This window comes from Lactuca virosa, chromosome 7 (genome assembly GCF_052849685.1).
Source record: "Lactuca virosa cultivar CGN04683 chromosome 7, Lactuca_virosa_CGN04683_v6, whole genome shotgun sequence".
Taxonomy (NCBI): Eukaryota; Viridiplantae; Streptophyta; class Magnoliopsida; order Asterales; family Asteraceae; genus Lactuca; species Lactuca virosa.
Window position 1 is genome coordinate 5,595,688 of NC_136432.1, and position 72,089 is coordinate 5,667,776.

General features: G+C 38.2%; 2 protein-coding genes across 3 annotated transcripts; both read left to right on the forward strand.

Moving 5' to 3' along the window:
- Positions 1-21,116: 21,116 nt before the first annotated feature.
- Positions 21,117-24,196, forward strand: LOC145124248 (putative polygalacturonase). Its single transcript, XM_079059516.1, has 6 exons — positions 21,117-21,261; positions 21,600-21,938; positions 22,606-22,726; positions 22,814-22,988; positions 23,199-23,269; positions 23,347-24,196. Exons 1-6 carry the CDS (start codon positions 21,163-21,165, stop codon positions 24,054-24,056), a joined length of 1,515 nt encoding a protein of 504 aa, XP_078915642.1. The 5' UTR covers positions 21,117-21,162; the 3' UTR covers positions 24,057-24,196.
- A 1,479-nt stretch (positions 24,197-25,675) lies between these two features.
- LOC145125243 (uncharacterized) lies at positions 25,676-28,855 on the forward strand. Of its 2 annotated transcripts, XM_079060734.1 has the most exons (5): positions 25,676-27,037; positions 27,215-27,394; positions 27,475-27,584; positions 27,661-27,729; positions 28,533-28,855. In XM_079060734.1, the coding sequence occupies exon 1, from the start codon at positions 25,722-25,724 to the stop codon at positions 26,874-26,876; it is 1,155 nt and encodes a 384-aa protein (XP_078916860.1). In that variant the 5' UTR covers positions 25,676-25,721; the 3' UTR covers positions 26,877-27,037; positions 27,215-27,394; positions 27,475-27,584; positions 27,661-27,729; positions 28,533-28,855. The 2 variants fall into 2 exon arrangements, with proteins under 2 accessions (XP_078916860.1, XP_078916859.1); XM_079060733.1 differs by having other exon boundaries at positions 27,475-27,729.
- Positions 28,856-72,089: the final 43,234 nt, after the last annotated feature.

Genomic DNA, 72,089 nt, shown 5'->3' on the forward strand with positions numbered 1-72,089 from the left:
GGAGTTAATGCATGTTGTCCGCGTTCAAGAAAGGATGAGTGTCTTCACGGCAGGTGGCCGTTGGTCAGAGGCCTTGTGGCAGATAAGAATTTTTCGAGGTGGTTGGTTCATAGGGATACTTCGGTAGTTGGGAGATTTTGGTTCGATGAATGGACTATTCTATGCTCTTTGGAAAGGGTAAGAGATGATCAGGCAGCCAATTTCCGGGACGGCATGCGTAATCTCGCTTGGTTTTGAGCGATAGAGGAAAGAGTTTCGGAGGGTCATTTTCGTGTTCGGAGCCGTTGGCGATTTCTCCGTGTTTCAGTTTGGGAGATGGAGTATTCCGAGGTATCCGAGTTTAATGTTATAAGTTTCGGATTATTTCGAGACTTGAGTTATGAGATGTCGAGTGGTGTATAAGTGTCTATGGTTCCGGTGGGGGGCCCTTCAGCTAATTGACACCAAACGGGATTATCTGAGAATGTGAATAGCAGCGAGAAAAAGAAGTTTTGTCACGGCGGTGGTCGTCCGAGGTAGTGATGTATAGCCGGGATGGGTGTGTGTACCTATCTACGCTCGGCCACGGAGCATGAGTGAGTGAACGCAGGATGGCGTCGACTTGAGGATGAGATCGTGGAGTGGTAAGAGAAAGCACGGTAAGACTACAGAGAGCTGTAGCATCCATGAGTTAGTGCGAGAGAGTGCGGTGATACTGCGGGAAGCCGCAATAATTGCCAGTCAGCGAGAGGGTGTTGTGATACTGCGGGGAGCCGTAGTACTCACTATTCAGTGAGAGGTTGCGGTGATGCTACGGGGAGCCGTAGTACTCACTATTCAGTGAAGGGTTGTGGTGATGCTGCGGGGAGCCGTAGTACTCACTGTTCAGTGAGAGGTCGTTGTGATACTGCGGGGAGCCGTGGTACCCGCTAGTCAGCAAGAGAATGTTGTGACGAAGTGCTCTCTGATCAGAGCGTGGCGCAGAAGAGTTTTGGGCTTGGGTAGCCCTAATATTTGATTTTGTGGGAGCCTGGTGGTCGAACCAGGGGCGAGACTGGGGTCTCCATATTTGTCGGGAGTCGTTATATTCTGAAATTGAGTAATGGTTGTCGCAACCAAAGGGAAGTGGATAAGTGAGGAACGCATGAGTTGCGGGTCATGAGTCATGAGTTGAGTGGTTCGTTGGGACGAGTGGTTCCAATTCTGTGCCGGATCAGACTCTTGAGTTGAGTTCGATTCTAGTGGTGTATTGAGTAGACGGAATGAGATTCCAGATTCAGAGATGCACTTCATTTGGAAGGGGATATTGTTCCATCTGGTGTCTTAGACCGGAGTGGGTCAATTCGTTGGTATGAGAAAACCGCAAAACACATGGAACTAACGAGTAGTAGACGGCAGAGGTCGAGAGCGAGTTGAATTCCGTACTCGCTTGAGGTGAAGCGAACTTCGTGACTCGTGTGTCACACAGAGCTGAGATAGTTGCATTGATAAGGAAGTTAGTGAGGTGTGTTGGTACACGCAATGGGTAACCTTTGGAGATTCAATTGTTGGGTCGGGAGATGACCTGGCGCTTAGTCTTGAAAGGGATATTGAGAAGGGAGCTGAGGTTTATGTTGGATTAGATGTCTAAGCCCATAACTATTATTGGTATGTACTTGACCCGAGAGTAGCATGGTCCATTTGGGTTGCATATCATCAGGACAATTTGTTAGGATGGACTTTTGAGAGAAGGTTATTTATGGTTTATTAATATATTATTATAATATATTAATATGAAATCATATGTTTTAATTAGTATCGATCAAGAATTAATTTGGAATTAATTTAGTGATCAAAAGAGACTAATTAAATCTATGGGGACTAATTATGATAATTAGTTATATTTATATGTGTTGGGCTTATGATCCATGTTGGACCAAGTTTATGTATGGATACATAAAGAGTTGGGCTACATGAACCATGGATCATAAAACCCATGGGTATGGATTATGGGTTATACCCATGACCCTTGGAATCCTTCATATAAATAGGTTACTCCATAGCCAAAATCACCACTTCTTTTCTTAGAGAAATATGGAGGTGTTTTGGTGTATGGAATTCTCTCTCAAGAGCCACCTTTGTCCTAGGTGTGTTGTGATTCCATTTGAGGCATTTCATACTATTGGTGCTAAGGTCTTAAGGCCAAATACATCAAGACTTCAAGCCACATAAAAGGTATGTTTCCCTAACTAGTATATTATATGGTTTATGTCAAATGCATTCTAGTTATAGGTTTAATGCCTTGGAAACCATTTGCATGTATAATAGAGAAATCATAGATCCAAGGTATTTAGGGTTGTATGTGCACCATAGGATGTTGTAGTATACTAAAACCCAACAGTGGTATCAGAGCCATGGGTTGTTTTCTATTATATTTGATGCAAATGTATTTTTTTTTAAGTTGAAGGAAAAAAAAAGAAAAAAAAACATGAAGTTTGTCAAATTTTATGATAATTACTTGATTTTATGAAAAACTAATTATTTATAAAATTTGAGTCACTTTACTACAAGAGTTGAATTAGGTCAATTTATTAAAAGATAGAATGATATGATTATTTTATTTGTTTTAAAAGTTTGATCTAAATAGTTTTAAGGAGTTACAAATTTTGTCATAAAATTTTGGAACTCAAAAGTTTTTTTTAAAGTTATGATCTTAAGAGTTTTGAAACTTCCATAAGTTATGGATGTGAAATGTCTCATTTATTAACTCTTTAGGTTATGAATTCCAAGAGTCTTCAAAGGATAATTGTCAAAGTTTCAAGATTTGTATTAGTTTATATGATTATCTAATTTCTTGAAAATTGTTGATGTGAATTATCTTTACTTATGAGTTTAATCTAGATCATAGAAAAATTATTTGATTATTGTGTTAATTGGAATATTTGATCTTAATGGTTTTATGAACTCCATAACTTGTCCTCAAGTTATGGAAAGTGAAGAGTTTTTCTTTTTAAAGTGTCATTAAGTCTCATAGGTTATGAAAATAGAAGAGTCACTATTTTTAATGTCATCATTAAATGATTTAATGTCTTCCATAACTTGTCCTCAAGTTATGGAACTTGAATTTTTTTTTCATTAAACCTTAATTAAACTCATAAGTTATGAAAAATCCAAGAGTTTTGAAAGGTTTCAATAATTGTCCTCAAGTTTTGGAATTTGTAAAGTTACCCCCCATGTATACTTTAATTCCAAACTAGACCTTAGAATTTTAAAAGTTTAAAATTCAACCCTTATACTATTATTATAATTTTAATTATATAGATATGTATAAGATAAAGTCGTCTTACCATTAGTAGGCCTCATTCACGAAGCCGGTCTATAAGGGGGGGTATAAGGTTACTGCCTATAAAATGGCAGTTTAATGGGTGTCCACTCTCACTCACCGCTTCCTTGACCGGTGGAGGGTCGTTAGCCGAACAGGTAGGACAAGGACTATAATTCTCCCTTCATTATAAGTATAATGATAAATACTAAGTAACTAAACACTTATAAATTCCCAATCTTAGTTACTTAGTAAAATGTGAATAAGGTGCTAATCCATGAAATTACACTTTGCACTTTGTTTAAGTTGTTAGTGGAGCGTGTGTGGTTAACCGGCACACTAACCTGGACTTAACAAGGTAGGCAAAGGGTAACTTAATGTTTATCATAGTATCGTTGGAGCGTGTGTGGTTAACCGGCACATCGATTGAGGGGTAAATATTAAGGGTACCAAGTATATTTGCATGGTTACTTCACACCTTGTTTTGTGATCCTCGGCATCCCAGTCACAAAACCTGAAGGGCACACTCGAGATTGAAACATGCCATTGAAAAGTTCAATGAATCTCAAAAGAATCTAGGAGTTTCAAAACCAATTAAAACCTAATAATACATTTCGTTTATCTTGGTGGAAATTGGTGAATCGTCATTCACCTACCTTCAAATATTTTATAGCTTGGATTACGGCATCCCTCTTCCAAGTTATAAAATAGTTTGTTGGGTCCTAGCCTTAATATATCATATTGGGTGTTATATTAAGGACTTAAATCAACTTTACGTGAATTTCTCCCATTGTTGATGTCTGGTTTAGACAACAATGATCTTCCCAAACCAAGCTTTCCTAATGAATATGACTTCCCGAGTTTGGCTCATGGAAGTCATACTTCTCTTCCTCCACCTCCTCCAATTATTATCCCTAACCCACAAGTTCAAGGTCACTCAAGCCCTAATGGCAAGCAAGGTCTATGTGTGATCACATCTTAGAGATGAAGTCACATATTGGCAAGCCGGGAGAGTTGGGTGTCAAAGTCTTGAGAAAGTTGGATGTTCAATCACTTTCTAAGTCACATAGTGAGTTCCTTTGGGACTACTATGAAACAGACTATGACATGAACCTTAATGATCATATCTATTTGCTTGGTGCTGCTGAATCAGCAATGATTTGGAACGATAGTAAAGCAAATTTGATTAGAAGATCAACTTCCAAAAAAATTTATGGACAGTGACAATGGTGACACTGGAAATCCAGAAAAAGCATTCTCTTCCCAATGGAAAGGGATTGGCCATAGTCAACCCGGTTGACCAAATGGTAAAGAGAAAGGATAAGTCTGAGATAGTCCCATTACCAAAGGGTCCATATGTGTTGATTGCAAAGCTGCCAAATTTACCTAAGGATGTTAAAGTCAATAAGTTTGACTCTACATCAGGTAGAGTTCATTATCTAACTCTGTTAAGTTCTATTCTGAGATCCTTATTACATGATGTGACTGGGTCACATGTTGATGTTTTAAGAATCAAAGAATAGAGAGAAATCTTAAAGGAAGTATATGATGATTCTGATCGCGAAGGTGGATTTCGATCGCATCAGAATTTTGAGCAGTTGCTTAAGAAGTTATGATATATTGCTAAGGAATAGATAACAACAATTTTCCATGTGGATTGTAAGGATAAGTTTTTCCGCAAAGTTTTAAAATAAAAGAAAATTGTTTAATTTTATTTATTTAAAGTATCCTTACAATGGCATTTGTGGAAAATTGTTGCTTATATGATTCCACTGACATCAATATTGGAAAATGGATTTGATTCTTTCATTTGTGGTAGTGTCTAAATTTACCAAATCAGGAAAGTTCCTTATCACCCAAGTTTCAATTGGACCGAAACTTGGAATCATGCAAGTTGAATAGTATGATGAATGAGAACTTTCAAGCATTGGAAAATCAAGACTAATTACTTGTTCACATGGATGTGTGAGTCAAGTGAAGGACTAAAGGGATCGAGTACACATTCTTGTGCACTGGTCATGTCCACCACAAAGCTCGTTAAGACTATTTTATTTACTAAAGTTTAGTAAATATGGTTATACTTACAAGTTTAAGTATAATTCTGAAACATTGGAAAAGTCTCAATGTATGGCAGAACGAATGGGAAGAATCAAATTAGGCAGAAAGATAAAAGTTTCTCAAATCTGAAAAGATGGGAGAGTACTTTAGTATCATGTTTGTGATCATCTTAATGATTTAGAAATCATATCACAATTAGTCCTCTAAAGGTCATCTTAGTGCATTCTTATGACTAATAAGAGGAGTCATGAATTGTTGAAATGGTTAGATCAGGAAGATGAGTCATACTTCGTTCCAAAACAATTCTTAGAGTCATACTCCAAGATTGTAACTTGAGTGACATATCTTAAAGAAAGGTTTAAAACACTTGTCAAATGTAAGAGTAAAAGTGTTCTACTCTTGTACATTTGAAATTGGTAAGTTGTGATGTTTTGGATAAAACAAAGACCAACTAAGGCCAATTGTGTGAAGTGTTTGTCTTGATAAAGAATCCGCACTATCTCTTGAATATTTGGCAAGATAGTCTTATATGCCAGGAGCATAGTGGGAGTCTTAAAGATCCTAAAAAGAATTTCAAGAACTAATCACGAATAAAACCTGAGGTTCTTCACTAGCACACGACTTGAGGTTTATAACCTATCGTGTTGACATATTCTGTGCCCATTCCAGTTAAAGTTGGATTTGCATAGGAGTTCTGAAAGTTCTCAATTGGTTGCATAACAACTTGGAAGCAATGGCAGACCCTGTACTGCCAGGTGACAAGAAGTTAAGATTGCATAAGTTCAGTCCATATGAGTTTGGATTTGTCATTAACCTAGTCTTGTGATTATGGTTTTGACAGATTCACATGGATAAGAACACATACACCATAAAATCTAAGGGTCATAAGGTTTCTCTCCGATTCATGAAAATGATGGTGAGGAAACACTTCCACCAAGTAGATTTGAAGCAGATGGCAAAAGGTCTAAACAATTGAGACTATGATTACGGCATCCCTTTTCATAGTTCTGAAATTGTTTAGACACACATGCATGCTATCTAAGGAAAGGTGTATGATTTTGATAAAGTTTTATCAAAGCATCTCGTATCAGAAATCTGAACTTTGGTAAGAAAGTCAATAAAGTATTGATTTCTAGAAGTCCAGCTGATTTCTGAGTACATGTCAAAGCTAGTGGGAGCATAAGTGTTATGATAATAATCATCATGTTAGTGGGAGCATGATAATTATTGTTAGTGTTGCAAGTTAGCAATGTTAATTATAGAAAACAAAAGTTTCAATTCGTGAGGCTGCAGGGATTGAAAAAGTTGTTTTGCTATAATTAAGGGAGAGGATATACTTCATTTCAGTTCTAAAGGCTTAGATTGAGACCTTAATCATCTTTAGTCAAGAATATATATATGAATTTCATGTTGGATTGGTTCAACTTAAGGAAATTCTATATATTGCGTTCTCAAAATTCAATTATGATTACGGCATCCCTCTTCATAGTCAAAATTTGAAAACATGGCAAATAAAAATATTGTAGCAAAAGATTGGTCTAGAATCATGTCTTTATGTGAGATATCATGAATCGTGTACCATTTGCTTTGGGTACAGGATCGATTGCATGTGCTATAATATTTGTCATTTCTAAATTTTTCCAAATGCCCAGAGGCATTAAGAAGGGAAAAGGTCTAGAATTGGATATGACTAAAATGATTAAGCAATTGTCGAGGACAATCTGAGGTTTACCAAAGATTGGTTGCTCAGGGACAGTTGGAAGTATAGTGCTAATTTTGGAAGGACCATATTGACATATTCTGAAAAGAGGCATCTCTTATTCAGAAGTGATAGTCAAAATGAGAATATGGAGTTGTCTCCATAGGTGGAAGTTATCTGTGTAAGATTAGAAAACTTAATGCAAGAAGCATGTCCAAAGCAATGTACTTTGAATATGAGACTTAGTTTCCATGGAGTTGATCTCCATTGGAATACCTTATAATGATTATTGACAAGTCTTTGTGACTTTGTACATATTCATTACAGGAGGGTCAGTGCATATAAGTTTAAAATCTAAACAGATTTCGATAAATGATAGGAATTTGAAATTCTCACATTTTTCGATAAGGATTTGGGAGTGTGAAATTAGAATCATTGAAATTATGTTCAATTGGTTTATTTCACAAAGTAAGGATCATAGACAAACATAGAGTGCATACTTGGTGTATGGCAAAGCTATTGTTTAAGAAAAACATAGTGTACATGCTTGGAGCATGGGACAACTAGTGTTTTTAATTCAAGTATAATGTTGATAAAACCGAACCAATGAATAATGAGTAATCAGTATGGTGATAAATAAAAGTATTTATTTATATTCATAGGGTTTGATACCATATTTGATTCATTTATTCTTGTGTTTCACTTTGCATGTTTTGACTTCCAGAATAACTAAGTCGCTCTTCCTGAATGATTAAGTTATTCAAACCATCCACAGTCGGTCATATGTTGGAAGTAGATATGAATCAAGACTGTCATGGGTTGGCTTGTAGAGGTCTAAGATGTTGGACAAAGTGGTGCTACAACACTCATGAGTGCTCATAAGTTCTGAGTATTGGATTCAACCCACGCTCATTTGAATCACTTCATGGATTTTATCACGAGTGATCATGAGACGATAATATCTTATATTCTTCAAACCTAGAGATATGAGTTGTTACTATGAGTTGGTTATACATTGATTGCTTGAAAACACATTGGTAACTCGATGTTATAAAGTGTGCCTTTGTGTATGATTCAACAAGTAGTAGAACAAGCCATATGAGTCGAAGTTTATCCATTCCTTTTACCTTCGGGATAAAAGCGACATCTGTGGGCCCCTCGATGATTTAGCGATGACACATGTGAGTGCTTGGCCAAGCCAGGACTGATTTGATTTGTTCAATCAGTCAGTCATCATAAATCGAAAATCGAAAAACAACAAATGGACAGAGTGAATGATTATAATCCATGTCTCAGTCCATATGATATTTAGAATGGAGGAATATATGATCCCTTATCTAATGGACAAGTCATTGACGAGGTCAGAGTTCGACAGCGGCTTTAAGAGCTACGATTGCCAGTTAGGTTTTGAAGTCATACTCAATAATAGTTTTAGACTTATCCAAGTGGGAGACTGTTGGATTAATGTCTAAGTCCATAACTATATTTGGTATGTACTTGACCCGACCCGACATGGTCCATTTGGGTTGCACTTCACCGACACAATTTATATGGATAGTCTTTTGAGAATAGTATATTTATGATTTATATTAATATATTATAAGTTCTAATATATTAATATGGAATCATATTATTTAACTAGTATTGATCAAGAATTAATTTAGAATTAATTAAGTGATCAAAAAGAACTAATTAAATATGGACTCTTATATATATGGAATGGGCCAAGTTCATTTAGGTTGGGCTAAGCTTTCATGGATGGTCCATGGAGCTTTTAACCCATGGATCCTATGTAAATGAAAGGTCATGGGTATTAGGGTTTACATGGATGTAACCCTAATCCTCCATAATATATAAAGGGGTCCTTGGCTCACAAAATTGGCACAAGTGTGTGAAAATAAGAGTGGGCCGATTTTAGTGTGCATACATATTCTCTCAAGTTCTTCCAAGGTGTTTTGGTGATTTGTGATTCCATTTGAGGCTTCCACACTATTGGGGCTAAGCTCTTAAATCTTGAAGACATCAAGCTACATCAAAAGGTATGTCATCTAACTAGAACTTTGTAGTATAGGTGCTTCATAATATGCTAGTTAGGATGAAACCTTGGAATAGTTAATATTTGCATGTATAATAGAGAAAACATAGATCCAAGGTATATTTGCAGTTCCGGACTTCGGTCTGATGCAGTGGGCAAGGCCCTAGTCAGTTCCAGACTTCGGTCCGATGCAGTGGACAAGGCCCTAGTCAGTTCCGGACTTCGGTCCGATGTAGTGGGCAAGGCCCTAGTCAGTTCCGGACTTTGGTCCGATGCAGTGGGCGAGGCCCAGTATGTGCTTTATATGTTATTGTATGGTATGTGGTAGTTTGGGGGAAACTCACTAAGCTTCGTGCTTACAAATTCAGTTTTGGTTTCAGGTACTTCAACTAGCAAAGGGAAGGGCTCGGGATGATGGCATGACACAGACCATAGTTTTAGCCTGGGAGTTTGACTCTGATATTTTGATATGATCTTGACACTAGTTTTGATTTGATAAATTTATTATGACATTTTGAGATACATGATTCATGGTTTTATCTTTTAATATTGATATTATGGTTTAGTAAAGTTTTCAAACAAAATTTTTTTTGGGTTGTATTTTTGGGATGTTACAAGTTGGTATCAGAGCCTTGGTTTGAGAGATTCGGGCACACTTTCGGGTGTGTCTGAACTCAAACTAAGGAAATGGTATAAAGTTTTCAAAATAAAAGAGTTTTAGAAAAGCAAAAAGAATTTTTAGAAAGAAAAGAACTTCGAAAAGGAAAAGGGTGTGGTGCATGCAATCAGCCGAGCTCAAGTAAGTACTCCCAAATTATCCATACGAGTTTATGCTATGTCATGATTATCAGCTTTATTAGAACAACATGCTAGATTAGGACTAAGGATCTAGGAAGGATGCCTTATGTGCATGTTATATGTGTTTCAGCTCTATGAAAACTGCATGCTAGTACAGAATTGTCAGTATGATAGCCAGAGTAGTATATGCTTGATTATGTGTACTCGATGCTCGAATGCTGCTTGCTTTGTGCTTTTAGGAGTCTTAGTTATCTTTCACTAATTAGTAAATGAATATTTTACGTTTCATATTGTGAGGATTAAATAATTTCAGAAGGTTAGGTCTAGCTCTATGGCGCAGATCTTGTCTGAGTCCAACCGTTGTAGGGTAGGATCTCTCATTCGAAGAACTATCTAGTCTGAGTAATATGTAACAGTATTCACGAGCTAGTTAGGGGAAGAAAGCAGGGACTTCTTATACAGCTGATGGCGGAGAGTGGATTGGTGACTACCCTAGGACAAGCCTAGGATGAGATTAACAAGAGATCAGCAGTAGTAGTAGAAGGGACTTGGTGGAGTCGAGGCAGTACTTGAGAAAAGTACGGATAGATGTGGAAGGTAGTATGGGCCCGTACTATTGAAAGCAGAGGATCCGTACTCGAATCAAGGAAGGCTGAGATGAACCCAGGGAACTTGTAGTAGTAGCGATCCCTCGAGATATATATATGTATTCCTGACATTGTCATTATGTGTTTTCAGAATGGTGGTTTTACGCCCTAGACCAGCAGTCGGCAGTTCAGGTGCCGGTGAGGGATCGGGATCAGGCTCGGGGGCCGAGCATGTGGATGAGCAGACTAGGGAGTTTCTCTCCTCAGAGGTTACTCGCATCATACTCGAGCAAACTCCTGTGATCTTCAGTTCGATCAAGGAGGGTATATTGGAGCTGATGGACGAGAAGTTGAGAATATTCCGTGCTGAGGTGGCGGCCATGATGGGGTCGCGCACCCTCACTTTCAGGGAGTTCAGAGCATGTAGAGCTCCTGACTACCATGGGGCGCGGGATCCCGTTGCGAGTACCAGGTGGTTGGCGGACGTCGCCAATGCATTCTGCACCAGCAGATGTCCCAAGGGGGACAAGGTCAGACTAGCATCCTGTCTCCTGAAGGACAGGGCACAAGATTGGTGGGAGGAGATCGGACATGTCATGGGAGATGACGCAGCTCTCGATGCGATGACCTGGACCGATTTCACTACCATGTTCAGAGCCAAGTTTGCACCGGTTATCGAGGTGCAACCATTAGGGAGCGAGTTTCAGGATCTTACTCAGACTACTAAGACTGTGGCGGAGATTACCGCCAAGTTCAGGGAGAGGGCTCTTCTCGTTCCTCAGTATGCGGCTGATGAGGAGATGAAGAAGGCTCGTTATCATGAGATGTTGAGGAGTGATATCAGACAGTTTGTGAGCCGGTCCAGCTGTAAAACGCTGGATGACATGATTATGAGGGCTCGTGAGAGAGAGATAGATTTGGAGATGGAGAAGAAGAGGAAGCCAAAGGCGGCATCTGGAACAGGGAGTTCGAGCAAAAAGCCCAAGGTATCGGATCACAGATCCAGAGGACAGCAGAGCCACATTAGGTGTGGAAAGTGTGGGAGATTGCAAGATGGGGCGTGCAAGGCAGAGATCTCCGGCTGCTACAAGTGCGTTCGGACCGGACATATGAGTAGAGATTGTACACCCACCACCACAGCAGCTGATCTGATTTGCTTCCATTGCAATCAGAGGGGACATAAAAAGTCCGAGTGCCCGAGTTTAGCAGCAGCAGGGAAGGTGGCACCACCTGCCCCTGCTACTTTCAGGATTACAGACGGCCGTCAGGGTCGGACTGAGGCGCCAGTGGCGAAGAGTAGAGCTTTCCAGATGACAGCAGAGGAGGCGCGGGCGACTCCTAATGTGGTGACGGGTATGTATTTTCCCCTTATCTCTGTATTTAATATTGATTATTTCTCATGATTATGTGTTTGTATTCATGGTCGTTCTTAGTGAACGACATTTCAGCTACAATATTGTTTGATTCGGGGGCCACCCGATCGTTTGTCTCGCTCGCGCTTAGCAAGCGGTTTAGCAGAGCTCCGGGGGAGCTGGACCATCCACTTGAGGTTGAGATAGTTGATGACAGGACCGTCAGGGTCGCGAGGGTACATAGGGGGTGTTCGCTGCGGTTATTTGATGAGCAGTTTTCAGTAGATCTGGTTCATATTCCCCTGCGAGGGAATAAGGTCATAGTGGGTATGGATTGGTTGAGCCACAATGGGGCAGTGATTGATTGTGAACTGCAGTTAGTGAGGGTCCGCACTCCTAGTGGGAGAGAGTTAGTGATTCAGGGTGAGAGGCCACAACGCGAACCGATTCTGTGTTCAGCAGCGAGAGCGAGGCGCTACTTTCAACAGGGTTGCACAGGGTACGTTGCCTATGTTTTAGATGCCCGGGAGAAGGGCAAGGAGACAGTTGACGCTGTACAAGTACTACGCGAGTACCCAGATGTATTCCCAGAGGATTTGCCTGGGATACCTCCTGAGAGACAGGTTGCGTTCAAGATTGACCTGGTTCCTGGTGCGGCTCCAATAGCCAAGGCACCATACCGATTGGCTCCTCCCGAGATGCAGGAGTTGTCTACGCAGCTGCAGGAGCTACTAGACAAGGGTTTTATCAGACCAAGCAGTTCGCCATGGGGAGCCCCGATCCTGTTTGTGAAGAAGAAAGACGGGTCGCACCGTATGTGTATTGATTACCGAGAGCTGAATAAGGTAACGGTGAAGAACCGTTACCCACTCCCGAGGATAAATGACTTGTTTGATCAGCTGCAGGGGGCATCTTGGTTTTCCAAGATTGATCTACGGTCCGGATATCACCAGATGCGGGTCAGAGATGATGATGTGCAGAAGACTGCTTTTAGGAACCGCTATGGGCATTATGAGTTTGTGGTGATGCCATTTGGGCTCACCAACGCACCAGCCGCGTTCATGGATCTCATGAACCGCGTATGCAGACCGATGTTAGATCGATTTGTGATAGTATTCATCGACGACATCTTGGTTTACTCCAAGAATCAGGAGCAGCACGAGGAGCACCTGAGGGAGGTGCTGGAGACACTGAGGAGGGAGAGACTTTTCGCAAAGTTCTCCCAGTGTGAGTTCTGGTTGCGCGAGGTGCAGTTCTTTGGACACCTCGTCAACCAGAAGGGTATACTAGTAGATCCGGCCAAGATAGAGGCCGTGATGCAGTGGGAGATCCCGAGGTCTCCATCTGAGATTCGGAGCTTCCAAGGTTTGGCAGGGTACTACAAGAGATTCATCCAGGATTTCTCCAAGATAGCAGTTCCGCTCACTCGACTGACCAGGAAGTCGGTGGCATTTCGCTGGGGGCCTGAGCAGCAGGCAGCATTTGAGACCCTCAGGCAGAGATTGTGCGAGGCACCGATTCTTACCCTGCCAGAGGGAGTGGATGACTTCGTAGTCTACTGTGACGCTTCGATCACAGGTATGGGAGCAGTGTTGATGCAGCGAGGGCTTGTGATAGCATATGCCTCTAGACAGTTGAAGCCTCACGAGGCTAACTATCCGACGCACGATTTAGAGCTGGGGGCAGTGGTGTTCGCCCTCAAGATTTGGAGACATTACCTCTATGGGGTCCGTTGTACCATTTACACGGATCACAAGAGTCTGAGGTACCTTATGGATCAGCCGAATCTAAACATGAGGCAGCGTTGGTGGTTAGATGTGGTTAAGGACTATGATTGTGAGATCCTTTATCATCCGGGCAAGGCCAACGTAGTGGCCGACGCCCTGAGCCGCAAGGCGATGACGGCCCCGATCAGAGATATATGTCTGAGGATGACAGTGATTACTCCATTACTGGAGCAGATTAAAGAGGCACATGTTGAGGGCCTAAAAAAGGAAAGACAGAAGTGCGAGTGGATCGTGGGCCGATTAGCTTCTTTTGATTATGACAGTCGAGGATTGCTGACCCTTCATGGGAGAGTTTGGGTGCCGTACTGGGGAGGAGTACGGCAGGTGTTGATGGATGAGGCCCACAAGTCTCGGTTCTCCATCCACCCAGGGGCAACAAAGATGTACAGAGATCTTCGACCCGATTATTGGTGGCCCTGCATGAAGCGGGACATATCTTGGTACGTAGAGAGATGCCTGACCTGTAGGAAGGTCAAGGCAGAGCACTAGAGACCCCACGGCAAGATGCAGCCATTAGACATTCCCGTGTGGAAATGGGAGGATATCACTATGGATTTTGTTACTAAGCTTCCCAGGACTGCACATGGAGTTGATTCGATTTGGGTCATAGTAGATCAGTTGACCAAGAGTGCGCATTTCGTATCGATCCAGGATAGCATATCGGTCGAGAAGTTACCCGATATTTACGTACAAGAGGTTGTGGCACGTTATGGAGTGCCTGTTTCAGTAGTATCAGATCGAGACGTCCGGTTTACTTCCAGGTTTGGAAGCGGTTCCATGACGAGATGGGGACTCGTCTCCTTTTCAGCACCGCTTTCCACCCTCATACGGACGGGCAGAGCGAAAGGACGATTCAGACTCTCGAGGACATGCTTCGGGCATGTGTCCTAGATTTTGGTGGCAGTTGGGATACGTACCTTCCATTAGCGGAATTTTCGTATAACAACAGTTACCACTCCAGTATAGACCGGCCTCCCTTTGAGATGCTCTACGGGAGGAAGTGTAGGACCCCAATCTGTTAGGGCGAGGTCGGTCAGAGAGTCATGGGGAGCACTGGGGTGGTGCTTAAGACCATAGAGTTGATACAGCAGGTCCGTAGCCGGCTCCAGACTGCTCAGAGTCGACAGAAGAGTTACGCCGATAAGAGGCATTTTGATTTGGAGTTCCAGGTAGGCGATATGGTCCTCCTGAAAGTGTCACCCTGGAAGGGTGTCATCAGGTTCCGGAAAAGGGGCAAGCTGGGCCCCAGATTCATTGGTCCCTTTAGGGTTTTGGCCCGGGTGGGTCGGGTTGCTTATCGGTTAGATCTTCCAGCAGAGCTTAGCCAGATCCACAACACTTTCCATGTGTCTCAGTTACGGAAGTGTTTGGTGGATGAGTCGGCAGTTGTACCGTTGGAGGATATTCAGGTTGACAGCAGCCTGAATTACATCGAGAGACCAGTTGCGATCTTGGATCGGAAGATGTAGACCTTGAGGAACAAGGTGGTTCAGCTAGTGAAGGTGCAGTGGCAGCACCGGAAGGGTTCAGAATGGACATGGGAGACCGAGGAGGAGATGAGGGAGCATTATCCGGAGTTATTTTCAGATTCAGTAGCAGCAGACTTCGAGGACGAAGTCTAAGATAAGTGGGGGAGAGTTGTAACGCCCCGTTCCTGGTATGCATTTAAAACATTATTTTCTTTTATTTTAGAAGCTACTCGACGAGTCAGTGGCCCTAACTCGTCGATTAGCAGCGAGTTAGCACGTGGAGTAGGCGTGGCGACTCGACGAGTCCATATTCCCGGACTCGGCGAGTCCGCCGGTCTGGATGAAGCGCTAATTTTAGGGAGTGTACCCTATTTAAACACCATTATAGCCCCAAACCAGCCTCCTTCACCTCTCAGAGACTTATTCCCGAAACCCTAGCCTCCTTAAAGTGTGTGTGAGTGATTTTTGCCCTTGTGAAGGAATCTTGGTGTATTGTTGAGCAAGAAGAAGAAGGAGAAGGTAGAAGAACTCAAGGAAGAAGAAGTAGATCTAGATTATACTCCTCTTTGGCCATCCTTTCTGGTATTAAAGCTTTCATCTTGGTTATTGTATTTCTAGATCTAGTTTGTTCCCAAATTGATGGTTTTGAGCTCAAAAACCCCAAATCCCTAGTGATGAAGCCTTGTAATCAAGCCATATCTCGGATCTAGCCTCTCTTGAGTTCCAGGAGCTCAAGAAGGCCACCTTTTGGCAGCCATGGCCTTGTTCTAGACAAGTAAACCCCATTATAGCCAAGTTTGAGTGTTATTGCTTCATTGCATCATAGATACACGTAAAGTTAGCAACTTTACGTGTTCAGATTGTCCCAGAAGCCCAGATCTATGAATTGGATGCACTGAAACTGATTAGAATCGACTGAATAGAAACTGCATGCAAAGGACTCAACGAGTCATTCTTCGGACTCGGCGAGTCCGGTCGCGAGTCTTAGATTCCCTGTTCAGTTGTAGCGAGTCCGTTAGTGAGTGGAGTAAAGACTCAGTGAGTTAAGACATGGATCTGAGTGTAGAGGGACTCGGCGAGTCTACGCCCTGACTCGGCGAGTCCAAGGCAATCTCCTTACCTATAAGAACAGACTCGACGAGTTGTTCATACAACTCGGCGAGTCACAGACTGGAAGTGTTCATATGATGAAGGAGGACTCGACGAGTTGTTCATACAACTCGGCGAGTCAGATAAAGGTTGACTTGATGTTATTATAGAATGAGAACTCGTCGAGTCTTCGCTAAACTCGACGAGTAGAGTCGGGAAGGGGAGTAGAAGGAAAGATAGGTACTCGACAAGTTGGCGGCTCAACTCGGCGAGTCAGGTCAACGGATTGTTGACTTTGACCGGGGGGTAAAATAGTCATTTTACCCTAAGATTAGTTATCATTGTCTGATTAAGTGTCTTTTGGGAATTGTAGCCGGGGAGTTACCGGAGCAGCAGTCAGACAGTTCCCGAGCAGCATTTCAGCAGCCAGCCTTAGGAGGTGAGTTTCCTTCCAGTAGGAACGGGTCTACGGCCACAATGCCGGCCCGTTTAGTTAGCAGTAGTTCCGGACTACAGTCCGATGCAGTAGTTCAGTATGCTTGGTGTCTTTGTGATACATGCATGGTATGTGTTATGTGTTCCGGACTATGGTCCGATGCAGTATGTAGTATATGTGTTCATATTATATGTTACGATTATGTTATGATATGTTCAGTCAGTTCCGGACTTTGGTCCGATGCAGTTCCAGACTTCGGTCCGATGCAGTGGGCAAGGCCCTAGTCAGTTCCGGACTTCGGTCCGATGTAGTGGGCAAGGCCCTAGTCAGTTCCAGACTTCGGTCCGATGCAGTGGGCGAGGCCCAGTATGTGCTTTATATGTTATTGTATGGTATGTGGTAGTTTGGGGGAAACTCACTAAGCTTCGTGCTTACAAATTCAGTTTTGGTTTCAGGTACTTCAACTAGCAAAGGGAAGGGCTTGGGATGATGGCATGACACAAACCATAGTTTTAGCCTGGGAGTTTGAATCTGATATTTTGATATGATCTTGACACTAGTTTTGATTTGATAAATTTATTATGACATTTTGAGATACATGATTCATGGTTTTATCTTTTAATATTGGTATTATGGTTTAGTAAAGTTTTCAAACAAAAAATTTTTTGGGTTGTATTTTTGGGATGTTACAAGAGACAAAGTATAGAAGAGACATAGTAAAAAAGAGATAGCGTAGAGTAAAGATAGAGTAGAGAAGAGGTAGAGGTAGAGACAGAGACAAAGTATGTGCAGAGAATGAGAAGAGACTAAGATGGAGTAAGAGATGAAATGATGAGGTTAGATGAGAAGAGATATATAAGATGGGAAAGAATAGCAGTGTATGCTATGAAAGAAAGAGTTAGATGATACAGTATGAGAAAGAGAAGGAAAAGAAAGATAAGAAAAGTAGAAAGAATAACTCACAAGACATGTTTGTCTCATATAATAGATATTTTATGTTTTATAGGTTCAGGTAGCAGCAACCGTGGTACCAGAAGAGAAGACAGGAGCACAAGGACAAAACTTAGATAGTAGGTCGCTATTTGTTGTATTTCCTTGTTGTTCGTTTAGATGGATAGATTTTTATTGTAAACTCGTGATTTGTCCTGAGATGTAAAGGTTTTGATTTGCATAGAATTCTGTATTTGTTAGATAAAACTCTGATATGTCCCTTAGAAATTATGTATAGAAAATCCGGGTCGTTATAATATTATAAAAAGAAGAAAACAATATCAACGATTCAAAGTTTATATATTAGGTTTAAGATTATCATTATGTTCCAAATTTTATATAATTGCAAAGAGGTAGATATAGATACACTTTTTAGTCTTAAACTTACAATTATTTCAATTAGGTGTCATTTTCGATCTCGACCCGATCTTATGATCACGATTTTACAAAATAGAAATCGATCCTAGGTAAAATCATGATCTTTACAACCTTGATGCTTACCAAACCTTACTTGATTGAGCTAACATGAGATGCCTAAAATATTTCACTTACGATAATATAAATTGTTACTATTTTTGGTCATAACTTCAAATTTGACAAAAAAATAAAATAAAAATTGTTCGTATGAATATTATAATTCTAACAAGGAGCTTGAAAAGTGAACACTACAAATTAAGTGCTAGAGGATTTCACATCCATAAAAATTCTTTCGTAATTTTGGTATTTATTTGAGATTTTTATAACATTTTTATGGTCTTTGTTCACAATAAAATATCTATTTTAGGTTTATGAGTATAATTGTTTACAACTTTGTATTTTTTTTTGTCATCTTTTACTTAAAATATGGACAAACAACGTTACAAAAACCTTAAATAAAAACAATAGGCGTAAAAATAAAATAAAAATTCAAGACTAAAACTTTATAAATCAAGAGTATACTTAAAGACTAATTATGTAATCGACAACAACAATCATTTTACACCCTTGCTTTAAGCTCCTTAGAAACAATCATGTGAAAATAATTTGAACTTTTATACAAGTTAAAAAACTATGTTTGTTTTAAAGTTTAGAAAACAAGAATGCAAAATAAAAATAACCAAAATTCACTCTTTGATTAATTGGAAAATCACTCAAAACCAATGTTTTACAATCTGTTCTCATAATCATAAACTCGATTATAGACATGTATATATAGCCTAACATACCAACTTGTATTAGACTAGGAAACTTATGACCAACTTGTCATAAACTAGACTTGCCATAAACTAGACTTGCCATAAACTAGATTGCTTGGTGTCCAAGTCCTCATCGACTTAGGATTCCAACAATCACCGCCGTATCTCTAAGTCCTTCTAGAGATTTCTTCAACCCGATCCGTATTTAAAATACGGGCTCATCGTTGTCGTCACATTCTGAAAAATCACATTCTTTTCGAACCATCTCAATTCTCGACTTTTCCGGACACCCAACCTCCACCTCGGTTACGTCTAAAGTCATCCGTACCATTTTGATTGTTCACAACACATGTAACATGTAACATGACATCCCGTTGGATGCGTTCATTACCATCTAGACTTTTCCCGAATTCACAACCTCTCTTCGGCCAGATCCAAAGCCATCCGATTTGAACTTCCACCGCCATAATGTTCACACCGTGTTGTTTGTCCAATCTCTTCCTTTGTTCCGATTACCTTTGCTCAAAGAGGCATCTCCATCGACCAAGAAAACAAAGCCACCTGCTTCACCGTTTTCTTTCAATCATGCCAAACGAACTGAATCCAAAGCCACCTGCTTTGACGGATCCTTCCTGCCCGCTTTTCACGCACCTACACCGGTATCCCCTTATCACGAACAATTCGAACTTTCTACCTCGCTAGTCATTGTTGTCCAATTAATGTAAACACAACCCTTTGATTTTTCTACTATTTGATTTCAACCGATCAACGTCTTATTCTCTCTTTTGACAACCTCGACCTGTTTAATCAAACTTGTTTTGAGAGCACTCTTCCACCGAACAACAAGACAAGGTCACGACCACCTTTACCGTCTTTCGTCACCCACAAACCAAACCAAATAAAAGCTACCCGCTTTACGTCTTTCCGTTCGTCTATTCCGCGCCTCCGGTTAGTCTCTCTCTACCATAGAACAAGCCCGATCAAGAGAAATCGTGGCTGCTATTGAGATGCTTCAACTCGCGCTCAAAAACAATCCACACCCCCTTAAACCGAACCCGGTTCCCGTTGCGTCTGCCCCGCAACGAAAGGCTACAGTTTTCTTGAAACCGACTCTCAAACCAGCCACCCTACGTCCTCACGAACCCTATGCTCTGATACCAATTAAAGTTTAAAAAACAAGAATGCAAAATAAAAATAACCAAAATTCACTCTTTGATTAATTGAAAAATCACTCAAAACCAATGTTTTACAATCTGTTCTCATAATTATAAACTCGATTATAGATAAGTATATATAACCTAACATACCAACTTGTATTAGACTAGGAAACTTATGACCAACTTGTCATAATCTAGACTTGCCATAAACTAGATTGCTTGTTCTCCAAGTCCTCATCGACTTAGTATTCCTAACATGTTTTTTCTTCTTCTTTTCGAAACACAAGAAAGCAGTTATCATTGCTCAATTTTTCATCATCAAACACTTCAAATACATGCTATTTTATTAATATAGTATAACCTCTCTTATATAAAATCCATATAACTGCATATGAACATACTTTATGATAATAAACAATAGCCTAAGTTTTCTTGTGCCACAAAGTTCCAAATGGTAATCATGAATCACATCACTAGAGAGTCACAAGAGAAAAAAGAGAATCTAAATAAAATAGCATTAAAACCAAATGGAACAAGAATGTGGGGTGCATAAAATATATAACCCGGAACTTGTACCTAAAATAAGTGGTGGATTAATAATGGTTTAAATTATCGACATAATAACGTATTTGTTTTTATATAGATAACGTATTTAATCATTATTTATAATAGCAATATGTATTTTATTATAAATTTATAATAATATACATCTTTTTCCATTACTAATAATATATAATCCGAAATTGTAAAACTTATGTTTCATATTACATATTGTTATTAGATATCTTGGATATGCACTATTTTGTAACAGATACATTTCATATTGAATAATTATTTAGGCTAAGCGTAAGAAATATCAAAGTATTTTAAGTTATTTAGTATTATAACATCATATTATTATTTAATTTTTATTATAATATTGTATTTGTAGTTTTTTTTTTTCTTGATAAGACACTGTATTTTGGTAAATCTATTAAATTATAAAATTGCAATTTCAGTATGTTCTCGTAAAGATGATTAAATTGCCTTGTATCCAAATGATATTGTAATAATTAAACACATTTTTCAAAATACAATGTTATAACAAGAAAAAAAAAACAAAAATAAAATATAATACCAAATCAATAAAAATATATTGTTGTTTTTTATATTTAACACTAATTCCATTTTAGCATAAATGAAGATACATGTGAGTATGCCCATGCCAATAATATTGGGTTTTTGTCCTATAAATACTCACAAAAGACTTCATGCTTTTCCAACACCCCACCAAACACATCTCACATTACATTCTTCAAAAGCTAACTATGGAGTGTTGCCACAAAACAAGGAGCCATCTACATCTTCAAGTAAGTGCACTTCTGCCTCAACTATTTCGATTAATTCTGCACATGAAACCATAAACTGGTTTTTGATAGAAGGTGAAATTTCATTGCAAATATACAACTATAGATGCATAATTCATTCTCACTATTGTAGCAACAAAAGTAAAAGATTTTCAACATATAATGTGTTTAAGCTCGTTGATGTACGTGTTATTATAACATTATTGTTTTAAAATAATCATAATTACGTTTCTTTGCTATATGAATGTGAAATACCATTCTTGCCCATAATAAGTAAGGTAATTAATAACCTTTTTATTTGAGCTACTACACTATTTAATCACATCTCTTTTCTTTTACAGATGAGAGAGATAATATTGTTATTTGTGGTGGTGATAGTGGTGGCAAGTATGGGAGTAGTTGAGGGAAGAAAAGTAAGAAAACTAGAAGGGTCATTAGAGTACACGGCGATAAGCTGCAGAGGGCACAGTGCATCAATTGTAGAATTTGGAGGGGTTGGAGATGGAAAAACGCTAAATACAAGGGCCTTTCAGGAAGCAGTGAATTCATTGAGCCAATACGGCTCAGACGGTGGGGCTCAGCTCTATGTCCCAGCTGGTCAATGGTTGACCGGCAGCTTCAATCTCACAAGCCATTTTACTCTCTTTCTTCACAAGGATGCCACCCTTCTTGCTTCACAGGTATTTCACCTTTTTAATGTCAAACATAAAATTTTCAGTTTTACATATGAGAGTTTATTTATTTATTTTTTTCGTAAAATTTGAATTAAAAATATGCTTGTTTGACATTTACAGCCAAAGTAAGAATACAAAATATGTATTGGTAGAAATTGTAAATATAGTCAGGATAATTAATAGAATAAAGAGCAGTAAAAATATTACACATATAACATGTATTTTGCAAATTAAATGGTGATCAACTTATGAATATACAAGTACATATTAAAGTAACCTTAATTTTCAGATGCACAAATTTAATACAGTTATACAGTTTTTATCAATACAGATAACTTTTGTCCAATCTAGTCACGTGAGAATTTATCCCCCGGAATTACAAACTCCAATAAAATACTTTTGGCTTGTTTTGATCATGTGATATATATTTGGCCTTATTTGAAGTATATAATTGAAGTTTAAAGTTGTGAATCTGTGATGATAGTGAGTTTTCTACTTATTAGGAGGGTATTTTAGGCATTTTATCTTATAAAGTTTCCTATTTTTCTTACTTTTGCAAGAAGAATGGTCGGTTTGAAACGAAAATGTAACTGGTAACTACTAACTACTAAGTAAGTGATTTGTATCCAACTTGTACTCTTGGCTTAGTTACTTGTACATTATGTATAAACAGGATATAAATGGATGGCCAGTGATTGATCCTCTGCCATCCTACGGCCATGGAAGAGATGCAGCCGGGGGAAGGTACATTAGCCTCATATTTGGGACAAATCTCACTGATGTCGTTATCACAGGTAGCTAAAATGACCAAATTAGACATCAAGCTTACTTTTATAAGTTATTATAAAATGCCTTGAGATTTAATCATGAACGTTGGATAGGTGATAATGGCACGATCGACGGCCAAGGTTTACTTTGGTGGCAAAAATTCCATGGGAAAAAATTGAAATACACTCGGCCCTATCTACTTGAGATCATGTATTCAGATACCATTCAGATTTCCAATCTTACGTTTTTAAATTCTCCATCATGGAATGTCCATCCCGTTTATAGCAGGTAATCATTATTTTATAGTGGGATTTCCTAAAATGCCCTTTCTTTTACTTTAGCAAGTCTTCTTGTACATTAAAGTGAGTTGTGTGACAGTTAACAATAGTATTGGGCTAAATATGAAATATTATAATTGTCATGTATATTTTTGACCCCTACATTGCAAAATCATTGGCATATTAGTCCATTCTTAAGCTTATATATGTTGTATTGCAGCAACATTCTTATACAAGGGATTACAATTTTGGCTCCAGTTCAGTCTCCCAACACCGATGGAATTAACCCGGGTTAGTCTTAATTACCTCTATTAATTTCGTCGGTTGATCGAATTTTCAGTAATTATAATGAATTAAATGTGTATTAGATTCTTGCTCAAACACGAGAATAGAAGACACATATATTGTCTCCGGAGACGATTGTGTGGCGGTTAAGAGTGGTTGGGATGAGTACGGGATATCATTTGCCATGCCGACAGATCACTTGATCATCAGACGGCTCACGTGTATATCGCCTTACAGTGCCGCCATTGCATTGGGAAGTGAAATGTCAGGTGGGATTCAGGATGTGAGGGCGGAGGACATCGTCGCCATCAACACCGAATCAGCAGTCCGAATCAAGACTGGGGTCGGGCGTGGTGGATTCGTAAAGGACATTTATGTAAAAGGTATGACCCTGCATACCATGAAATGGGTGTTCTGGATCACCGGAAACTATGGGTCTCATGCTGATGATCACTGGGACCCAAATGCTATTCCAATCATCCAGAACATAAATTACATGGACGTGGTCGCGGAAAACGTGACAATGGCGGCTCGATTGGAGGGGATCTCGGGGGATAGTTTTAAGGGGATTTGTATATCGAATGCGACTATTGGTATGCGTGTGAAGGCCAAAAAAGTGCCATGGACATGTAGTGATATTCAAGGGGTGACTAGTGGTGTAGTTCCTAAGCCTTGTGACTTGTTGCCTGACCAAGGGGCAGACAAGATTGGAATGTGCAATTTTCCACAAGAGAAACTAGATATAGACAATATTGAAATCAAGAAGTGTTCTTATCTAATGAGCTCATTGTGAGGGGTTGCTTTTATCTATCTCTTGTAGTCTGTTTATTTTCGGACGCTACTCATATTTTATGCATTAAAAATTGTACATCATGTTTGAATTGTTGCATCTATATTCATATGGAGTTAATGGAAGGACCTTTTGATGAATAACTTTATTTAATGCAATTTACATAAAAAGTTAAAAAACTATCACGTTATCAACCTTTTATCTAGAAAAGCCATTAAATAAATAAATAATTAATTAATTATTATTATTATTATTTTGCATAAAAGCCATTATGGACCTAAAGGCTTAGATGAACAATTTTTAATTAGATGAAATCTGACGTGGCATGAAAGTGTCCATACAAACATGCTTTATACTAAGACCATTACTTCTTTGGTAACGACGTGGTTTAGATAAACCATTTCTTCTTCTATCCTAATCACACCTCTAAGATAACAACAATGTCCTTTTTTCTTCTACCAATCAAAAGTGTTAAACACACCATAATTCCCTGTTGAAACTGCTTCAATTATTGGCACCATCCTTGAATCGTTATCCATCGATCTATTGATGCTCTTGCCGCTCGTCACTTTTCTCTCAAATTAAGTTGTTTGATGTGTGTAGTCGTAGATTTAGTTACTCATTATATATGCATTACTTTGCAAATAAGTAACTCAATTTTGACTCCTTTCTAATTGAAATCTGCCATTATATATATGCTTGCATAGGGTATCACTTAGTAACGGAAACAAGTTTGAATTAATTGAAATTAACCATTATATAATTACAATCAGCAGCTCTTTGAATTAATTTCCTTAATAATCAATATGATGTGAAAGAGAAACAATAAGATAAATGAAGTTGACAATTTATAAAGTTCCTGGGTGCAGGGGATGTCCATGATCCACAACCGATAAATCGGACAACTGGGAACAACATTCATTTTGAGGCATATGTACCCGAAGTTGATTCTATTATCATTCACAATCTCCTCTACGTAGAGGTTTTTAAAATTTGACTATATTGATAATAACTACATTCACTTATGTAAAACAATGTAACTACTCAAATTGTATGAAAAAGGAAATATTTTTTATAGAACTAAACTTTTAACCGGTTACGTTTTTTTTCCATCCATTTTAGCTAGAACCATATGTAATTATTTACCTATAAGAGTTACATATAAAATAAAGATACCCCATTGATAATTATTGGAAAAATAAACATGTTTTTTTTTTCTAAATTCATCTTAGAAAGATGGGTAAATGAGTAAATGTGTATCTTTTTTTTATTACTATTACTCACATATTGTCCTGTTACATTAATTAAACATATAAAGATCTGCAGTGTTAAGCATTCCTTTAAAAAGAATATTAGTAAAAACGAAACTAAACAATGATAAAAAAAAAACATTAAATTTGAGACATTAAAAGGCTTGATGAAAGTCGAGACGATTCATTAAACCAAATAAATAAGAAAAGGAATGTTTTTGAAAATTAAAATTCAATCCAAGCTTAACTGTAGGGTTTTTGAAAGTTTGCCGGTTCAATATCATGTGGCTGTTCATTGCCACACCCAACTACTAGTAATAAATTTATGACCGTTTCATATAGTTGAATGTTTATTAAAGGGCAAACCCAAAGTTAATTAAAACTCTCTTCCTCTCTCTCTCAACTCCGTGTAATAGCAATGGACACGTTCGTGAAGAAGTTATTCAAAAATTTCCATGCTCCTGGCCTCCCGTTCGTCCAGCTTGAGCCTGGAATGATCAACCACACTTACATGGAAGGCCTCTTCGGGACCAAGGCCCCTCATCTGTCTCAACACAAGGCATTCTTCTCAGTCCAGCCGATGACCATGCTTGGTCGTACTACAGCTGACATCAACTCCAACGCATCAAGTTATGATGGTATCGGTGATCGTTACATCACAACTCAAGGCATCCTCGATGTCAAAAGCATCTGTAAAACAGTCTTGACGATGGGTTACATGCAAACTGGTCAGCTGATGATGTGTTCACGGTCTTGGAGTGACAACCATACTACATTGCTTGTCAACGCCCTGAGGTATGCACTCATCACCAAAACTATCGAGACGTCCGGTGACATTGACAACAAGCTACCGGAGTTTACTGATGGTAAGATTCGTATCGACCCTAACTATGGCATGCGCACGACAACCGATTCGAAATGGGCAAAAAACATCTGGCCTGCGGGTTCTGACGTCGCTAATTACCCAGAAATGACTAGAATAGTTGACTTTGTCCCAGATCAGCCCTATCCCGCGCTAGATCTCAGAGGCATGAAAGGCGTCGAGGCTAGGTTTATTGCTCTCATGGTCGGAGCGTGGAAGTCACGTTCCAACCTCAGGCTTGATTTCGAACTACCCAAGTTAGCTGATAACATCTGTTATCGTGCCAACCCTGACTTGCCTGGTCTGGATGGATGGTTGTTTCCGGCGACTGAGAAAGCAGCTGACATCCCAACGCCTCCTACCTCAGCTGTTGCTTGGTCAGCCATCATCAGCTACGTCAACAATAACAGGCTGTACGACCAATTCTCGGTGGCACTGCATATTGTGACGTCGCTGATGTATCAAATGGTTCCACAAACCGCAGATGGTCAAATCTGGTTGAGTTACGACTGGCGGGTGTCACTCCCTGCTTTCGCTTCAATCCGTGGGAGGTACACCTTCCTAAATGAAGGAGTTGCCGGATATGGTAACCAACGGGCGCTCAACGAATGGTCGTATATCAGCAACAAACTGGAGACGATACACCTCACGGCGATGGTCTTTGTACAAGCCATACAAACTGGACTCGCTGTTACACTACAAGAATACTAAGCTATGCCGACGACAAGAGTCGTCGCTACAGGTCACCCTATCCCGACGACATGTCGTCGCCATATCTTTTGGAACCGTTGACCAATTTCCTTTGACCGCGATATCTGTGCCGACGACAAGTCGTTGCCACAAGTCTGGCGGGAACGACGAAAATGTTCGCGGTAATCTGAAAATCTATACCGACGACATGTCGTCGGTATAGGTATCAAAAAATCTATTTTCCATTTATTTTTATTCCATGTGCCAGAAAAACAGAACGACGTAGTTTTGGGGAAGGCTATCACGACGACCAGTCGTCGGCACAGGTTTTTTAATTTATATATATATTTTTATTTCAGCAAAAAACGCAACGTCGTCGTTTATGTGGACCCTATACCGACGACATGTCGTCGGCATAGGGGTTTACCCTAACAAAGATACGCAGGCGTCCTTCATTTGCACACAGCGACTGTTCTTTCTTCCTCCTGTGACGAAAATTGCATCCCAACTCAAATCACCGGCGATTAACCCTATCCAAGGTTGTTTCTACACCTATTTTGTTTTTTATTGTTGTTTGGTAATGATTTTTACCACAAATTTGGGGTTTTTTGGTGTGTAGGGTAGTTAACCGGTGGTGAAGCACCACCGCCCGTTTTCCTGCCTCAACCTTCCCACCGGCGAGTTGTTCGCCGACGACCTCGTTCCAGCCACCAAGGGAGTTGTTCACTGGTCCGTTTTCTACCCCTATTTCGTTCATATTGTTTTTTTTTTCTGATTTTATATTGCCGCCTGTGGCCACCACCAGCCACCACCGGAGGATTACCAACTTCTTTGACTAGCCAGAATTCGTTCATCATACAAGAACAAAACACAGGTTAGTTTTTTTTTTCTAATTTTTATTGAAATTGAAATTATATGTACATATAGAATTGTGTTGAAATTGAAATTGATCCTCTTTTGATTATATAATTGTGTTGTTTGTTTGGTATATATATGTGATTGTGTTGTTTGTCTAGGTTTATATTTTAAACAAACTAATAAAAGTACATTGCTATAGAATTGTTTTGCTTGGTTGGTATATGTGTGATTGTGTTGTTTGTTTGTTATATGTGTGATTGTTGTTTTTTGTTTGGAATATGTATATTGTTTGTTTAGGTTGGTATGAAATTTTGTATGATTGTTTAGGTTGGTATGAAATTGATGTTGTTTAGGTTGGTATATGAAATTGAAATTGTTTAGGTTGGTATGAAATTTTATGTGATCTTTGTTTAGGTTGGTATGAAATTTTGTATGATTGTGATCTTTGTTTAGGTTGGTATGAAATTTTATGTATAAAATGTAAAATATGTATGGTTGTGTTTAATTTGTTTAGTTATTAATAGCAACATACTTTTTTTTATCTTGATAATTGAGTTTTTTGGAATATGTTTATTGAGATTAAAGTTTATCAAGTCAAAAATATTTAAACTATAAAAGTTATTAATAGCAACATACTTTTTTTTATCTTGTTAATTAAAGTATTTTATTTTCATTTCTATTTGAAAGTTATAACATAAAACAAAATAATAAAATTACGTTGTTATTAAAAGTAATATTAAAAGTATTTTTTATCTTGTTTATGGTGCTATAAAAAAAACAAAAAAAAAACAAAATAATATTAAAAGTACAATGCTGTAGGAGACCAAACGCCAACTTCGGTTTAATTCCAAATGAACGACCTTCCACTTCAAAATCGTCCCAATCTCAATCCCAATTTGATGCACAACAAATGCAAGAATACTTGCAACAATATAATGCATCATTGGCGGCATGTATTCCGGGCTTCCAACCACCACCATTTCCTAACTTTCTATTCAACTCTAACACACAAGCAACTACCTCTCAACAAGTTGCCGAAAGGATGGAAGAAGAAGGAGAAGAAGAAGGAGAAGGAGAAGAAGGAGAAGGAGAAGGAGAAGAAGGAGAAGAATATGATTATGATAATGATGTTTGATGTTTTTTTAGTGTTTTGAACAATGTTAGTTAACTATTTGAATTTGATGTTTTGAATTTGAACAATAGTACTTGGTTAATGTATTCAAATGATATATGTTGGAATGTGTTTTGGATTTGTTAAAAATGCAGGAATGGCAATGTACTAAATCTGTAAAATTGAAAAAAAAACAAACAGTGTCTATCCCGACGACAAGTCGTTGCTATAGGTATGTCATTGGCTAATGTTAAAACCCTATAGCGACGACTTGTCATCGTAATAGACATATCCTGTGGCGACCACATGTCGTCGCTATAGGTAATTAATAAAACTTTATCTTTTATCCCTGAAAATATGATTGACAAGAACCTATCCCGACGCCTTGTTGTCGCGATAGGTGAAGCTATCGCGACGACATCTATACCGACGACACTATTGACCTATGCCGACACGCCTATGCCGACGACTCTATCCCGACGACATGTCGTTGGCATACCCTATGCCGACGACATGTCGTCGGGATAGAGTCCGAATTCGTCGTCGCCATATGGTGTTAATGTTGTAGTGTTAGGTCTGTCCGCATGGCAACTGAAGATGACCCTAAAGACCTCTTCTCTTCATATCTAAATTTCTATACCAGATTCAACATGATCTCGGCTGCAGCAGCTGAAGCCATCCGCCGTCCTGTGCCACTTCCAGGTATGAGTGGCGTGTTCGTAGAAATTCAACATGATTTCGACGGCTACAATACCGACCGAAGAATCCCGACGCTCAATGACAAAGATGATGATATAGAGACATTTGAGACAAACGTCGAAAATGACACCCTTTATATCTCTGCACCCTGGACTACCTTTGCAGGGGTCCCGACACTACTCTTGCCACTTAACCCTTTCCCATATAACTCCCCCTTTACTCTTAAAGGAAAGTTGGAGAAAGAAATGGGTCGACATGTAGTCAGAGGAGGCTTCCGAGTAGGAGCCCCTAATGCTTGGCTGTTGACATCCATTGTCAGCCTGTCAGGTTATCATATCAAAGCCAGGCAATGCTCTAAACCCTGCCAGGCTAATGAATATCACTACATCGATATGGCCAAGATGACGTGGCCAGTCCTTTATGGCCCTAGCGACGTTGGTGGCGAAGTCGTCCTCTCTGAACAGGAAGAAGTACCAGCATACAAGTGTAAGATCAAGTTGCCTCAAATAGACAACAAGTTCTTCGATAAACAAGTGCCTTACGAGACTTCTATATGGGGGCGCGGTATATCTTTGTCAGCCAATAGTGGTCGTAAAGTAGAAGTGAAAGAATTTCATGGGGCGGCGGCTTTATTTAGAGGAATAAAACTACATTACAACGTCAATGAAGAGGTAAGGGAGTTTAGAGCGTTTATAACTAGAGATGAACTTGATTTTCGTCATGTAAGGAATGCTCTGTCCCTGTTAGAAGCAGTTTGATAAATGATAGAAGACAAATCCGAACAAAAATGACCCAACAAAAATATTAAGTATTAACTCTATGATCTGTCAAAAAGTTGGAGTTTGACTTTTGTTTTATATCGTCGTAAGCTATTCTCAGAAAAAACTTCTAAAGGGTTTTAACTTTTATTTTCCAACAATTTCAGATCATTCTGTTATCTTGCTAAATTATATTTTTAATGGAATATGTGATTTCCTTGTCATATGTTTTATGTTTAACTGATGCATAGAAACTGGGCGTCATGAGTTTCGAAAAGTTCTCGCGAGGCATCATTATTCCAACATTCCAACATTCCAACATTCCAGGTCTAGTATGCTATGATGTTTGTAACGCCACATGGTTTTTTTGTAGCCATAATTTAAAGAAACAAAAAAAAAGAATAAGAGCCACATGGTTTTTTTTGTATAGCCATAATTTAAAGAAAAAGAAAGAATAAAAGTATAGTTTGGGCAATTATTCATAACATCAAATTGGTGCGACCTCATTTGCCACATTAGCAATGATGTTATAACACCAAGTGGAGAAATGTTTACCATGTTAAGAGCATCTTATAACACCAACTTTTTTCAATTTCATAATTTTTTTTTTAGTTTCTTTTTTTGTAGTTAAAACAAATATATTTTAAATAAAACATAATCTATAAATAAAACATAATGTTTAAAAAAATAACATAGCATTTAAATTACACATAACAACCAGATTGAAAAAAAAACATTACAATAAAAAAATATTTTATTTTTCCTAAACAACGCTATTCGTTTTCGTTATCGTGGAATATAATCCGCTAAGTCCTCTTGAAGTTGTATGTGTTTATTTGCTTCCTGAATGTCAACGACTCTATGCAAATACTCTGCTGTTTCTAGTTGAAATTGAACGTGTCTGGGTTCTGTTGGGATATAGTGTGCAATATTTCGTCATTTATCTTCTACTACCATGTTATGCATTATGATACATGCATACATGATATATCATAGAGTTTCTAAGTCCAATGGTCGTGCCGCATGTTCAACTATGTGCCACTTTGCCTTTAGCACTTTAAAAACACGTTTCACATCCTTACGTGCTTCTTCTTGTCTTCTCTTGAAAAAAGTTGTCTCTTTCTTCAACCGGATGTCGGAATGCCTTCACGAATGTTGAATACTGATGATATATTCCATCTGTAAGGTAATACCCATATTTGTATTCGTTTCCATTCACTATGAAAGGAGCATACAGGCCTTTCCATTCAAAAGATTGTCGAATATTGACAACTGATCAAGAACGTTGATGTCATTGTTGGAACCCGCAACCCCAAAAAATGCATGCCAAATCCATAAATCTTGAGAAACGACCTCTAAAACCAACGAAGGTGATCCGTGATGACCACTTATTGCCCTTTTCATGCTACTGGACAATTTTTCTATTTCCAGTGTGTGCAATCAATGCTTTCAATCATTCTAGGAAACCCATGGCGTTCTTCATGCGCCACATACAATTCTTGCAAATCATGCAATGAAGGTTTCCGCAAATATACGTCTCTAAATGTTTCAACAACACCTCTTGACAATGTATACAAACTCTCAATTGCGGTTCTTTCGGACATTCTCATATAGTCGTCCATGGTGTCGGGTGACTCCCCCATAGCCATCAAACGAATGGCCGCAACACATTTCTGCAACGCCGTAAACCATAGTCTACCTCTAGCATTATATCTCTATTGAAAAAAATCATACCTAAAACATAAATTAACTACAGTTTAAAAATATAGTACATTTGTTTTAAAATTAAAGAAACATGTAGTACATTTGTATTTATTTTGTATAAAAGTATAGTAAATATGTATTTAGACTAAAGAAATGATACCGACTTTCCAAGGCGTTGGCGATCCGTAGGAACACATTCCTACTTAAACAAAATCTTCTTTTGAAGTCCTTCGACCCGTATACACAATTATCCGCAAAGTAATCGCGATATAGATGTTCGTGTCCTTCCTCACGATTTTTGTTTAACATCGCACATCTTGTTAGTAGCGGAACTGGGACTGGGTCTGGTTGTTGCAGCTCGTTAGTGTAATAATGATACATCATCCTGAAGAATATATCGTCATCGAAATCATTAGACGAGTCGAAAGGATCCATAATTTTTTTGAAGATAATTGAAATTATATAGAGAGAAAGAGAGAAATTGTGTGAAAATATTTATAAAATGGTAGGTATTTATAGGATAACTTGTAACACCCAAAAATTTCAAACCAATTTAAACTTTCAAAAACAACCCAAGTTCCATTAGTTATTACAAAAAGGTTTCCAAATAGTTTATTATCAGAGTATCCCAGAAACAACATCATAAAAATGAGGAGCGGTACGATCACGTCTTTGCCTTGCCACGATCTCCTGATGTACCTGAAACAATAAACTGAAACTGTAAGCCCGAAAGCTTAGTGAGTTACCCCCAAAATACCCATACACATACAACCATACACATACAGAAATGAACATCATACTATGGGTCCAGTCAACCATCGGGTTGGAATACCCCTGGCCCTCAACCATCGGGTTGGAATGCCAACATACTACGAGTCCAATCATCCTCGGGATGGAATACTCCCGGCCCACAACTATCGGGTTGGAATGCCCACACTCCTACACATACAATAACTACTTGATGGGTTTTGAGCAATACAGCAATCCTATGGTGTACATGCAAACCCTAATAGCTTTGGATCTAGTTTGTCTAATGAACATGCAATTGATAATCCAAAGCCATAAACCCTAGATCTAATAAACTATAACTGAAATTAGGGTTTAGATCTTACCTTTGATTGTTATATAGCAATAACAATCAATCCTTGGCTTCAGAAAGCTTAGTGCCTCAAGTGTTGCACCTCTAATGGAGTCACAAACACCACTAAGCAATTGGATGAAGGAGAGAAGAGAGAGGAGGCACCAAAAACGGCTGGAAACCCTAACCCAAGTGTTAGCCACGTTTTTGGTGCCCAAGGGTTCCTTATATACTTAGGCTATTAGGGTTATCCAACAAGGAAACCCTAATTTGACTGCTTAAGCCCTAAGCAGCCCATGGACCTCTTCTAGAACATGCCTTGGACGATTTATAATGGGCTTCCCCATAGAATTCGCCCAACCTATTATTCCAAGGTGATCCATAGCCCAATTGCAATTATCCTATAATTACAATTCCAGTCCCCTAAGTTTAATTAATCTCTTTTAGCCACATAATTAATTCTTTATTAATTCTTGACTAATATTAATTAAACAATATGATTTCTCCTTTAATATATTATTCTCATGATATATTAATAAATCATAATTAAACCTTTCTCTCCTTAATTCATCCTACATATTGCTATGGTGAAGGCAACCCAAAAGGACCATGCTCATAATCGGGTCAAGTACATACCAAAATAGTTATGGACTTAGACACTAATCCAACAGTCTCCCACTTGGATAAGTCTAATAACTATTTTGTATAACTTCAGAACCTGATCAACAATCGTAGCTTTCAAAAGCCGCTGTCAACTCTGATCTTATCAGATACGCGTGTCCTTTAGATAAGGGATTATATATTCCTCCATTCTACAAGATATCGTATAGACACAAGACATGGATTTAAATCATTCTCTCTGTCTATGTATTGTTTCCCGACTTCCGATTCATGACGACTGACAACAGACTACAATTGAACACATCAACTTAGTCCCGGCTTGGCCAAGCGCTTAGGGTGTCATCACTAAATCATCGAGAGGCCCACATATATCGCTTTTATCCCACTTTAGGTAAAAGGAATGGATAAACTCCGACTCAAATGCTTGCTTGCACCTACTAATAGAATCATACACAACAATAAGTTTTATAACACCAAGTTACTGGTGCGTTTACTTATTATCAATGTGCAACCGACCAGCAAATAACAACTCACACGTCTCAGTTTCAAGAATATACAATGTTATCGCCTCACTAATCACCCGTGATAAATCCATGAAGTGATTCAAGTGAGCGTGGGTTTAATCCAATACTTTAATCTTATCAAAGTACTCATGAACTCTGCAGCAAACTTGTGCTATGTCTAAACACTTTAGACAATCTACAGACAAATTCATGACAATCTTCCTTCATACCTACTTCCAACGTATGACCGACTGTGGAGGTTCGAATAACCTAGTTATTCTGGAAGTCAAAACATGCAAAGTGAAACGCAATAATAATATTAATCCTATATGGTCCCAAAACTTTTGAGCGTAAATAAAAACACTTTTATTTAAACACCATATTGATTACTCATTATTCATTGCTTACTGTTTCAGAAAATCAACTTATTACTCGAATTATAACCACAATTGTCCCATGCTCCAAGCATGCACACTTTGGTTTCCTATGGTCCATACTTTGTGAAATAGATCAATTAAAAAACTTTTCCAATGAAACTCATTTCACAATCCCCAATTCTTATTATTAGTATAAGAATACCAAATTCTTGCCACTTTTAGAATATGTCAGATTCTAACATTTTATGCAATGATTCTTTCGTAAAGTCATAGCACAAAAGTCATCATGACTTGGTCAATGAAATCACAAAGTACTCTATCAGAAATTGTTACAAAACAATTATATAGATGTGATTTCTCTCACTCAAAGTACATTCCTTTGAACATTCTTTTTGCATAAAATTTTCTAATCTAGACATAAATTCTTAATTTCCAACTCCCAATTATGGAAACATTTCCATGTTTGCCATATGACAACTCATTCTTAATAGAATCTTATCTATTCATAATAATGTCAATATAGTCCATCCAGTACTATACTTCCAACTACTCACAAGCGACAAATCCTCAGTGAACCTCAGATCGTCCTTTGATAGTTGTTTAATTATTTTAGTCAAAACCGATTCTAGTCCTTTTTCCCTCTTAGTGCCCTAGGCATTTGGAAAATTTTAGAATGGTCAAATATTATAGCATATGCAATCGATCCTATACCCGAAGCGTATTGGACACGATGCATAATGTCTCACATAAAGACGTGATACTTTATCAGCCTTCTGCCATAATATTTTATGTGCTCTGTTCCCACAATTCGAACTATGAAGAGGAATGTCGTAATCATAATTGAATTTTGAGAATGCACTATGTATCCTTGACTAAATTTATTAACGTTTCTCGATCTAAGCTTTAGAATTTTGAAACGAAGTATAATATTCTCTCCCTTAATTATAGCAAAACAACTTTTCAACCTTTGCAACTTTGCAAAGTGAATCTTTGTTTTCTATAATTAATATTGCTAACTTGCAATACTTACCATAATAATCATGCTCCCACTAACATAATGATTATTTCCTTATCAGCATAACACTTATGCTCCCACTAGCTTTGACATGTATTGAGAAAACAATTGAACTTCTAGAAAACAATGCTTATTGAATTTCTCAAGTTCATATTTCTAATACCTAATGCTTTGATAAGCTTTTATCTAAGTTTTTTAAGCTCATACACATTTGCCTTAGATAGCTCACATGTGTGTCTAAATAATTCAGAATTTATGTTACTAAGTCCCAGATGTTCAGACTAATTGTCAAATATCACAATTCGAACTATGAAGAGGGATGCCGTAATCATAATCGAATTTGAGAATACAATTTTCACAACTGCTGTCTTCTTAAAATCTCTCTTAGTGAAAGCATTTCCTCACAATCATTTTCATGAAGGAGGAAAACCTTATGTCACTTAGACTTTATGGTGTATGTGTTCTTATCCATGTGAATTCGTCAAAACGAAAGTTTGCGACAAATCCAAAACTATATGGACTGAACTTGTTCAATCTTGATTTCTTGCCTCATGGTAACACGAGTGCCCACCATGTCTTCTAAGTGGTTCACCCCTACATATCAATGTACTTTCCATTGATCAAGGTGCTTTGTCTTTATGCATTCAAATGAGAACTCATAGAACTCACATGCACAATTAACTCAACTGGAATGGCACAGAAACAAGATAATGTCAACACGATAGGCTTTAAACCTCAAGTCGTGTGCTAGTGATGATCAACTAGGTTTAACTCTTGATTTGTTCTTGAATCCTTTCAAGACCATTAAGACTCCCACTGACTCCTTGACATATAAGATTCTCTTGTCAAGAAACATTCCTTGACAAAACAAATATTCAAGAGTTAGTGTAGTTTTTATCAAGACTATCACTTCACATAATTGGTTCTAGTTGCTCTTTGTCTTATCCGAGACATCACAACTTACCAATATCAAATGTGCAAGAATAAGAAAACTTTTCCAAATTCCACATTTGACGAGTGTTATAAACCTACTTAAGACTTGTCACTCATGTCAGAATCTTGACTTTAAGACTTGATATTGGAACGAAGTATGATTGACTTCTTGATTTAACCATTTCTACAATTCTCGATTCCTCTTCTTAGACATGCAATTGCACTAAGACTCACTTAGAGGATCAATTGAGAAATAGTTCTTAATCATTAAGACTTATCATAAAACACAATAAAAGGTACTCTCCCTTCTTCTTAGGATAGAGAAACCTTTATCTTTCTGCCTACTTGATTCTTCTTATTCGTTCTGCTATTGATTGAAACTCTTTCGATCAACTCAGAATTATACTTAATCTTATAAGTATGACCATATTTACTAAACTTTAGTAAATCATGACGAATATCTTTATTACTCTTGTGGTGGATTTGATCAACGCACAACCTAGTGTACTCGATCTCCTAGTCCTTCTCTTGACACTTTGCCAAAGAATTAGTCTAATTTCCAAATATGAAGTTTCTCATTCATCACGCAACCAAGTTGTATGATTCCAAGTTTCTGTCCAATTGAAACTTGGGCGATGAGAATTTTCCCTTATTTGGCAAATTCTCGACATTTCCACAAATAACATAATTAATAATCAAATCCATTATTGCCAATAATAGAAACAATTAAACATCAATTTTTCATACTCACCATTGCAAGGATAAATAAATAAGACAAAATCAAAATTTATTTTATTGCGGAAAATTTTGTCCTTACAATGCAATTCAACTGAAAAACTATGCTATTTCATATTTCTTATCATTCTATCCTAACTCTAGAGTAGCAGCTCAAAAATCTGATCTTCGAATCCATGCGATCGAAATCCATTTCTTCATGATCAGATTCAGCACGCTTCTTCCTTAAGCTTCTTCTCTTTTCATCGATTCTACAAAACATCAAAATGTAATCTTATCACATCATGTATCAAGAACCAAAAATAGGAACTTACAGAGTTAGTTAGTGGATTTTACCTGAAGTAGAGCCATACGTCTTGACTCTCCCATCTCTTAGATCTCTCAGGTAAACAGGGCAGCTTCGTCTCCAATGCCCCTTCTCTTGGCAGTAGAAGCAAATGGACTCTTTTGGAATGGCACAAGGAACTATCTCAGAATTTACCTTTTCTGGATTTCCAATGTCACCATTTTCAATGTCCATTGAAGTTTGGGAGTTTGATTCACCAGACAAATTTGCTTGACCAGCACGCCAAATCATTGCTGATTCAGCAGCTATAAGCAAATAGGTGAGATCAATGAGGGTCACGTCGTGTTCCATCATATAGTACTCTCTTACGAACTCACTATATGATTCAGGAAGCGACTGAAGAACCCAGTCAACAGCCAACTCACCTGAAATCTCAACACCCAACATCCTTAACCTATCAATGTGTGACTTCATCTCTAAGACGTGTGCACACACAGGTTTCCCATCTTCGTGTTTACTTGCCAAAAGGGCTTGAGTGAGCTTGAACTTTTCAAGCCTTTAAACTTGTGGGTTAGGGAGAATAATTGGAGGAGGTGGAGGAAGTGAAGCATGACTCTCATTTCCTTGATCGTATCGTGGAATGTCATCTTCATTTGGAAAGCTTGTTCCAAGGGACTTGGGAAGACCATTGTAAGATTTAGACATCTACAAAACGGGAGAAAAATTCAAGTTAGATGATAAGAATCGATGTAACACCCAAATGAAACATCAAGGCTAGGATCCAACACAATACTCTACAACCTAGAAGAGGGATGCCGTAATCTAGTTGCAGAATATTTGAAGGTAGGTAAATGACGATTTACCAATTCCCACCATGAAAAACAAAAATGAAGTTTAAGTTTTAAATGAATTGAAACTCCTAGATCTTTTGAGATTCATTGAACTTTTCAATGGCATGTTTAATCTCGATTATGCCCTTCTATTTGTGACTGGGATGCCGAGGATCACAAATAAGGTGTGAATAACCATGCGAATCTACGTGATGCACTCAACGATACTATCACCTAATCAATGTGCCGGTTAACCACACACGCTCCATTGATCTATGATAAACATCGAGCCACCCTTCGCCACCAATGTCAATCCCAAATTTGTGTGTCGGTTAACCACACACGCTCCACTAACGTTTGACAAGGGTACGAAGTGTAATTCCATGGATTAGCATACAATTTCACATTTTGCCTAAAGTAACTAGAATTTAGGAATTTGTAAAAGCATTTAGTTACTTTGTACTTCATTATACTTATAATGGAAGGTTTCGTCCTATCCTACCCGTTCGGCTAACGACCCTCCACTAGTCAAGAGTGCGGTGGGTAAGAGTGGATACCCATTCAATCGCCATTTTATAGGCAATTTCCTTAAACACCCCTTATAGACCAGCTTCGTGAATGAGGCCTACTAACGGTAAGACTGACTGTTTACTCATACATATATATAATACTAGACTTTTAATGTTATATATAGTATATGGTGTATTTTACACTTTTAAAATACTAGGTGGTCTAATTTATTAAATTATACTTTTAATTTAATTAAATGTAAACCAAAACTTTATGGGTTCATTAAATCTCTTTTAATTATACACCTTAATTAATTACCATATATACATAAAATTCGGATTTTATTGATAAAAACTGTTTTGGTAATTATCCCACAGCAAAATAGGCAAGAAAATCGCAAAAACAGGCTGCCAGATCCATGGACTCGCCGAGTCAGGGACTGGACTCGCCGAGTCGGCCTGACTCGCCGAGTTCATCCACTGACTCGCCGAGTCAGTAAGGCAGGGTGCAAAAAACTTCGTTTTTCATGCAAAAATCGATCAATCAAGCATCAAATTCACTAACAAACAGCCCTAGGCTCTGATACCACTGATGGGTTTTGAGCAATACATCAATCCTATGGTGTACATGCAAACCCTAATAGCTTTGGATCTAGTTTGTCTAATGAACATGCAATTGATAATCCAAAGCCATAAACCCTAAATATAATAAACTATAACTAAAATTAGGGTTTAGATCTTACCTTTGATTGTTATATAGCAATAACAATCAATCCTTGGCTTCAGAAAGCTTAGTGCCTCAAGTGTTGCACCTCTAATGGAGTCACAAACACCACTAAGCAATTGGATGAAGGAGAGAAGAGAGAGGAGGCACCAAAAACGGCTGGAAACCCTAATCCAAGTGTTAGCCACGTTTTTGGTGCCCAAGGGTTCCTTATATACTTAGGCTATTAGGGTTATCCAACAAGGAAACCCTAATTTGACTGCTTAAGCCCTAAGCAGCCCATGGACCCCTTCTGGAACATGCCTTGGACGATTTCTAATGGGCTTCCCCATAGAATTCGTCCAACCTATTATTCCAAGGTGATCCATAGCCCAATTGCAATTATCCTATAATTAAAATTCCAGTCCCCTAAGTTTAATTAATCTCTTTTAGCCACATAATTAATTCTTTATTAATTCTTGACTAATATTAATTAAACAATATGATTTCTCCTTTAATATATTATTCTCATAATATATTAATAAATCATAATTAAACCTTTCTCTCCTTAATTCATCCTACATATTGCTATGGTGAAGGCAACCCAAAAGGACCATGCTCATAATCGGGTCAAGTACATACCAAAATAGTTATGGACTTAGACACTAATCCAACACTACTATGGGTCCAATCATCCATCAGGATGGAATACTCCAGGCCCTCAACCATCGGGTTGGAATGCCATCATAATACGAGTATAATCATCATCGGGATGGAATACTCCCGGCCCACAACCATCGGGTTGGAATGCCCACATAATACGAGTCCAATCATCCTCGGGATGGAATACTCTCGGCCCACAACCATCGGATTGGATTGCCCTCATAACCAATCAAACATGTGCACCTATATCAGATAATCATATAATAGTCTACTAGACAACATACTAGGGCCCTATCATCCTCAGGATGGAATACCCTCAACTACCATAACAAGCATGTGCACATATAACAGGTAAGCTCCTACCAGCATACAGACAGCCATACCTAACTGTAGGTCACTAAACATAACCACATCTGATCTACCAGGATACCAATCCAACCGATCGCACTAGCATGCAACCATCCTATCTACCAGGATACCAAGCTATCATATCACAATAGTAACTATCCCAAATAACAAATCAAAGGGCCGGCCTTGGTGCCTTAGACCCTTGAGTATAGTGAAGATAACTCACCTCGCAAGTAGCTCGGAAGGTAGTGTCAAGCTCCTCCAAATGTAGCTCCAACTCCGACACCTATATTCACCAATGTCCATTGCTATAAATATCCAATTTATCAAAATACCCTCAGAAGTCAACTGATCAACCCTTGGTCAAATCCAAAGTCAACTGTCAAGGTCAACAGTCCATGTTGACCTTAACTCGTCGAGTTCCTTGCATTACTTGCCAACCCGTCGAGTCACTCGTGTGACTCGTCGAGTTCCTAGGGTCAGTGGCCGAAACTCCTTGGCCAACTCGCCGAGTTTTCCCTTTATAACTCGCCGCGTCTAAACGTGTCCAAAGTTTGGGAAAACCCTCGCTGACTGGCCGAGTCACTCGACTGACTCGCCGAGCCCACAACAACCTTCATCAGACTCACCGAGTCGTTCATACAACTCGCCGAGTCTACAACAATCTTCATTGGACTCGCCGAGTCGTTCATACAACTCGTCGAGTCTCTTCAGTCATTTCTTCATACATATGATTTTAATCCATGCTAAGGCTCCAAATTGTAGATCCAGCTTCCCAATGCACGTTTATCACGTAAAGTTGCAAACTTTACGTGCATGCAAGGCTTTAATGACTCATAATGCCAAAACTAAACTTGAAATGGAGTTTAACTCAAAGGAAGGGTTCATGCTTGTCAAAGCTGGAGACTTTATGGCTCTAGAGTCCAAGATGAGATCAGATCTGAAGCTGCAACTTCAGATCTTAGCCCATACCCGAAAATCAATATCACTCATGCTATAAAAGCCCTAATCTTGAACATGAAGAGATCTAGAAAGAACAAGGTCAAGGTAACAACTTGTTACCTTCAGACTGATGCCACTGAGCAGAGATATCGAATCCACCAGCTCCTCTATGAACAAATCTTCTTAAACTCCAAGCCTTCTTCTTGCAATTGCTTCAAAACACACTTTCCTTCCTTCACACACTCAAAATGGGGGTTTGGATCGATTAGGGCTGCCTCTGGACGTCAAGGTGATAAGGGGGCTGAGGTGAGGAATTAAGGTCCTTTAAATAGGGTGCAAACCCTAAAATTAGGGTTTTCTCTTCCCAGCACCAACTCGTCGAGTCCAGCCGCCGACTCGGCGAGTTGGTCACTTAACACGTGACCAAAACCCGCTCCGACTCGACGAGTTAAGACACCTACTCGTCGATTCTACTCCTTTATTTACACATAGCACCCCGAACTTATATCCCTGAACTTGGGATGTTACATGACTGATTTATTTTTAATAGTTAATTTTTTTTTAAATACCTGTTGGCAACGGTCGGTCAACCATTATTAATTAAAATTCGACTCGTTTCTTCTGGTTGTGATGCCAACGAGATACGCTCTTAACGAGCTATAACGAGAAGGGGGCGGTGTTCCCCGTTACAATGTCGTTGTGGCTTTGCCGCGTCGGCCATAACGAGCAACTTTTTGCCCATACCGTGTCGTCTAAGGACGGCCAACTAGAAAAGAGGTGCCGGCGGCTAGGGTGAAGCAGTGAGGCACAGGGAAGAATGAAAGCACTACAAGAAAGGTGGGCATTAGCGGCGACGCCTATCGCCGCGAAAGATAGGGTTTGTCGCTGCTAAAGGTATTAGCGACGACGTGTCGCTGCAAATAAGTCGTCGCTAATGCCCTTTTAGTCGCCGCTGATACTGACCTGTCGTCGCTATTGGTTTGTCGCCGCTAATAGCCACCCGTCGATGCTAATACTCCGTCGCCGCTAATAGTCTTATAACACCGCTAAAGGCGTCGCCACTAAAACAATTCTCATTTTTTTATTTTTTTTATTTAACATTAAAATTATAAAAAACAATATAACATTTATAAAAGTTGGTACAATTTTACAGAAATATTAACCCAAAAAATTAATCCATACACAACCAATCCAAAATACTAATCCATACACAACCAATCCAAAATAGTCTTCCAAACAAAGTGCAACGTATCCAAAATATTTTTCCAAACAAAACATTTCATAAAATCCTAAAAAAGTAGCTACTCGTCTTCACCACTCCCATCATTTCCTTCATTATTATGAGCGAAACCACTCTTCCAATGCCGCAGAACAGGCCGGGTCCTTTAGTATCGTTTGCAACATTTCCAACTACAAAGAAAACAAAATATATTACCAACATATCATAATAGCATTATACTTTCCAAAAATTAACAAAATAAAAAATACCAACATATTTAACTATAACCAACATATCATTATAGCATTCTACTTTCCAAATACACTTAAACATACATCATACACAACATATCATTATAGCATTCTACTTTCCATTATAGCATTGTACTTTTCAAAAATTACCAAACTACAAAATATCAACATATCAAACCATAACCAACATATTATTATAGCATTCTACTTTCCAAACTATAAAATACCAACATATTAAACTATAACCAAACTACATGATACACAATATTACATATGCATTATTATATTGTAATTTTTTTTTCATTTTTTCATTATAGCATTGTATTTTCCAAAAATTACCAAACTACAAAATATCAACATATTAAATCATAACCAACATATCATTATAGCATTCTACTTTCCATTATAGCATTCTACTTTCCATTATAGCATTGCACTATATACTAAACAAACAATTACCAAAATATCATTATAGCATCCTACTTTTTTTTCGTTTTTCCATTATAACATTATACTTTTCAACTTAAATTAACAATTACCTGTGATTGTTGTGGTTCTTGTGTCATCGGTTGTTCCTGATCGTACATAGACACAACGGTAGGAAGTTTACGCCCAATGCCTCTAATATGTCCGCGTCGAACACCCAATATTCTTTCAAAACATTTTCTTATATCACTTGGTGTTAGACCGCTTGTTGCAGAAGAAGCTTGGGTTTGTTGATTGATCTCCTGGAGTAAAGCATTCTGTATTTTCAAAAAATGATAAACATCATAAAAATTAGATTACCAAATACCCCTGACGATATAAACACTTATATGAAAATACAAATTAACCACTTACGTATTGTTGCTCGACTGCAGGACTATAAAATACCCTGTGACGATTGGAATTAGCCTTACGAAATGCTTCGATTCGAGTGATATCCTATTTAACATTAAAAATTAGATTAATTATACTTTAAACAAACATTTAAATATATCATAACTTACTTCTTTGAAACATGCATTGTTGTACGAGCTCGACCCCCTCTGTTTACAACTAGTTGTTTTGCACGGACTTCTTTGTTTGACGCCGAACACCTTAAAAATCCAGGCGTTAGAAAATATTTGACTGCCTTCGCCCAATTTTCAGGTGACATACCGTCGGGGGGGGGGGGTGTTTAATGCCATTGGGATATCTGCAGGCCCCCCGATTTGCTTAAAATAAGAATGGGTTTTACTTTTTCGGCCTCTATAAACTTTTGCAAGACTCGAATCAATGCTCTGCAACAATTGAGCACGCTCCGGATCCAAGTTTACCTTATCCAAATCAAACTTATTCTACACATACAAAAAAGTTAGTTAATTAAATAACAATCACAACTAAACTTAAAATATTATCCAAGTTACCTTTAGATGCATAACTATTGCATTCCTTAAAGCGGGGGAAACATTGTCCCAACCAGATACGTTGAAAGGGATGTTGTTCCACAAATACCTTCCAATTTCATGTGTAAACCAATTAGCAGGCTTCCCGACAGGGGAATATGTGATCTCCTTGTCGAAATTCAAATCCACGGGCTTTCCCTTGTTTGCCCGTATCCACTTTCCTAGCTCGATGTTTTTTGACAAGCCCCTTCTTTTTTTTAGAAGCTTGGTTGAAAGAATACAATTAAAAATATTAGTCACGATAACTTATAATAAATTAATAAAAATAGTTAATAAATATATCATAATAAAACTTACCATCTTGTTCGTGCTGACCATGACCAAAGCCTACTGGAGGTGGTGGATCCCCGACTCCATCACCTCCATGTCCAAGCCCCATAACATCGACCATCATGGCAAAGAGTATCCCCCAAGTAAACCTCATTTGTAGCCTGTAAAATTATATGATGTACAATATAGAAATACAATATGAATAAAAGTTAGGTGCTGTTTGTTTTTCCGAAGTGAAACTGTCTGAAGTCTGCAGACCACCTCTGCTGCCCTCTGCAGCAGAAGAGGTGGACCAAAGTGCTGCAAACTGTAATGAGAAGCATGTTTGTTTTTTTAACGTCTGCAGACTGCTGCAAATATTAAAAAATTTAAAATAAAGTAATTTAATAAACCGAAAATAGTTTTTTAATACCAAAAATTTAATAATTGTAGCTATTGCTAAAAATATAAAATTAAAACATCTTTTCAAATAGATAAATGAAAATCATGAAGGGCAAATAGTAGGTATTGCTAAAAATGATGTTATCGAGATTTCATAGTTATATATAGTTATATACATCTAAATATAAATATATATTAAGTTTGGGTACAAACGTCCACATGGATCTACCCGATTGGTTATGGGTGACCCAAACAAAGCCCTAGAATACAAGCATCAATAATTCATCATTCTCCTAATCCCCTCTGTATTCTTGCTGGCAAACAACACTCTTTTCTCCATCTATTTCTATCTCTATATCTCCGATTCCCTTAAACCCTACACAAAAACGTCCAAACACCTAGCAATTCCAGGTGTTATATTAAATCAAACGGATTGCCTATGGGTTTGTTACCCAAAGGTGTCATCGTTCAAACTGTATCCAAGGTAATTTAATATTCCAATCCAATCACCTAACATGCCGGAGGGAGAGGAAGAGGCGCCGGTGGGGGCTGCGCCGATGGGGGCTGGGCTGAAAGCAACAGCGAGGTCGACGGGAGGTGGGAGACGAGAGCTTCTCTTGCGATCGATTTCCTGGAAAGAATGGGGGGAGGTCGGCCGCTTTTTTTAGGTTTAGGTTAGAAGAGGGTAGAAGCAATTTTCAAGTGCTGTCCCAAGCAGAGGATGGGAAGAGGTTTTTAATTTGAAAGTCTGCGAAAAAAAAAAACAGCTGTGGGAATGAAAGTGTTGCGCGTGTGCTGCGCCGCGCAGCACAAAGAGGTTTGAAGAGGTTTTAAATAAAAAACAAACAGCACCTTAGTTACCCTGCAAAATTATAAGATATACAATATAGACAAACAACATAAATACAATATGAATAAAAGTTAGACTTCAAATAAAGTTACTATTACAAAAAAAACATTTGATTTTTTTAATCAGAATCTCCATCATATACTTCAATGTCTTCTTCATCAGTATCATAATCAGAATCGTCATCATCATAATCAGTCTCTTCCTCGGAAACATTATTGACTCTACCAGTTGGCGGAGGTACTTCAGTATCGTCCTCATCATCATAATCAGCATTGTTTTGAGCTACATCAACATTGTTTTGAAAGTATTGTGAGAAGTCGATAAAAATTCTAGCTCCAGATGAAGAGTTGTTTTGAACTACGTCAACATTTTCGGCCTCCACATTGTCGACATTTTGGACAGAGTCACTGTAAGCATTTTGGACACGAGCATTGTCGAATGGTAGATCCCAAATACTTCGATGATTAACATGCTCGACGACACAACGAGGGTTGTTGTTTTGGTTTCTTCGATGATTAACAGGCTCGCGGATGTAGAACACTTGTTTGGCTTGTGAAGCATATATGAGTTGATCATCTTGGTACGCTTCTTGTTCTGTGTTGATACTTATGAAATTATCATCAGGAATATCTCCCGTATCGAACCACTTGCACTGAAATATTACAGTCGAATAATCATATGGATATTGCACCTCCATAATCTCTTCTAACTGGCCGTAATATTTCTCTTCATTCTCACCCACCGCTAGAACCCCAGTGTTTTGCGTTTTGCGTTGTGTATCATGACTAAGTACCATAAACCTAACACCGTTGACTATGCACGCGGTGTAAGTATAAACATTCGTTTGTGAACCCATTCAAAGGGCCGACAACTCTTCGTGGAATTATGGAGAGTTTTCTTTTTCCATATTAAAAACCTAGTAAACATATGTTGATTTTTTATGTATTATTGATTCGTTATATTGATCAAACATATTTGTTTGTTAATTATTATTACATTTTCAAGAAACCAGTTGGGAAATTCGTTCTTTTCGTCACTTTCAGGATGTTCAGATTTGAATTTTCTATATTGATGACAAACACACACACACATACATATATATATATATATACATATATATATATATATATATATATATATATATATAATTGATGAATGGAAAAAAGTAACAATAAATAATGAAAGATAATTAAAAATAAGAACACTTACTCGATGTATTGTCTGACTTCTTGACAACTATTCAATATAAGTCATTCGATATTACTTTTTTCCCTTACATCAAGATGTTTGATTTGCGTTGCGCTAGCCGGTCGACACTTGGACTCAAACATCCAAAACTTTGTTTTTTCAATGACAACATCCTCGTTTCTTTATGGGTTATTGAATTGAGTCTACACATCTCGAATGTACATCGGACAAAATGACAAAGCTTCTTCAGCAACATAACCTTCAGCTATACAACCTTCCGGCCTCGCCTTGATATAGTTTTTTAGTTTTTTCATATACCTTTCGAACGGATACATCCATCTCATACATACTGGGCCTCCGACAATCGCTTCATCAGGTAAATGCAAAACTAAATGAATCATCATGTCGAAAAACATTGGAGGATAAATCAACTCTAACGTGCACAAGATTCTAATAATGTCTTCTTTTGCTTTCCTCATATCCTCCACCTTTAGTGTTCTGGAGCAAATTTGCTTGAAAAACGTACAAAGATCTACAATTGGTGTAGAAATTTCATTGTCCAATAACGCTCTAACTTTTGGTGTAGAAGTTAATTATAACATCATACTTTTTTTATTTTCTATTATAACATTGTACTTTTAATATTATATTACGTAATATTATGGTTTAAAAAATATACCGTTTAATTTGATTTTATATTTAATTTAATTTGATTTTATAAGAGCAACTCCAACCTTAACACTATATTCTACGTTATTTTTATATTCCAACCACATACTAAAAACTTACACCAAAAACATATTTTAATTTTATAATAACATTATCATTATATTATTTCTTATAACTATATTTAATATCTAAATTAATAATAGAAAATTTAATTAAATAGTTTTACAAAACATTTTATGATTATGAATAATTTTAAAACTAAAATACCACGTTACTGCATATATGTTTAAGTTTATTACAGCAAAAGTGTTTATTATCTTCAATTCTTTTTATTTCCGTAATATCCTAACATTTATAAAATATAATATATGTATAATTATAAAGAACCGGTTTAGTGTAATGAAGCATCCCAACATTTAGGTTTAATTTTTTAAATTAATTTAATTTGATTTTATAATTAATTTTATTTTATTGTAATATTAATATTAAGTTGATTTTATAATTAATTTATTTTGATTTTATAATTAATTTAATTTAATTTGAAAATTAACTTAATTTGTCTTTCTAAATAATTTAATATTTTCTTTTTTGTTATTAGTTTAATTTTTTAAATTAATTTAATTTGATTTTATAATTAATATTAATTTGATTTTATAATTAATTTAATTTGATTTCAAAATTAACTAAATTTGATTTTCTAATTAATTTAATATTTTATTTTTTGTTATTAGTTTAATTTTTTAAATTAATTTAATTTGATTTTATAATTAATTTTATTTTATTTTAATATTAATATTAACTTTATTTTATAATTAGTATTAACTTGATTTTATAATTATGTAGTTTATGCTTTCAATACAAAGAAAGGAACTAAGAGATAATTTTTATCAAAAGCACACAAATTTTAAATTTTTTCCAATGTACACAACACTTTTGTTATGATTTGTGTGTTCCCATTAATTTTGGTATGAAATAAAATTCCATTTCCTGTTTTTTGGATGTAGAAAATTTGTTATTTTGGCAACCAACTTGTTTCTTACTTCATATTAACATGATATCATGCTATTTTTTTATTGTAATGTGTTTTATTGGTCTTGGTATTGATAATGTTAATATTACTCCATTATTCTTTTATTGATATTACTCTTTGTAATGTGTCGTATTTAACATGGTAGCATCCTATTCCATTATTCTTTTGGTGATATTACTCTTTGTAATATACACATTTTGGTTTCCACACATTATATACATAAATACACACATTATACATACAAATACACATAAACATTTGTAACATCCCAAAATTCAAGGCCAAAATTTCATTTTTAAATAAGTTATTATAAAACCAACAGTATAAGGAAACATCCATAATATCATGTCATGTCAAAACCAAAGTAGAAATAATCAAAACATGTTATCATAAAACAATATCAGAGTGTAATCCCAAAGATCTCATGTGCGGAAAACCATAGTGTGATGCGTTGCGATCGAACCGACTCCTTTCCTTTAAAAACGAGTACCTGAAACCAAAATTGTAAACCGTAAGCACGAAGCTTAGTGAGTTCCCCCATCATACCACATACCATACTACTAACATATTGTCAGGCATATCTGGGTGCCCGACCTACCCATTCGGTATCTTTCAACCGGTAACCACCTAGCATATATGGGTGTTGGCCTCCCCTTCGGTCTCTTTCAACCGGTAACCGCCTACCATATCTGGGTGCTGGCCTCCCCTTCGGTCTCTTTCAACCGGTAGCCGGGAGCTAACCTCCCCTTCGGTATCTTTCAACCAGTAACCGGGGACTATTTCACCCCCTACCACTACCACATAATAACATAGCATAACATACATGAATATATTGTCAGGAATATTTGGGTGCCCGACCTACCCCTTCGGTATCTTTCAACCGGTATCCGGGGACTATTTCATCCCATACTACTACCACATAATAACATATCATGATTATACTGCTAGGCATGCATGGGTACTATCTACCCCTTCGGTATCTTTCAACCGGTAACTAGGGCTATATCACCCCTACCACTACTAACACATATGTCATAGCATCCTAGCACATATAGCATATCAGAGAACAACACACCAGATACTTATCACAAATACAATCATCTAACAAACAATTCCTACTAGTGGGCAGGCATTGTGGCCGTAGACCCACTCCTACTGGAAGGTAACTCACCTCACACTGCTGAAGTCCCGTAGACTCAACCCCACATTATTGAAGTCCCGCAGACTCAACCCCAGCTGCTGGATGACAGATTCCCGAACTGTCAACATCAAAATAACACCCAATTAATAATTAGGTTCCAATACATAACCATAAGTCCATGTTTTGGGGTAAAAGGCTACTCTACCCCTAACTTGGCTTGATTCAAGCCCAAGGCCCAAATCCAAAGGCTCAAAAGTCCAACTATGGCTCAAAGCCCAACATATGGCCCAATTTTCCAAATTGGGCCCAAGCCTTTACATGTCTTATTTAAAGGCCCAACCAAAAAGTCCAGTCCAACATTTGGTATTCTAATGGCCCAATATCTCATAATCATAAAGTCCTAAACTATGGCCCAATTTTCCAAATTGGGCCCAACTCCTCATATGGGCCTTACCACAAAGCCCATTAATTATTCTAGTCCATTTGCTTGATCTTGGATGGCCCATTAATAACCCAATCATCAAGGCCCAATAGAAAGGCCCAACAATAAACGCAAGTGAAATTAGGGTTTCACATAAAATGACGATTAGGGTTAAGTGTTTCTCACTTAACCCATTAAGGACTTAATCCATTAAGTCCATCACTCTTCTAAATAAATCATATGGTGTGATTGGGCTTAACACACAATTCCATTCCATTGGCCCAAATGTGGGTCCCGATAGGTCCAAGCCCATAAATCCAATTTTAGGGTTTTCTAAACCCTAATTAGGGTTTCCAACCCCATCTTAGCCCAATAGGCCCAATAGCAAGGTCCTTTGACCAATTAGGGTTCATTAGGCCCATTATGATTTCACTAGGCCCATTAGGGCTTCTGTGGGCCCATTAGGGTTTCACTAGTCCCTTTGTCCAAACATCCAAACGAGTCACGATCCAACAAGGCACACCGCCACCCGATACGGCGGCCGGTGACGGCAGGAGGCGGTAGTCACCACCCTACGGTGGTGGTTTGAGATTTCTATTATTCCAATTTTTACAATTTACAATGAACTCACAAAAAAAACACACACACTATACTAAATAAACACACACCCGCAACCACCCTTGTGGTGGTCGGTGGTGGTACACGGTGGCAGCCACCACCTCACGGTGGTGGTGATGCCTTTTCCCGACCAAATAAACACCCACACACATACTTCTGATCTGCGAGATGCACCTCAGCCACCCTCCTGGTGGCTCACAGCGACGACATCAATAGATTTGGGGACGTCAGCCACCACCGTGAGGTGGTGTCGGTGGTCTCTTTTTGGTTCTCAGTCAAGCAGCAGCAGCTCAAGCAGCCACGACGGTGGCTATCGGTGGCAGAACGGAAAGGAAGAAGGAAGAGAGTGGTGGCAGTGAACGGCGGCCCTAGTCGCGCCTATAGCCGGCGGCAACAACTCGAACAACAACAATCCCGGCTATGCTGACGCCTCACGACGATTTTTGGTTTGACGAAGATGGCGGCGGCTAGTTGCTGATGGCGATCGGTGAAGGAACGAGAGGGATGGTGGAACCGTGAGCGACAGAAGCGGTGGCAGGAGGCGCTCTGTCCTCGTCTTCAGCAGCGACGGCTATCGGCGACTCGTCTTCTCGTCAGAATAGACCACAACGGCAGTAGCAAGGCGGTCTTCGATAATGCCGACAGCAAGAGCCATCGGTGGTTGTTCAGTGGTGTTAGTGGTCGGAGCTAATAGTGGCAGTTGGGGCTAAAGAAAGGAAGTGGCGGCCGTATGGTGGGAGCATAAGGATGGAGCGGCGGTTGTTCTCTCTTAGGGTTAGGGTTACACACCCTTTAAATACATGCCTCCATCTACAAGTTTGCCATAATGACAATAATAGTCCATCCCCATAACATTTTCTTCAAACTTAATCCCATATTTACCATTTAAACCCTGCCCCTGAAAACCCTTACTAATTAAGTCCTAATTTTTACAAAACAGCCCCCATCTTCTAAAATCTTTACAAGACTAATCCAAAATTTACCTTCTTAACCCAGTCTCCAGAAATCCTTTACAAATTAAGTCTAATACTTACCAAATAGCCCCTTAGCCTCCATAATCTTTTCAATGAAGTCCCAATAATTACCATTTAGTCCCTGCCTTCCATAATACTTTATAACTAATCCGGAAATTATATTTTTAACCCCCCCCTAAACTTTCAATTATTTATTTTAGGACTATTATTCGTTCATTAATTTATTTATTTATCTAATAAATAAACGGGTGTTACAACATTTTCCTACACATATTCATTATAGCATCATACTTATTTTTCTATTATAGCAACCTAATTTTTTTTCATTTTTTCCATACATACAAATCACATATATAATTTCAAAACTCATACACATACACATACACAAATAATACACATACAAATAACACACAAAAACAATTCCGGCAACAATTCCGGTAAGAATTCCGAAATCCCAAATAATAACCATACAAATAACACACACAAACATAAAAATCACATATATAATTTTAAAAGTCATGAAAAGGAACCTGTGCTAGTGTAATTTCGAGATTTTCCGGTAAGAATTCCAAATTTCTGGCAACAATTCCGGCAGAAATAGATTTTCTGGCAAGGGTTCCAAAAACCTTAAATTAAACACTTAAAATCGGTAAGGAAAACACCAAAACAGAAGTTGAATAGAAAATAGGGGAGAAATTGGACCTTAAATCGATCCTTCTGTCGCTGGAAATGAATGTGGTCGTCGGTAATAATAGAGCTCCACTGGTGGTCGGCGGTAACGGTTGCCGGAGACGAGTCATGTGGCGCAAACAAAGGTTGTCGGACGATTGAAGGGTGCAGTCGTCGGTAATCGTCTAGAAGAAAGAAAGGAGGCAGAACGAACAGGAAAGAGACGCAGGGGGGGTTATCTGCGACAGCCTTTAGCGGCGACAAGTGGGTATTAGCGGCGACAACCCTGGAGGGAAAAGTCAGCGCCTTTTTTTCTCATTTCCCACCGTTGGATGAAAAGCAGATCGAACGGACAGGGTTCATTTGACGCGGATCGATACTGTATAAGCATTAGCGGTGACAGCCACTATTAGCGGCGGCATGTAACGCGTCAATTACGTGTCACCGCTAATAGTGGTTGTCGCCGCTAAAGGCGTCGCCGCTAATGCTCCCCTTTCTTGTAGTGAAGAGAGAAAATATGATAACTTTGAAATGAATAATTAGGTATTGCTATGATAGCATGTAATCAAAAGATTTTCCCGTTAATATATTCTTCTCATTATCATTGAATATATAGTAATTAATCAAAATACTTTCCCATGAATCCCATGTGGAGGATCACTAGAGCGTCGAGGACATAAAATACATGGATGTAGTGGTAAAATAACATGACAATGGCTGCTCGATTAGAGGGTATCTCGGGGGATAGTTTTATTGGGATTTCAATATCAAATTCGATTACTGATATGCGAATGAAGGCCAAAAAAGATACCATGAACATGTAACGATGTTGAAGGGTGACTAGTATTTGGTTTCTAAGCCTTTTGACATGTTGCCAGACCAAGGGGTAGACAAGATTGGAATGTGCAATTTTCGACAAGAGAAACTAGATATAGACAATATTGAATTCAATAAGTGTTCATATGTAATGAACTCATTGTAAAGGGTTACTTTTTTTAATCTCTAGCAGTTGGTTTTTTTCGTGTACATATATTTTATTCATTAAAAGTTGTATATCATGTTGAATTGACGGTTTTCATTGCATCTATATTTCATATGGAGCCAATGAAATGACTCTTTTGACGAATAACTTTTTGTGTATAACTTATAACCTTTATTTATTAGTAGTTCATGCATTAAAAGTTGTACATCGATCAAGCTTTAACTTTACTACAAAAAGAGATTTTTCAACGCAATTTACATAAAAACATTCACATTATCAACCATTTACTTAGAAAAGCCATTTTTTTGGCATAAAAGCTATTATTGACCTATAAAAACATGTTACCATGTTTGATTAACTTAGGTGATGCAATACTTATTGAATCAGAAGATCTGACTCTGACTGTGTTATAGACTTGATTGGGTCTGAAGTCTGACTAGTCTACAGCTGACTAAAATTATATTGTTTGATTATATGTCTGACCGGTTATGATGAATGATGAAAATGATCATTTTACCTTATGTTTTGTTTGCAACACACTTTTCTACCCTTCCGCCTTTTCAATTTCTCAATTAGTTTTTGCCAATTACTTTTTATAATTTTCGGTTACCATTTTGTTAAATGCAAAACATAACGATGTAGTTTCCTCCGTATGCATTAACATAGCAATTTACTTTCCTTTATTTTGTCAAGATAATTCTACATGCACACATGTAGTGCACACACCCATGGCATAACCCGTCTTGAATGGTGTCTGGGAAAAGTCTATAAAATCCATAACATGCATAATATTGATCCTTTCCTCCAATTTGTACCATATTTCCTCTATAGCAAAACTTAAGTTTCATGAGAACATTGGTGTTCATCGTCAAGATATAAGCTCTACAAATTGTAAAGAAGGAAATCTGGACTCAATTACAAGTTACCTGTTCCAAATTATCTAGAAAAGATCATGAAAATATGAATTTGAACTCCTAATTTCCCTTCCTATTTTTTAATTTTTACCTAATTGAATAAAAAATATGAATTCGAACTCCTCACCTATCCTAATAAATATGTTGTTCTTTGAAATCTTCCCAGCCAACACTCCATCTTTTAAAATAGAATGTGGTTCTTTCTTAAGCTATGGACCAGAACAGCATGGAACCTCAATGGTCATGGAAGTAACAATTTAGATTCCATTAGCCAAGGAAGAACATGAAAACGAGATGGAGAACCTACGATTGAAAGAGATGACTGGATAGCAATCGATTTCATGAATATACTTCAAAAACAGTTTCATGAAATCAATCGATTAAAGAGGAACATTAAAATCATCAGGCCTTACAACGTTGGAAGAAGGCATCGCTGGTGGAGGATGGTTGCGCTGGAGTAGGTGGAGAAGGCGCTAACGATGACAGGAGGAAGGAACAATCTCCGACGAAGACAAAAGCGGTAGAGGGAGAAACGATGGGGTTTTTCGTTCACGAGAAAGCGTTCAAAGCATCAGGGCATCTAGATAAAGTGGGGAAATGTTCTAGCTAGCCTATTTTTTACCCAGGACCGAATCCAAATCAGCCCCATTAGACCGAGTCAGACGTGATTATCCTTTTATCAAATAGGTTGACCAGACCATGTCAGCCAAAAGTGTTGACCAGACCAGTCTGCTACATATCAAACAGACCCTTAAATGAATAATTTTTAATGAGGTGAAATATGATATGGTAGGAAAATTTCCACACACCCATGTCCTATACCAAGAGTGATGGGTTTTATACATAGCAAACAATCCTATATGTGCACGCAACCCTAATTTGAGGATCTATGTTTTCACTATTAGACATACAAGCATTGAACACAAAAACTAGAAACCCTAGGAGGCACATGTAATTTTCGAAATTAACATATAATTATGGTTAGGATACATATATTTATTGTTATATTGTAATAACAATCAAATCCTTGGAGATCTTGAACTTTGGTAGCAAGCGCCACAAGCGTCGCGCCTCTAATGGCTCACAAACAAACCTAGCAACCAAGGATTACTATGGAGAGAGAGAAGGGAGGTGAAAATTCGGCTCTAAGCCTTTCTTGGAGTGCATTGGACGAAATCCAACCCTATAGGGGTTTATATAGGTGATAAGGAAGGTTTAGGATAAGGCAGATGTATCTTAGATAACCCTAATCCCTTAACTTCCTCCTTAAGGCTTCCAAGGCACCCTTAGAGCCCATGGAAACCCTAGGACACTCTAGATTTCGTTCCCCGCCTCTAATGGAGGTTCTAGAATGCTTCAATGCTCAACTTTTGAACATTTTCACCTTTAGTCCCTGCAGTTTCAATTAATTCCTTTCATCCTAAAACTAATTCCAAATTAATTTCTGATTAAATATTAATTAAACAATATGATTTCTAATTAACATATTATATCCATAATACATTAATAAATCATTTATCTTAATTTCAAATTAATTTATTAACCAAGTAATAAATTAACAAACCATTCTTCTCTCTCCAACAGTTATCCTATTCAATTGTCAGGTTTGAAGGCAACCCAAAAGGACATTGCTACTATCAATTCAAGTACATACCAATTATAGTTATGGGCTTAGACACCTAATCCAACAGTCTCCAACTTGGATAAGTCTAATAACTATAGTTGCAAGTATAACTTCAAAAATTGACTAGCAAATTTTAGCTACCAAAAGCCGTTGTCGAACTCTGACGTAGTCAGTGACGTGTCCTTAGATAAGGGATCAAATATTCCTCCATTCTAGATACCGTATAGACACGAGACATGGATTATAATAATTCTCGCTGTCTATGTGTTGTTTCCCGATTCCCAATTTATGACGATTGACTAATTGAACAGATCAAATCAGTCCAGGCTTGGCCAAGCGCTTTGGGGTGTCATCACTAAATCATCGAGGGACCCACATATATCGCTTTTATCCCTCTTAGGGTAAAAGGAATGGATAAACTTCGACTCAAATGCTCGCTTGTACTTACTCATCAAATCACACACAACAATATGTTTTACAACACCAAGTTACAGGTGCGTTTACATATGTCAATGTGCAACCGAGTTGTAAACTACAATTCACATGTCTCCGTTTCAATAATATAAGATATTATCGTCTCATAATCACCCGTGATAAAATCCATGAAGTGATTCACCTGAGCGTGGTTTTAATCCAATACTCAAATCTTATTTCATGAGCACTCATGAACACTGCAACAGACTTTTGCTATGTCTAAAACGCTTCAGACAATCTACAGTCGGATTCATGACAGTCTTGCCTCAATACCTACTTCCAAAGTATGATCGACTGTGGATGGTTTGGATAATCTTATTATTCAGGAAGTCAAAACATGTGAAGTGAAACACAAGAATAATCAAATCCAATATGGCCTCAACACTTTGAGTATAAATAAAACACATTTTATTTAATCACCATATTGATTACACATTAATCATTGTATAATGTTTCGGATAATCAACTTAATACTTGAATTGAAAAACAATAGTTATCCCATGCACCAAGTATGCACACCATGTTTACCTATGGTCCTTACTTTGTGAAATAGATCAATTGAACACATTTCCAATGATGCTCATTTTACAATTCCCAATCCTTATCACAAGTGTAAGAATACCAAATTCTTACTATGTGTTAGATTCTAACATTTTACGCAATGATCCTTTTGTAATGACATAGCACCAAAGTCACCAAGACTTTGCCAATGATATTACAAAGTGCTCTATTGGAGATTGTTACAAGACAACTCCATAGACATGAAGTCTTAAATTCAAAGTACATTCCTTTGAACATCCTTCTTGCATAAAAGTTTCTAATCTAGACATAGATTCTTGATATCCAACTCCCATTTATGGAAACATTTCCATATTTTCCATATGACAACTCATTCTAAATAGAGTCCTATTTATTCATAATAATGTCAATATGGTCCATCCAATACTATAATTCCAACTGCCCACAAGTGACCAATCCTTGGCGAACCTTAGACCGTCCTTGACAGTTGTTTAACTAATTTTTGTCATATCCGGCTCTGGTCCCTTTCCCTCTTAATGCCCTAGGCATTTGGAATAGACAAAACGGTTGAATATTACAGCATATGCAATCGATCCTATACCCGAAGCGTATGGGATACGATACGTAATGTCTTACATAAAGACATGGTACTTTCCCAGTCTCTTGCTACAATATTTCCATATATAGAATTCCCTTATGTTGAATCTTTTCAACATAACCTTTATATATGTCCTTTGACTAAATTTGATTAAAATTTCTAAATCTAAGCTTTTAGATTTGAAATGAAGTATAAGTTCCTCTCCCTTAAATATAGTAAAACAAGTTCTCAACCTCTGCAACTTGGTGAATTGAAACTTTTGTTTTTCTATAATTAATATTGCTAACTCGCAATACATAATAATCATGCTCCAACTAACATGATAATTATTTCCTTACCAGCATAACACTTATGCTCCCACTAGCTTTGACATGTATTCAGAAATCAGCTGGACTTCTAGAAATCAATACTTATTGACTTGCATTACCAAAGTTCATATTTGTGATACGAGATGCTTTGATAAGACTTTATCTAAGCTTCTTAAACTCATGCACCTTTCCTTAGATAACTCATATGTGTGTCTGAACTAATTCATAACTTAAAACAATAAGTCCCAAATGTTCAGACTAATTGCCAAATCTCACAATTCGAACTATAAAGAGGGATATCGTAATCATAATCAAATTTGAGAATGCAATTTACATAATGCTATCTCCTTAAAATCTTCTTAGTGAAATCGTTTCCTCACAATCATTTTCATGAAGCGGAGAGAAACCTTATGAAACTTAGATTTTATGGTGTATGTGTTCCTATCCATGTGAATTTGTCATAACCATAATTGCAAGACAATGTTTGTGACAAATCCAAACTCATATGGACTGAACTTGTTCAATCTTTATTTCTTGCCGTCTGGCAGCCAAGGGCCTACCATGTCTTCCAAGTAGTCAGGCGGATCACCCATACAGATCAATGAACTTTCATTGATCAAGGTGCATTGCCTTTATTCATTCAAATGAGAACTCTTAGGACTCACATGCATAGTCAACTCTACTAGAATGGCACAAAAACAAGAATATGTCAACATGATAGGTTACAAACCTCAAGTCGTGTGCTAGTGATAAACAATAGGTTTACTCTTGATTAGTTCTTGAAACTTTTCAAGATCATTTAGACCCCCACTGACCTATTGACATATAAGATTATCTTGTCAAGAAACATTCCTTGACAAACAAATATTCAATATTTAGTGCGGGTTCTTATCAAGACAAACACTTCACACAATTGGTCTTAGTTGGTCTTTGTCTTATCCAAGACATCACAACTTACCAATTTCAAATGTATAAAAGTAAGAAAATTTTCTACTCCACATTTGATGAGTGTTATAAACCTTCTTAAGATGATGTCACTCAAATCACAATCTTGGAGTACGACTCTAAGACTTGATTTTGGAACGAAGTATGATTCACATTTTGATTTAACCATTCAATAATTTCCGATTCCTCTTCTTAGCCATACTAGTGCACTAAGGTGTTCTTAGAGGATCAATTGTGACACGGTTTCATAATCATAAGTTAATCAGATTGGAGAAACTTTTATCTTTCTGCCTAATTGATTTTTCTTATTCGTTCTGCTATACATTGAAACATTTTCAACGATTCAGAATTACACTTAATCTTGTAAGCATAAACATATTTACTAAAATTTTCAGTAAATCATGACGAAAATTCTTATCGTTCTTTGTGATGGACTTGACTAGTGCACAACAATGTGTACTAGATCCCCTAGTCCCTCACTTGACTCACATTTATATGTGAACAAGGAATTAGTCTCAATTTCCCAAAGATGAAGGTTCTCATTCATCATACGATGCAAGTCGCATGATACCAAGTTTCTATCCAATTGAAAACTTGGGAGATGAGAATCTTTCCTTATTTGGTAAAATTTGACACTACCACAAATAACATAACTAAGAATCACATCCTTTTCAATATTGCTAACAATAGAAACATATAAACATAAATTTTCACAAATGCCATTGCAAGGAAATATAAATAAGACAAAACCAAAATTTATTTTATTTATAAAAATGCAGAAAAACTTGTCCTTACAATCTCAATTACAAATGAAAACTATGTAAATATTCCTAAGCAATCTATCATAACTCTTCTAAGTAGCAGCTCAAAAATGCGATCTTCGAACCATGTGATCGAAATCCATTTCTTCGTGATCAGACTCAACTCACTCTTCCTTTTAAGCTTCCTTTCTTTTCTTTGATCCTACAAAACATCAAAATGTAATCTTATCACATCATGTATTAAGAATCTACAAATAGGAACTTAATAGAGTTAGATAGTGGATTTACCTAAAGCAGAGTCATACATCTTCACTCTCCCATCCTATCGATCTTTCAGGTACATATGGCAGCTTCGCATCCAATGCCCCTTCTCTTCGCAGTAGAAACAAACAGACTCTTTTGGAACAGCACATGGGACAAGTTCAGATTTAGACTTTCTCTTTACCATTTGATCAAACGGTTTGACCTCGGCCAATCCCTTTCAATTGGGAAGAAAAGACTTTTCTGGACTTCCAATGTTGTCATTGCCAATGTCTATGGATGTTTGGGAGGTTGATCTTCCCAACAAATTTGCTTGACCAGTGTGCCAAATCATTGCTGATTCAGCAGCAATAAGCAAATAGGCAAGATCAATAAGGGTCACGTCATGGTCCATCTGATGAGACTAAAACTCTTAAGATCGATAAGATTCTTAACAAGAAACACAAGAACACAAAGTAAATAAGAACACACGATGAATCAAACTGATGTCGAATGATTAATAAGCCACAACCTCAGAAGAACTCTATTAAGAATTGCTACTGTAGAGGTATGGTAGGGTTACAATAATGAAATCAACGACTTGTCAATACACGATGCATGCATGCACTATATATAGATCTTATAACCCTAATAAATGACGGATGGACAGGCCCAAAACCGTATATATATAATGGACTAAAACATAAAGCCAAATGACACAATCTTCTATACCCAACAATCTCCCCCTTTGCGTCAATTGAGGCGAGAGAAATCTACTGCTGTGCTTGTTTTGTCTTCTTCACTGTCTTGAACAGCTTCGGTATGATAGCAAGTAGAGTATGACGAAAACTGATATACCAGCGAAGCATATCATTGAAGTTCTTCTTAACAGCATCGTCATTTTGTTTGCACCTGTTTATGATATTCAGTATGTGCTCCAAACAAGTAGTGGAGAACAGGTGTTTGTCGGGTAAGGCAAACAGACATTTTTGGTTTTCTCCACGAGTGAACATCACTGTGAGATATTGTGTGTCTATCTTGCCCATTTGCATTTTGTTCACATCGCTTGCTTTACCAATCGGCTTGACAGTTGGCTTCTTTCTCAAAGCAGAGGCGATCTCCTGATCCAGCTTCGCTACTTCATGTATGTATGAGACCAGCATTCGCTTTATGTGAGCAAGAATGGGTTCATACTTCTGTTCTTCGGTTAATAGGAAATTGGTGAGAAAGATCCAATCGTGGGGGTTAAGGTTCGGTAGATCAGCAAGAGAGATCTCATGAACCGAGTTTTCAGAACCTCGAGTCACCCGAAACTTCACATTGATAAAATTTCCTGCAGCGACTGGCTTTAGAACTTTGACCGATGTAATCTTCTGTGCACTCCAGGTCAAGTACTGAGGTTGAGAAAAAGCCAAATAGTAATCTATTAACGAACGATCAGTTTTCGCGTCAGGAGAAGGGATTGATGCTGTCGACTCGAAGCAGTGAAAAACAAATGCCCTTCGGGTGATTGGCATATCAAATTGTGAGTCTTTAGAATTCTCCAGGTCAAAAGAGATGACCGACTCAAGCCAATGAGTGCTTGGAGACTCAATTGCTTCTTTCAACAACTTTTCCAATGTCCACAATGGAAAGAGAGTTTTTCTACTTTCCAAAAGGTCATGGACTTCTTTCTCTTTTCGTTCCCTCTCTTCCGCTTCTCGTGAAATTCTAAGATTTTCCTTTAGAGTTTGATCACGTTGCTTTTGCTTTAACAACTCTTCTTCAGTTTCTTCTTCTTCTTCTTCGCTTTCACCGATGACTTTCTTTCCTTTGGAACTCGAAGTTGCATTACCCTTCGGTTCATTGGTGACTTTCGGTTTCGAAGGAATCTGAGTTGTTTCGGTTGTTGGAGGTTGAGTAGGAGGAGGTTGAGTAGTATGTTCTTGAGTTACTTCTCCCCCTTGTTTCGGAGGAGCACCTGCCTCAGAAACACCCTCAAGGCGATGCAAGATCTCAAGCGCTGGACGGAGTTTTTCCGCTAAGTGTTGACGGACACTGATGGTAAGGATTGAGTCATGAGCGTGTAGCAGATTGGTGAGGAGGATACTGACATCACCCACACATGTCTTCATGACGGTCTTTTCAGACTGAAGCTCATCAATTTCCTTGTTCGCTTGTTTGAGCTTGAGAGTCTGAGTTTTGAGCTGAGTAGTGCGAAGAGCCAGTTCGTCCATGATTTTGTTTTCCACGGCTAACTCAATCTGGAGTTGATGTAACATCCGGATTTTCAGGGACATTATTGTGTATGTTAATCTTGAGATTTAAGGAGGGACTCGACGAGTTGAGGGACCGACTCGCCGAGTCGAGTCGAGATTGCCGCGTGGATTTAATGAATGGACTCGACGAGTCAGAAGAGGGACTCGCCGAGTAGGTGCTGGGCAGAGAAACCCTAATTTCCTGGGTTTGGGGCCTATTTAAAGGCATTTATAGCCTCAATTGCGGCCACCTTCCCCTGAGAAACCCTAGAGAGCAGAGAGAAAGCTTGTAGTGCAAGAGGAGGGCTAATTCATCATTCTTTGGTGTGTTTTAGCCAAGGGAAGGAAGGATTTCGAGCTAGGCTGACTTGTGGGACTCAAATCTTCCATCATTTCGTTCAGAGCTGCCGTGGGAGGTAAGGATTCATGTCTATCTTCATTTGATTAATAGATTTCATGAATCTAGGGTTTCATCTCTTCACTTTGGTAAGAGATCTAGTGTGTGTGATGTCCCCTGGTGACAATATTATCAGATCTGGACCTTGAGAGGTCCAGAGAGTCCCTATTCTTCAGCTTTATGCAATCCTTTATGAGTTTTGGGGCCTAGGTTATTATATTAAGGGTTATTTTGGCATATAGAGATGATAGTGTGATGCATGGGCCTAAAGTTCGAACCTTTACGTGACTTTTGAGTGCTAGAAGGTTAGATCTACTAGTTGGTGAAGCAGATCTGACCTCAGAAGGTCGTTTGAGTGTTGCCATGGAAGGAACTCGCCGAGTCCATAAGGGGACTCGACGAGTCGAGTCGGGTTGACCCGCGATTCATGACCAGTGGTGACTCGTCGAGTGGAAGGTTCGCTCGACGAGTCGAGTGAGGTTTAGATAGACCCAGAGGACACGCTTGGACTCGCCGAGTCACCTATGTGCACTCGACGAGTCTGGTCAAAGTTGATCGTTGACTTTCGTTGACTTTTAGGGTCCAGTCAATGTTTGGACTTTTGAGCCATTGGAGGGGTAAAATGGTCTTTTACCCTCCTGAGAGAACTTAGAGAGGGAATGGCCTAGCCTTTGAGAGTCGTATTGATTAGAGTAATTATTTTATGTGATTAGGCGGAGGCTAGATCAGTATTTCTTAGCTCGAGATTTACCGAGTTACCCGAGGTGAGTCTTCTCACTATACTTTACCTAGAGTGGTAATTAGAGTTGTGTGACAGAGTACCTTGTATGCTATATATATGATGTGATACACTGCATTATTTCTATGTGATTTATGCTATGTATTGTTCAGAGTTTACAGAGTTAGGGCCGGAAGGTCCACAGAGTTAGAACCAGAGGATCCACAGAGTTAGGACCAGAGGGTCCACAGAGTTATAGCCTCGAGTGGCTAATACGTGTTGTATGTGGTATTTTGGGGAACTCACTAAGCATTTATGCTTACAGTGTTATGTGTTATGTGTTTCAGGTACTAGTGACGATCGCGGGAAGGCGCCGGCATGATCCGTACACACAGACCGAGGATTTTATTTGTGATCTTGGGATATGTTTTATTTGATGACAATTGTTGAACATGAGATTTGAGAATGTTTAAATGATAATCATGTTGTTTGAAAAATGAAAAATTGTTTGAAAATTTACGTCGTTACAAGTTGGTATCAGAGCCTTGGTTTGAGGGATTCGGACGCACCTTCGGGCGTATCTGAACTCAAACTAAGGATTTGAGGAATTTTTCGCAATAAAACAATTTTTCTAAAAAGAGTAAAAGGTTTTGAGACGAGCAGAACAGAGCAGTGTGTACGGTCAGCCAGCGCCCGAACGGTGATTTTCCAAAATACCCTTACATTATGTGTTATGAGATATTATGTGATATACTATTCATGCTAGAGATAGGCTAGGTATTTCATATTTTAGGACTAGAGTGGCCTGATTTGTGATGCCTTAGCCTAGGAGTTGATGTTATATGTGATGTGCCTTCGAGTATGAGTATCCAGCAGGAATCCTTATAGAGAGGGATCTGAGTAGAGGAGTAATCTAGGCGAGATACCTAGATGAGCATTTGAGGAGTCTACTGAGAGAGTAGTCAGATGCCCGCGTGGGGTAAAGTTGCTTGAGTTCGGTGATATCCTTTGAGTATGAGGAGAGCAAGTGGGTAATAACCTAGAGTGATTTTACATGTTAGTAAAGATTATTCGATGCCCGAATGCTGCTTGCTTCGTGCTTTGTGGAACTCTTGATGATGGGAGTCACCTACTAAGTGAATATGACGATATTCAGGAGGTAGATGGCTGGCATCATAAGGAGTTCTTCAGCAGCTAATGGCGGAGAAGTGTGAGAACCTAGGAAGAGCCTAGGGAAGGGTGACCCTAGTCAGATGAGTACGCTGACAGAGTAGAGCATTTCGCAGAGGAGCGAACACATGTGACATGATTGGTGATCGAGAAGGTTGAGCAGCTACTTAGGAACTCGGGGATGGTCCGTGCAGAAAGTATGGGTAGATGTGGCAAGTAGTATGGGCCCGTACTACTGAAAGCAGAGGACCCATACTCGATACAGGGAACATTCCGGAGATTTTAAGTAGCAGATCGAGAGGTGATTTCATGGTTAGAGTACCATGATTTGTAGCAGATCGAGAGGTGATTTCATGGTTCGAGTACCATGATTTGTAGCAGATCACGAGGTGATTTCATGGTTCGAGTACCATGATTTGTAGCAGATCGCGAGGTGATTTCATGGTTCGAGTACCATGATTTGTAGCAGATCGAGAGGTGATTACATGGTTCGAGTACCATGATTGTAGCGAATTGAGAAGAGAAAACATGGTTCAGGTACCATGATTCATAGCAGATTGAGAGGTGGCCACATGGTTCGAGTACCATGACCCGTGGCGGTTAGTGTTACTGGATCTGCCAGTTATTCTGTTGTGATTGGTCAGTCTGAGATCAGATGTGAAAGAGTATGGGGCCAGAGGGCCATGATGAACGAATTTTAGTGGAGCATCCCTTGAAAGGTAAATCGAGTTAGCTCCGAGGAATGGTTGGTGAGATGCTAGTTTGAGTCGCAAGACTCAGGGATGATTAGGGATGGTGCGTTATGGGAGAATACGGTCTAGGCTGAACGACCGGCTGATAGTGGAAATGTCATTTTCTGTGACCTGAGCGGTGCTATTTCTGTTCCAGTGGGAAGCAGGAGAGGTATTGAGATATTCGGTTTTCGAGGTCGGGGGTGAGCCCTGTGGGGTGGCTTTGGTTACGATCTTTCATCGAAGTATCTGGGGCAGTATGTCTGCCGCGAGGTAAGGATATAGCAGGAGCAGGTTGTCAGCAGGAACTGAGTCGATCAAGGACCAGGATACACCCTATTTGAGCATAGTAGGGCATGTGTTAGCTGCAGCAACGGACGGTCAAGAGGAGTATAGCGGAGCGGTGGCTCTTAGTGTCTATAATGGGTAACGAGTATGGAAATGAGGTCTCTGCTCTTATGATAATTCACGTGATGGGACGTCAGTTGAGGAGTCTAGGATGAGGAGTATGTTAGTTCATTATTTTCAGACAGAGATTCAGGGTTACTACTGGACAGTTGAGATGTCCGGTAGTGGGATGGTGCGAGATTCTGAATGACTAGAGGCAGTCATGATGAGAAGTTTCTGAGGATTCCATCTGAGATTCGGGGTATTTGGAGTTGTTTGATCTCCATCGGCGAGATCATCGAGCATAGTGTATCACCTTCCAAGAGTAGGTGCGATGTTACTGGTAAAAACAGTCTGTGGGATAGATTGTTGGTGAACCAACTGGTGATGGTTCGAACCCTGAGTGGGGGAGAACCGGGTACTTTTTGAGGAGATCAGAGGTTTGTTGAAGAGTGGTTAGAGAACTGGATATAGAGACATGCGGTCCGGATTCCCGAGACCAGGGTTATCGGTGGTCGAGGTGAGTTGCAGAGGGAGTTAATGCATGTTGTCCGCGTTCAAGAAAGGATGAGTGTCTGCACGGCAGGTGGCCGTTGGTCAGAGGCCTTGTGGCAGATAAGAATTTTTCGAGGTGGTTGGTTCATAGGGATACTTCGGTAGTTGGGAGATTTTGGTTCGATGAATGGACTATTCTATGCTCTTTGGAAAGGGTAAGAGATGATCAGGCAGCCAATTTCCGGGACGGCATGCGTAATCTCGCTTGGTTTTGAGCGATAGAGGAAAGAGTTTCGGAGGGTCATTTTCGTGTTCTGAGCCGTTGGCGATTTCTCCGTGTTTCAGTTTGGGAGATGGAGTATTCTGAGGTATCCGAGTTTAATGTTATAAGTTTCGGATTATTTCGAGACTTGAGTTATGAGATGTCGAGTGGTGTATAAGTGTCTATGGTTCCGGTGGGGGCCCTTCAGCTAATTGACACCAAACGGGATTATCTGAGAATGTGAATAGCAGCGAGAAAATGAAGTTTTGTCACGGCGGTGGTCGTCCGAGGTAGTGATGTATAGCCGGGATGGGTGTGTGTACCTATCTACGCTCAGCCGCGGAGCATGAGTGAGTGAACGCAGGATGGCGTCGACTTGAGGATGAGATCGTGGAGTGGTAAGAGAAAGCACGGTAAGACTACATAGAGTTGTAGCATCCATGAGTTAGTGCGAGAGAGTGCGGTGATACTGTGGGAAGCCGCAGTAATTGCCAGTCAGCGAGAGGGTGTTGTGATACTGCGGGGAGCCGTAGTACTCACTATTCAGTGAGAGGTTGCGGTGATGCTACGGGGAGCCGTAGTACTCACTATTCAGTGAGAGGTTGTGGTGATGCTACGGGGAGCCGTAGTACTCACTATTCAGTGAGGGGTTATGGTGATGCTGCGGGGAGCCATAGTACTCACTGTTCAGTGAGAGGTCGTTGTGATACTACGGGGAGCCGTGGTACCCGCTAGTCAGCAAGAGAATGTTGTGACGAAGTGCTCTCTGATCAGAGCGTGGCGCAAAAGAGTTTTGGGCTTGGGTAGCCCTAATATTTGATTTTGTGGGAGCCTGGTGGTCGAACCAGGGGCGAGACTGGGGTCTCCATATTTGTCGGGAGTCGTTATATTCTGAAATTGAGTAATGGTTGTTGCAACCAGAGGGAAGTGGATAAGTGAGGAACGCATGAGTTGCGGGTCATGAGTCATGAGTTGAGTGGTTCGTTGGGACGAGTGGTTCCAATTCTGTGTCGGATCAAACTCTTGAGTTGAGTTCGATTCTAGTGGTGTATTGAGTAGACGGAATGAGATTCCAGATTCAGAGATGCACTTCATTTGGAAGGGGGTATTGTTCAATCTGGTGTCTTAGACCGGAGTGGGTCAATTCGTTGGTATGAGAAAACCGCGAAACACATGGAACTAACGAGTATTAGACGGCAGAGGTCGAGAGCGAGTTGAATTCCGTACTCGCTTGAGGTGAAGCGAACTTCGTGACTCGTGTGTCACACAGAGCTGAGGTAGTTGCATTGATAAGGAAGTCAGTGAGGCGTGTTGGTACACGCAATGGGTAACCTTTGGAGATTCAATTGTTGGGTCGGGAGATGACCTGGCGCTCGGTCTTGAAAGGGATATTGAGAAGGGAGCTGAGGTTTATGTTGGATTAGATGTCTAAGCCCATAACTATTATTGGTATGTACTTGACCCGAGAGTAGCATGGTCCATTTGGGTTGCATATCATCAGGACAATTTGTTAGGATGGACTTTTGAGAGAAGGTTATTTATGGTTTATTAATATATTATAAGTTATAATATATTAATATGAAATCATATGTTTTAATTAGTATCGATCAAGAATTAATTTGGAATTAATTTAGTGATCAAAAGAGACTAATTAAATCTATGGGGACTAATTATGATAATTAGTTATATTTATATGTGTTGGGCTTATGATCCATGTTGGACCAAGTTTATGTATGGATACATAAAGAGTTTGGCCACATGAACCATGGATCATAAAACCCATGGGTATGGATTATGGGTTATACCCATGACCCTTGGAATCCTACATATAAATAGGTTACTCCATAGCCAAAATCACCACTTCTTTTCTTAGAGAAATATGGAGGTGTTTTGGTGTATGGAATTCTCTCTCAAGAGCCACCTTTGTCCTAGGTGTGTTGTGATTCCATTTGAGGCATTTCATACTATTGGTGCTAAGCTCTTAAGGCCAAATACATCAAGACTTCAAGCCACATAAAAGGTATGTTTCCCTAACTAGTATATTATATGGTTTATGTCAAATGCATGCTAGTTATAGGTTTAATGCCTTGGAAACCATTTGCATGTATAATAGAGAAAACATAGATCCAAGGTATTTAGGGTTGTATGTGCACCATAGGATGTTGTAGTATACTAAAACCCAACAGTGGTATCAGAGCCAAGGGTTGTTTTCTATTATATTTGATGCAAATGTATTTTTTTTAAGTTGAAGGAAAAAAAAAGAAAAAAAACATGAAGTTTGTCAAATTTTATGATAATTACTTGATTTTATGAAAAACTAATTATTTATAAAATTTGAGTCACTTTACTACAAGAGTTGAATTAGGTCAATTTATTAAAAGATAGAATGATATGATTATTTTATTTGTTTTAAAAGTTTGATCTAAATGGTTTTAAGGAGTTACAAATTTTGTCATAAAATTTTGGAACTCAAAAGTTTTTTTTAAAAGTTATGATCTTAAGAGTTTTGAAACTTCCATAAGTTATGGATGTGAAATGTCTCATTTATTAACTCTTTAGGTTATGAATTCCAAGAGTCTTCAAAGGATAATTGTCAAAGTTTCAAGATTTGTATTAGTTTATATGATTATCTAATTTCTTGAAAATTGTTGATGTGAATTATCTTTACTTATGAGTTTAATCTAGATCATAGAAAAATTATTTGATTATTGTGTTAATTGGAATATTTGATCTTAATGGTTTTTATGAACTCCATAACTTGTCCTCAAGTTATGGAAAGTGAAGAGTTTTTCTTTTTAAAGTGTCATTAAGTCTCATAGGTTATGAAAATAGAAGAGTCACTATTTTTAATGTCATCATTAAATGATTTAATGTCTTCCATAACTTGTCCTCAAGTTATGGAACTTGATTTTTTTTTTCATTCAACCTTAATTAAACTCATAAGTTATGAAAAATCGAAGACTTTTGAAAGGTTTCAAAACTTGTCCTCAAGTTTTGGAATTTGTAAAGTTACCCCCATGTATACTTTAATTCCAAACTAGACCTTAGAATTTTAAAAGTTTAAAATTCAACCCTTATACTATTATTATAATTTTAATTATATAGATATGTATAAGATAAAGTCGTCTTACCATTAGTAGGCCTCATTCACGAAGCCGGTCTATAAGGGGGGTATAAGGTTACTGCCTATAAAATGGCAGTTTAATGGGTGTCCACTCTCACTCACCGCTTCCTTGACCGGTGGAGGGTCGCTAGCCGAACAGGTAGGACAAGGACTATAATTATCCCTTCATTATAAGTATAATGATAAATACTAAGTAACTAAACACTTATAAATTCCCAATCTTAGTTACTTAGGAAAATGTGAATAAGGTGCTAATCCATGAAATTACACTTTGCACTTTGTTTAAACTGTTAGTGGAGCGTGTGTGGTTAACCGGCACACTAACCTGGACTTAACAAGGTAGGCAAAGGGTAACTTAATGTTTATCATAGTATCGTTGGAGCGTGCGTGGTTAACCGGCACATCGATTGAGGGGTAAATATTAAGGGTACCAAGTATATTTGCATGGTTACTTCACACCTTGTTTTGTGATCCTCGGCATCCCAGTCACAAAACCTGAAGGGCACACTCGAGATTGAAACATGTCATTGAAAATTTCAATGAATCTCAAAAGAATCTAGGAGTTTCAAAACCAATTAAAACCTAATAATACATTTCGTTTATCTTGGTGGAAATTGGTGAATCGTCATTCACCTACCTTCAAATATTTTATAGCTTGGATTACGGCATCCCTCTTCCAAGTTATAAAATAGTTTGTTGGGTCCTAGCCTTAATATATCATATTGGGTGTTATATTAAGGACTTAAATCAACTTTACGTGAATTTCTCCCATTGTTGATGTCTGGTTTAGACAATAATGATCTTCCCAAACCAAGCTTTCCTAATGAATATGACTTCCCGAGTTTGGCTCATGGAAGTCATACTTCTCTTCCTCCACCTCCTCCAATTATTCTCCCTAACCCACAAGTTCAAGGTCACTCAAGCCCTAATGGCAAGCAAGGTCTATGTGTGATCACATCTTAGAGATGAAGTCACATATTGACAAGCCGGGAGAGTTAGGTGTCAAAGTCTTGAGAAAGTTGGATGTTCAATTACTTTCTAAGTCACATAGTGAGTTCCTTTGGGACTACTATGAAACAGACTATGACATGAACCTTAATGATCATATCTATTTGCTTGGTGCTGCTGAATCAGCAATGATTTGGAACGATAGTAAAGCAAATTTGATTAGAAGATCAACTTCAAAAAAAATTTATGGACAGTGACAATGGTGATACTGGAAATCCAGAAAAAACATTCTCTTCCCAATGGAAAGGGATTGGCCATAGTCAACCCGGTTGACCAAATGGTAAAGAGAAAGGCTAAGTCTGAGATAGTCCCATTACCAAAGGGTCCATATGTTTATTTTGCCAAAGGAAGGGGCGTTGATTGCAAAGCTGCCAAATTTACCTAAGGATGTTAAAGTCAATAAGTTTGACTCTACATCAGGTAGAGTCCATTATCTAACTCTGTTAAGTTCTATTCTGAGATCCTCATTACATGATGTGACTGGGTCACATGTTGATGTTTTAAGAATCAAAGAATAGAGAGAAATCTTAAAGGAAGTATATGATGATTCTGATCGCGAAGGTGGATTTCGATCGCATCAGAATTTTGAGCAGTTGCTTAAGAAGTTATGATATATTGCTAAGGAATAGATAACAACAATTTTCCATGTGGATTGTAAGGATAAGTTTTTCCGCAAAGTTTTAAAATAAAAGAAAATTGTTTAATTTTATTTATTTAAAGTATCCTTACAATGGCATTTGTGGAAAATTGTTGCTTATATGATTCCACTGACAGCAATATTGGAAAATGGATTTGATTCTTTCATTTGTGGTAGTGTCTAAATTTACCAAATCAGGAAAGTTCCTTATCACCCAAGTTTCAATTGGACCGAAACTTGGAATCATGCAAGTTGAATAGTATGATGAATGAGAACTTTCAAGCATTGGAAAATCAAGACTAATTACTTGTTCACATGGATGTGTGAGTCAAGTGAAGGACTAAAGGGATCGAGTACACATTCTTGTGCACTGGTCATGTCCACCACAAAGCTCGTTAAGACTATTTTATTTACTAAAGTTTAGTAAATATGGTTATACTTACAAGTTTAAGTATAATTCTGAAACATTGGAAAAGTCTCAATGTATGGCAGAACGAATGGGAAGAATCAAATTAGGCAGAAAGATAAAAGTTTCTCAAATCTGAAAAGATGGGAGAGTACTTTAGTATCATGTTTGTGATCATCTTAATGATTTAGAAATCATATCACAATTAGTCCTCTAAAGGTCATCTTAGTGCATTCTTATGACTAAGAAGAGGAGTCATGAATTGTTGAAATGGTTAGATCAGGAAGATGAGTCATACTTCGTTCCAAAACAATTCTTAGAGTCATACTCCAAGATTGTAACTTGAGTGACATATCTTAAAGAAAGGTTTAAAACACTTGTCAAATGTAAGAGTAAAAGTGTCCTACTCTTGTACATTTGAAATTGGTAAGTTGTGATGTTTTGGATAAAACAAAGACCAACTAAGGCCAATTGTGTGAAGTGTTTGTCTTGATAAAGAATCCGCACCATCTCTTG

Bases quoted from the DNA above. Each gene is read 5' to 3' on its own strand.
- LOC145124248 (XM_079059516.1), top strand. From the start codon at position 21,163: ATGCTTTTCCAACACCCCACCAAACACATCTCACATTACATTCTTCAA. The intron at 21,939-22,605 runs GTATTTCACCTT...ATGTATAAACAG, and splicing joins CCACCCTTCTTGCTTCACAG to GATATAAATGGATGGCCAGT. The intron at 23,270-23,346 runs GTTAGTCTTAAT...AATGTGTATTAG, and splicing joins CACCGATGGAATTAACCCGG to ATTCTTGCTCAAACACGAGA.
- LOC145125243 (XM_079060733.1), top strand. From the start codon at position 25,722: ATGGACACGTTCGTGAAGAAGTTATTCAAAAATTTCCATGCTCCTGGC.